The following is a 72,089-nucleotide window of genomic DNA, read 5'->3' as shown; positions in this document are numbered from 1 at the left end:
ACCGACAGGAAGTGATTGAGCCAGGATTTTAACCCAGGAAGTCTGATTTCAGAGAGGACACCATGCATTGCTGCCAGAGAAGGCAGAGAGACTGTGGAAAACAGGCACAGTGAGCCAGCAGAATGGTCAGTCATGGATATGAAGAGCAGGAAGAGTTTCTAGAAGGCAGGGTTGTTTATAGTTATAAATCACTCCAAGAATCTATGGCTCAGGACAGAGAAAAAGCCTTGGAAGAGATGATGAGTTGGCCTTGGAGACCTTCTGGAACACATTTCTAGCACAGTAGTGTCAAAGAAGCTCAAACTCAGAGGATTAAACAAAGTGGGTGGGAGAATGGGAGGCAGCCACTACACATGACTTTATCCAGGATTTGATACCGCAGGCAAGGAGAGAGAGGACCAAATCTAGAATTGAGTGAGATGTTATGTGTTTTTTTTTTTTCAGGATAATTCTATTTGGGCTCCCTTATATGGAGAGCATACATTATCAGAAAGTGTTAGAGAAGACAAGTGACAAAGTTCTTTATGAGGGGAGGTAAAGTGCTCAAGGATGCTCAGGGAGCTGTAGAGAGGAGCAAAGACGTTTCCTCTGAGGTGAGAGGAAGGGAAGAGAGGAAGTGCCAAGATGCCTAGTAAGGCAGAGACTGAGAAAGTTGGCTTCTGAAGACTTTCATAACACTTGAAGTAGGAGGCCAGCTCCAGTACTAAAAGTGGTAGGTTCAGTCAGACTTAAAGACAGTGCTGATGATTGAAGTCACCAGAAGCTGTGCTGGTGTGGCCCAGCAACATTACCCAGCAGGCACACACCTCTCTCCCCCCTGCAGTGGGGCCAGCCCAGTGACTGTAAGCAGTAATATACTCTCTGTTTGTGCAGCCCTTCTCCAACCAGCCACCACCATCCTCCACCCTCTCCGTTACACTCGTTCCTGCTTTCTCTGAGCTGCCTGACCTGTCCTTGAACACCTCACCCGCTTAGACTTGCTATTGCTTCTCCTGCCAGCTGTGACCTCCAGCTTCCTGCTCAATTACAATTCCAATTCACCTCCTTGAATCTTTGCTTATAGCCAAATGATAGCGTTGGTCAGTTAGTCTGGGATGAGCCTTGGAACAGAACAACATGTGTGCAAGAGTCACATTCCATGAAAGAAAACATGTAGAAAGGCTGAAAAATGGCTTTGAGGCATGGAAGTCTCAGTTTTCCCTGTAGGTCCACCTGTTCCCTGTTCCAGAAAAATGAAACAGGTTCCTTGTCCACTGATTTTCAGTTAGGTTAGGACAATGCAAATGACTGGCAGGAGCTGGAGGGTGGGTAGGAGAGGATAATCTGGATACATAATTCTCTAGCTCCCTCCTCTGTGCTACAGGGTGGCAGGTGGCTGCATTGCTCCACAGAGGACACAGCTTCTCCCTGGCAGCTTCTCCTACAGCTATATCCAGGTACAGCTTCAGTTCCACTCTTGAAAATTCTAGTAACTGCTGCTTACCCTTTCAGCACTAAGAGAGGTATTGCTAGTCCCTGAGTGCTTCACTCGTCTCATTATTTTTCCTTTAACATCTTTATAAACAGTCTCTCAACTCCTCAATTTCCTCACTTCAATGTGGTATCTCTTCCCTGCTACAGACTAACTGAATACAGTCCCAAATCAGAATGGGTCCAATTAGCATTCAGACATAGGCAGCAAGATTCAGGAGTGTCAAGGTGAACTTAAATGATGGAAAATCTTCACTGGAATGTCCCACAGGTATCCTCAAATTTAATGTATCTAAAGCCAAATTCATTATTGCCTTCCCTTCATCCAAATTTGTTCCTCCTCCACACTTCCCTATTTTTTCCATGTAATCTTTTTATTTATTAAGTATTTACTATTTATGGAATGCTTTCTATTCAGGACATTTTGCTATATATTAGGAATTCAAAGATGCCTAGAATAATGCTCTGTTTCCCTCCAGGCTTACTTATAGTGAAAGACAAAACAGTTGACCATAAAAGTATAATAACATGTGCCTTCTACCCCATGTGCCTTCTTAATGGTAAGGACTTCATGCGGGCAATGTATAGAGGAGGAGCTCAGGGTGGGGTACAGGCCAAGGGCTTCTCTAAGTTAGGAATGATTGAGCGGAAGGATGAGTAAGAGTGAAGCAGTAGATGGGCCAGAGGGTGGAAGAACATACTAAAGAGACAACATTAGTAAAGAATGGAGGCCTGAAGGTATAGCATGCTCAGAAAATTAAAAAAAAAAAAACTCTCCTGCAGAACCTGCAACAGGATAAATAGTGGGTGGGCAGGCAGGCCAGGACTGGAATGAGAGCGAGGGAAGGAAAAGAATGAGTGATAAGATTAAAATTAGAAAGAAAGAGAGAAAAGTAGGTTTGACCACATTATACAGGGTGTTAGTTGTCAAAACATGTTTACTTGCTGGTGGTATCTAATGTGGTGAGAGCTTCTGAAGTGTCCTGAGCTCCTTGGCAGTTGTCCCCAGAACAGAGAGGGCTTTCTATCATCACCTTAGGAAAGTTCAGGAGGCAGAAAACAATGAAAGTAAAGACCAGCTTTTGAGTTTCTAACAAAGATTTTGAAACTCACATCAGAGTCTGTAAGCAGTTATAAGGAAAAGGGGCTTATGAATTTCTGAAATCTTGAGGCCTAAGAATTTAGTTTATTCCATAACCTCTACCTTTAGATAAAGCAGCTGGACAGCCAAGCTGCCTGGCCTGGAGCTTTTTCTTTCCCATTTCAAATGCCAGATCCATAGGTCTCAGCAGAGAGTGAGAGAGCAGGACAGAAATGTTCTAATAAGAAAGAGCACATACTCTCCTGCCTGCCGTGACTTCCATCATCAGAGGAATGCCCAGGCAGAAAGGAGCAGGGCAGAGGATAAGATCTTGGGGCAGGCACAGCCACAGATGTTAAGGAAGAACAAAAACTTATGAGAGGCTATTTTCGCAGTTAGAGTTCTTTCTTTCATATTAATGTCTAATTGGAAGTTCATAAATTGTTCTAAATGGGTATAAAGTCTAATGAACAGTCAAGTACCTAGCAAGGAGCTATCTATAAAAGTCTTCTGAAAATAAACAGTTGAAAAATTCAATGTAGATTTCAACATCTTTCTTTTGTTTCATATTTAATCTAATGTACTAATTTGTAGGCTATATAATTGCAAAATTATTTTGGGGTCAAATTAAGTGATGTTTCTTTTAGTCAAAAAAAATATTGCAAAAGCTACTTTTGTTAAATAAAAATTTTAGGAGCCTGTTGTTTCGAACTAAACTTCTGCACTAGGAACAAATGGACCAAGCTAAAAATCAAAATGGAGTCATTCATGCCATAGTTGGAAGTTGCCATGCTGAAACTAAGCTGTTTATCTGAACTTCTGAGAAACCAGGATTAGAGAGATAACAGCCCAATTTCCCAAACAGAACAGTTTTGGTTGGCATGATAATGAAGTTCCCTCTGACCTGATTCTTACATAAAAACTAGTAACCTGATATTAACCAATCAGTTATTTTCCCATCATTCTGTCTCTCTGACCCTAAGTTAAAAGGAAAGTAATTTCAAGATGACCAATCTGCTTTTTGTTCTTTGTTTCTTCTGCCCTTTACTGTTCATAATATCCATATCCTCTGCATGGCTCATTGAAACCCATTCTAGAGCCAGACATGGTAATACATGCCTATAATCCCAACCACCTGGGAAGCTGAGGTGGGGTGAATCATAAGTCTGAAGCCAGTCTGGGTAACTTAGTAAGACCCTGGCTCAACATAAAAAATAAAAAGGGTCCGTGATATAGCTCAGTGGTAGAGTGCTTGCCTAGCATGTGTGAGGCCCTAGGTTAGATCCCCAGCACTGGAAGAAACACAACACTTGTTCAATTTTGTGAAATGAAGCATTGCCTGATCCTAGAATCCAAACTAAAGCAACTGAGATCCTTAACTAAATTGATATGATTTTGTCTTTTAGTAGAAGAACTGAAGGAGAAATTTCTATGTTTTGTTTTGTTATTGTAGGCTGTGTCTTTAATGTAACTTAAGCCAGCAAAAACTGGCTTATTTCTTTAAACAGGCTTATTATTGTGGGTCAGTTAAAGGAGCACATTAGAGGAGTTGGCCTGAGTTTTAACTTTGGTAGAGATTCTAGGTATTTGCTAGGTCTTTTAGCAACCCAGTCAACTTTAAAGTAGATGTGATTAAAATCTTCAGTAAAATATACAACAGGATATAAAATTTCACGAAAGAATTCGAACATATATTTTAAAAGCACAGATATAAGTTTCTAGAACCCTAAAATGTTGAGGGAGGTCACAAATTATTACTATTGAGGATTAATGGGAAAGTTGTAAAGAGAAGAGGGAGGTGAAGTATAGGACAGAACATGGGAAGAGGCCTTTGGAATGCAGCCTGGAAAAGGAGGAGTATCCGAAGCACAGGCTTCTTGGCCTGCACCTGCCTCTGACTGCAGAGGGGAGCCACTGAGAGTGTGCCTGATGCCTGTGGGGGGTGGGGGTCTGCACTGGAGTGCCAAGTGTTTCAAACACTAGGAACAGGGAAAGAACTTTGAAAATTGCACCTTGGCACAGATTGAGAATTTTTAAATAAAGGGACCAAAACCAAATTCTTTAGGCCATGCTGGGGTCCAGGAAGAAAGTCAGGAACAATTCCAAAGATAGCACTCAAAAGGAACTGATCCTCTGAATAAGCAACCAGACACAGGCAAGGAAAGCATTTGTGTTCAAAGATAATCAGCTTCTCCTTCACCTCATGTACTAAATTTTGTGTCTGAACCATACACTTTTGTTCAGGAAATAGTGGTGAGCTGTACATGAATGTCCTTAAGTGCTTTTTTTAAAAAAAATTATTCATTTATTCATTTTCCAATTATCGCCAGTTGCCTGATGAGACTCCCAGGTCTTCGAGCCTGTTTGAGTTGTCTTGTTTTTCCTTTCTTCTGATTCTTTGCTCCTTTCACATGTTGTTATTTCTCTTGGGTCTGTTCACAGGGACTTAGTCTACATGCATGCCCCAGGAAGTCTGCTGCTGTTTTGTGGCAGGCAGGTTTCAGGAGAGAAATTCTCCACCCCACTGGCTTTCTCTTGCTCTTTCAAGGTCAGCAAGATCTCACCCTTCTTCAACTCCTAAGAACCCAAAGACTCTGGGCGCATTCCCAACATCTGGTGCTGTCTTCCCTCAAAAGACAAGGATTCCCTTGTCCCAAGAGATACAGAACATGGTTGCTTGTGGTTCCTTGCTCTGGACTCTCCTACTGTTGTCTCTAATCTCTTGTTTGGAACACAGGGAAGGGAGCCCAGCTACAACTCCTACAAGTTGGTTTTAAAGTGATTAAAAGAAAAAAAAACTATTTTCCACACTTAACACATCTGACCTCTCATTTGTGAGGGTTTCCACACACCAGTCGGTTCTCTGAACACCAACTGGATGTCCTACAGTCCAATCCTGACACCATCTGAAGGTAGCACAGACCCCACAGGTTAAAGACTCAATCCCCCCAAGTTATCCCCTCATCTTAGAGACCAATTGCCAAATCCAGGTCATTATATATGGTCATGAGCAAGCTATGCCATTGATGTAGACCAAACATGTTTGTGTCTTGCCACAAATGTCAGAATTTATTGAATAATAATCAATTCACAGACTACATCACTTTCAGTGGTGGCAGTTCATTGAATAGGAACGAGTCAACTGATAGTCAAAAACTAGGCAATCACACATTCTTTTATTCCAATTTTAACTATTAACACATATTAAGTGGTTCCAGGAGATTTAACTGAGAGGATAAACAGAGAGCAGATAGAATGCAGAGAGTCAATTGTAGGTAGTCATATAAGAACAGGAATGAGCCAAATAACTTGTTTAGGGTAGAGGGCTATCAAAGCTTGGAACTTGTTTTAGGCCAGGGTCCAGAGGGACTTCAGTTTCAGTGTCAGCTTGAAATGTCAGCTTGAAGTGGGTCATCGTTGGCAGGAGAAACTGTGCTTTGGCTGAACCCTGGGGGACAGAACCAGAAGTTCATCACTTTTGGAGATTTTCTAGGGAAAGGCTTGTACAAGTGATCAGGTGGCAGGGTCAGTGTGAGTCCAGTCTTGGGGCGCTCCTCCTTTAGTGGGTCTCAGGTGAGGGTGTTGTTTCATTTAGTAGTCTGATACATTGGTAAACTCATGGGCCTGGCTTTTCTGCTATTGAGTCAATATGCCCATGCATCCATGTGCTTCTGATTAATTCAGTAAGTTCACAGGTGGTCATTTTGATTTGCATGATTAATTTATTTATTAGTCATGCCTTATGTTTGTGATAGTAGATGGTAGTTGTTTTCTTGCACAGATAAGGTGTAGAGTCTTTCTACCTCAGCATTTGTACTCAAAACGGAATATCTCATACGTGGCAAACCACTGCTTTATAAAATGAAATAACTCACAGTTAGGCACAGCCTGAAAACTACTATTCTATACACCATGGAGTAACTCAAAGCCGGGCACAGCCTGCCTTCCACACCAATACTTCTGATCAACTGGCTATCATTTGAGGGTCCTCACAACCCCCTTTTCAGATTTCATAATTTGCTAACATGAAATTTGCTTCCCTCCCCAGAAGTCATACCCTTTTTTCTGTCCACCAGCTCCATCATGAAGCTATCCAGGAACCCCTGCCACCAGAATTTCATTAGCATACAAAAGACATTCTCACCACTCAGGAGACTCCTGTTAGGAAGCAAGTCAAAAATCAAATATTAGAAACAAAAGATGCTCCTAGCATCCCTATCATTCAGAAAACTGAACATTTTAGGAACCCTGTATCAGGAACCAGGGGTACAGATCAAACATATATTTCTCATTATGTCATAGTAATGAACCTCATCATTTTTCCTGTTTACAGCAAACTCATTTTAAACCACAGATCCATTATGTTGATGGCTCTGTCTAATTGTGTACTCCAAAGGGCAAACTGAACAATTCATCATTGGGTTTTAACTACTATAGGTTTGTTGGTTTGCTTTTTAACTTCATTGGGCTTTTACTGCTGATGAACTTTGCAAAGCTGATATGCACAAATGGAAGACCTGCAAAGAAAATGTACTCAAAATATGATTATGAAATGAACTATTATCTTGAAGGTTCTATTGGGTTCTGTGAGGCTACCTCCCTGTGTGTCAAGGGATAACACAATTCTTTGACAGCTTTTCTCTGTTGGAACAAAGGTGAAGTATTTCTTACACTGTGTCATGACATGATAAGGCCTTGGCATCAATGTGATTATGAGCAGACACATATGGGGCAGGATTAGGTCACATTGACTATAGGAGCCAAAAGAAATTTATGTAAAATTTTAAAATTATTTAAATGAAAGAAAGCATAAAATTAAGACATTATGGAATTTTCCCATCTCAGGGTTCCAAGTCTGAGGAACATGCAGTAAAGATGGTCCCTAAATAGTCTATGTCAACCTTGAGACCCAAAGCTTAGACTCAAAAGTCTCATTAATGTTCAGATAACATTCAGGAAATAGTTTGTTTTCTTTAAAAGGAATATTAACTTATTTTGTATCCATGTGACATTCTACAAGATCCAGTTGTGTTTGTTTGTTTTGTTTTGTTTTGTTGATGTTTACAGCTGAATTCCATGGCAATTGGTTTTTCATAGACGTTTTTCCTGGAAAAGAAATTAAATTGACTGATATGCTAACATCTATCTTCTCACTACCGATTGATGTTTGAAACCTTGGGAAATCTCACTTTAAAGACAAAGGGCAGGAGTGAGCACTGATTTATTTGTGACTTGTAGAGTATTATTTACTTTTCCTTCCTTATTAGTATGCATATATTGCTAATGTCCTTAGTCCTGTTGTACTTACTGTGTGTTGTATGCTTCTATCCAGTGAGAAGCAGCTTAATTTTTTTTTTGCAAATCTACAATCTATAATAACTTCAGTTAATTTATATTTAATGATATTAACATTATATGCTTATCTATATTTTAATTAAAATTTTATTGTTGCATTATAATTATACATTGGCCAAATTATGTTATGTGCCTACAAATATGTGACTTTTTATTGATCCCACCTGTTTTATATTTTTCCTTCTTTTTAAATTTGCAAAAAATATTTTGTTATTGTAGATTCTTATTTTACTATCACTTAGCAGTTTTTCTGGAGATTATGACATGCATTCTTGATTTGTTACTATTTAGTATAGATTGATACTTTTCCCACTTTTGTATGACTATTGTCATGTATTTTGGTCCTATATGTTTTAAAACTGCACAAACATCATTACTATTGTTGCATATCGTTCATATTCAGTTAGATTTTCTTGAATATTTATTCCCTGCCCTGCCACCACTTGTCTGCTTTTCTGTATGGGATCATTTTTCTTATAACCAAACAATTTCATTTAGTTTTTGTTTCAGCGTGAATCCTCTGTTGAATTCTCTTAGTTTTTATTTGTTGGGAAATAGCTTTGCTTTGTCTCTGATTTGAAGAATATTTTCACTGGGTGTAGGATTCCAGGTTGGCACACAGGAATATTTCTGAAACCATTTTCTACCACAGTAAAGAGCAGGAATTCAATTTAAAATCATTAACTTTTTCCAAAGCCAGCTCAAGAAGTTAAGCAATCTTTAATATTCACTACTTTGTACTCAAATTAATTTATAAAAATTAATGTTTATTAAGTACTAAGTATAATTCATCCTTGTTAGCATTGTTTTTCTCCTTAGTTAACTTACATGAAAATAATAAAATTAATGGCTTTTAAATAGTCTGTTGTAGACTAGAATTTTTAGTAATTTGGACCATTTTTCTAAAATGTGCAACCATCACTTATTATAGATGAAGTATCCCAGACATCTCAAGTTTTATTTTTTCATTCTTGTCTTAGCATCACAGAGTGTTCATGCTGAGAAAATAAAGGGATTGTGCTAAGGGACCCAGCACAAATTCATGCTAACTTCAGTTTGTTCTTGACTTCTGCCAATCACCATCACCTCCTGTCACCTCCTAGTGATGCATAAGGAGCTTCCCCACAATAGCTGTTTCATTCTTCTCGTAATTCTTCATATCCCTGACATTCCCTACTTTCAAGACAAACTCACCTCTTCACTGTTCTTGTGAAATTGTCTCATTTTCATTCAATGAATGTCTCTTGACTTTTCATGTAGGCAAGGACCATATTTTCCAGGTTCACAGCTCTATTTCCAGTGATATCTGGTGAATGAACAAATGGGGTCTGCTCTATCATTTATCTCACTTTTCACTTCAAAATACCTGTCTTCACATGCCCCACTTTCACATTCATTATTCCTATCATGGGACAATGGTATGGTTTAGATTTGGAATGTCTCCCAAAGGCTCATGTGTTGAAAGCTTGGTCCCCAATGCAACAATGTTAAGAGGTGAGACCCTTAGGCAGTGACTGGATCATGAGGGCTTTGGCCTCATTAGTGAATTAATCCAGTGATATATTGGGAATTTGATAGCATTATTGGGAGGTAGTAGATACTGTAGGAGATAGAGCCTAGTTGGAGGAACTAAGTCACTGGAGGTCTACTCCCTGATCCCTTCATTCCTCTCACACTCTTTCTTTTTCTCTCTCCTGCTGCTTCCTGGCTGCCACGAAGTGAGGAGCTTTCCTCCAACCACACCTTTCTTCTGATATTCTGCCTCACCTCAGCTCCAAAGCAATGGAGCTGGTCAGCCACGGACTGAAAGATCTGAAATCATGAACCAAAGTAACTCTTTCTTCCCTAAGTTGTTTTTCTTGGATATTTTATCCCAGCAATATAAAGCTAACTAATATAGAAAAGATGTTTCTTTTCTTTCTATGGCTCATGGCTTTACCAGTGTGTCCTATCCTAATATCCTCATATCTTCCTCCCCCAATGAGACCTTCTTTCTCTAACATCTTCACTGTCTTTTTCTACCAGTTTTGCTTAGTCAGTCCTCAAAATATGAACAGTTTTTGCCCTATTTGAGAAAGCCTTACTTTGTCCTTCTGTCTCTCAAACATCATATTTTTTTCCTTTCACACTCAGAATTATACTACTGCCTCCAGTGACTCATGGCCCAGGCACTCCTTCATTTTCTGCAATCTGATAATTACCCTACTCTGGTCTCTTAAAGGTCATCAGTAACTTTCTGATGCCAAAATCAATTATCTCTTCTCAGTCTTCATTTTCCTTGATCACTCTGAAAATTGCAACTATTATACACTATTGCAAGACTGCTGGTAAGTCACCAAATATCCCATTCCCCCTTTCTTCCTTACCAACACAATCCCAGTTTTGTTCCAGGTGGTAATATGTCCAATCAAGACAACCCTTCCCAGCCTCTCGTGAAGTAGAGATAGTCTTATGGAATATAAGCTTACATGTCTGTAGCTATTTGGTTTATGCCAGAGGCTGTAACAGATACGTTTTAGTCTCATCAGCCTACATAATAGTAATTTTTCTCACATTTATCCAAAATATGTATTCCTGGTGTGCAGCAAAGATTCTACATGGTCATTCTGAGATCCAATTTTCTTCTACATTTTTAGTTCATCATATTCTGGGACCTCAGATCTTCTAGATTCAGCTACCAGCAGGGGAAAGGGCATGGAGGATAGCACATCAGAGGTTGGTGCTCAGCTAGTTGATAACATATAATTGCAAGGTTAGTTTGTGTGGCTGTCTAAGAGGAGGAAATGGATTTGGTGGGCAACCAGCCAGTCTCTGCCACATGGCTAAGCTGTTCAGTTAACGAACTCTGGCCCAGCCACATGAGCAGGCATGACTAGAACAAAACATACCCCCAGCTGGTTGTGTTCCAGAACAAAAATCCTGCTCCATCAATCCCTTAACCCAAGGATTGCTGCTTTTTCTCACTTTCTACCATAAGAAGAATGTCATTGTTTTTTGTTTGTCTGTTTGTTTTTGGTTTTTGTGTTTTTATGGTGCTGGGGATCAAACCCAGGGCCTTGTGCATGTGAGGCAAGCACTCTACCCACTGAGCTAAATCCCCAACCCAAGAATATCATTCTTAACATTTTTTTCTTCTTCCTATTGCTGTAACCCATGAGTCAATTTTCACTCTGACATGACCTGAATCAATCCCAATCACAATCATTGCTGAAACTTACAGCTGTGAAGTTTGACAAGCACTGGAATAAAAGAAGAGATAAGTTATATTTTCAAATCCCTAAAGAGAGGAAAAATTATAAAATTTTAGTAATTTTGGTTTTGTCCATGCTTTTTGTCAAAAACAACAAAAGTACAGATTAAATTTATAAGACACACAGAAATCACATGTGCCACTGCCCAAAACAAAAACTGATTTAACTCACTCTATAGAGGACAAATCAGTCCTCCCTAGAATTCCCCAACCATGCTTATAGGCTTACCACTGTTCACTTGATCCATTAGTTAAAAGTGTATACCTACAGATTATCCCTCATCCAGATTAGGCTATTCTAACAGAGTAGAGTATTTAAATAATTTTAAATACAGATAAATGTCTAACAGGAAGACATTTCTCTGTATTTAATAACAGAGTAGAGTATTTAAATAATTTTAAATACAGATAAATGTCTAACAGGGAGACATTTATCTGTATTTCAAATCAAACTGATCACAGAAATATTTGTACCAACTAATTCCCCCCTCCCGGGCTCCCCAGTCTTATTAATAGTTTTGATAATATTCATTCTTAAGTTTGGAATTTTCCAACTCTTCCAATTGTTTGTTCTCAAAGCTTTCCTGCTCTTAAAAAGTGTGTTATTTTGAATAATTCATTTTCATATAAATTAGTATGAACCAATGTCACAGTACAGAAAAATAATTATTTATATTTCCTCTAGATGTATATAAAATAATGTATATAAAATAATTTTATATAAAATAATTTTATATAAATATGGCACACAATTTGAATTTATTTAACCTAGACTCTGCCTGGCAGTCAAACAGAAGAGTATCTTTGCTTCTTAGAGTAATTTGTATAAATGTATGTATGTATGTATGTATGTATTTGCAGATACATATGTCTGTCTGTCTGTCTTTCTGTCTGTGTATTTTTGGAATGCTGTGCCCTGGGCATTGGCTTTATTTCCCTGAGATCACCAGAAAGGTGCTTAGAGAGGTTCCTTCAAACCTGAAGTAGAGATGGTGGAACTTAAGATTCTGCTGCATCTGGGTCTCAGCTGAGATGTCACCAGCACTGACTCCTTACTGGACCCTGTGATATGCCAGCCAGATCCCAATCAGGAATAAAAACTTACTCCCCGGGCTGCAGGCAGAATCCTTCCACTGTCAGCCCCTCCAGTTAGTGCCTTGCCTAAGAGAATAACTAATGCCAGAGGCCTGTGACCTCCCCTGGGATAGCCAACCTCCAATACCCATCCTATCCTAGGCATAAGATCCCAGTCCCTTCACTCTTGACTCATGACAATTCTGAAGGGCCCTGTCAGCTTCTGAGCTTTCAGTTGGGTTAGTTAAGGTCTTTTGTTGGTTGTCACCTGCTCTTTTTTTTTTTTTTTCTCTCTCTCTCTCTCTGTTTATGGTACTGGGTCAGGGCCCAGGGACTTAATCATGGTAGGCAAGCTCTCTACCACTGAGCTACATGCTCCCAGCCCAAAGCCTTTCATTGGAACTATCACAGCCCAATTTCTCTCTCAACTTTGCTTCTTTCTGTTCCTTCTCAAAATTCCATTCTGATCCTGAGGGTTTAAGCTATAGCCAGGTTAAAAACAGAAAGCACATTCTGTCCAAGTCCTAAACATATAGAGATCCTGATCCTGATTTAAACATGTGTCAGCAGAAGACATGGCCACTCTCCAGAATCTATGGAGGATTTAATCTCTTGGTTTGGCTGCAAAAGATATAAAAATGCCAATTCTTGCCAGACAAACATTTGAATGGGGGACCCCCAAAAGAAGAAATCATAAGAGAGAAAATGAAAACTTTATGAAATCACCATAAAATTTTAGCAGATGCCAAAATGACATTTGTACAGACTTAACCAAAGATACTATGTAACCCCAGAGGACCAGTACACAGCCTCACCCTGGTGGTAGCTCTGCCTCCCAACTTCTGAGCAGATAAAGCAAATCACAGGCTGCCTCTTTCTGTCTAACCCTCTCATTGTTTGCACTCTTCTTCAAAGTAAAGACTTAAGGAATCAAAAAGACCCAGATGCCCTTCTAGTCTCATTACATACTAGTGATGTGAAAATCAGTTTGTTAACCTCTCTGTATTTTGTTTCCCTTATTCAAAAACTGAGAGATGAAGAAAATATCTGCAGCATAGTTGGAAGCATTAGCCACATTTATAGAGCCGTGCAGAGAATGTCCTAGCACTGTGGCTAACATTCTAGTCCAGTGGTCCTCACTTTAGCCGTGCAGAGGAATTAACTGAAGAACTTTGAAAAATAATGAAGCCTGAAGTAGAGATGTGTTTATAGCTCTCCAGGTATTCTAAATGTTCTCAAGTTGCCATCTACAGATTATTTTATTTAACTCACACAACTATGCTATGAGTTCAGTACAGTTTTCTCCCACTTCCCATTGTTACAGGCGAGGAAACTTAGGTTTGAAAGATTAGAAGATCACTCAACAATAGCAAAGGGCAAAGTTGGGATTGAATTCACAAAGGATAACTCCAAGACCTTATTCACCTCCCAACACTGCTGTGCTTCCACCCCATCTGTGATTATGAAGACTCTAACATCTTCTCTAGCATGCAGAAGGTGCTTCATACTTGGGAACTAATTTTGTTCTTTGCTTTTAACTTCCTGATCTGCATTCTGTGCTCTTAACAATCCCCAGATATCACTGGGAATTCAATAGGAATGCGGGGTAAGATTTAGAAGCATAGGCAGATTTCGCAAAATAAAACAAAAGAAAAACACTCTTTTTTTCTTCTTTCCCTCTTCCCAAACCCTGGCCATGAGCATAACTTGTTTTATGTTTAAAATCTTTTTGTTTGTGTTTGTTTTGAGATGTTGCCCAGGCTAGTTATTGAATTCCTAGTCTCAAGAGATCCTCTGCCTCAGTTCCAAGTTATGGGATTACAGGCATCCACCATTGCACCCAGCTTTAAAATCTTTTAAAGTAATTATTGCAGAGACTATATAAAAATGTCAGGAATCCAAGGTGAAATTTTCTACCATTCTTTCTCCACTTTAAGTCAGTGTTTTCTTTTACCTATGTCAATTTCTAGACCTGGTCCATGAGCCTATGAGGATTTTGTTGTTGACGTTGTTGTTTACACATGTAATTATATATTTACAATAGTCTGTTAACATGATACATATCTTTCTAGATTTGTTTTATAACCCTAATAAGCACCCTGGTATTGCTCTGTAGGTAATGGAGGCAATTTTACCATTACTAATTTTACTAATCTGCTTGCATGAGATTCTCATGTCTTTTGAAATATTTTCATTAAAAGTTTTTCTCTTAGGGGGAAAAAAAGCATAGCCTTATTATCCTGAAAGCTGATAGTAAAATTTATAAGCCTGTAAAGGGCACATGACATGACATTTGTCTTTCCTTACTTGCTATATACTCCTAAGTATCTGCTCTCTTCATCCATATGCCTAGCACAAGTAAGAACTCAAAAAATATTTGATGCATGGACAAATGATGCTATCCTTAGCTCTACAGTGAAGTTATAAAATAAGATTTCTTAGGAGCAGGGACAGAAGACTCCAAAGTCTGAAAACAGATAGGGTGGACCACAGCAAAGCAGGCAGGAAAGGCAGCCGGAAACCTCATGGTAAAGGCCAGCTAAATTGGCCAGGAGGAAACACGTGGTTTCCTGAATTAAACCCGTTCAAACCTTCAACCTTTGAAGAATGACATATGTAAATGATGTCAGGAACCCACAACTTGCCCAACAGTCACATTTTGGGATTGTTTTTAAAAAGTTGTTTATATCCTTGGGTTCCTCTCTCCCTATGCACTGCACCTGGGAAGGATATGGCAATGGAAGCAGCTGTAATAAAAACAACTGCAAATAGTTGAAGTAGGTATGCTTCAGGAGACCACCCATGTAATGTCCTTAGGGGAAGGATTTCTACATTAGATCCATTGAATCTTCTCTGGATATACCAGAGGGACTTCAGGAAACTGTGAACAGCTGACATCCATGTAAATTGTGTGTGTATGTGTCTGTGTGTGTGTCTGTGTGTGTGTTTCTTAATTCAGCATAGTTGGAGAGAAGACCTCAGCTTGCATCAGATTCTCATGTCTTTTGATGAAAAGGCTTCCTCCTCCTTCCACTTCTCAACTAAAGAGAGGGTGAAGTCAAGGGAGCTAACCCTATGCAGAATCTTCCGTAAAGTCAAGGCTGTAAAAGTCTTGGCAGCCAGCATAAGAAAGGGTCCATAAATGTTATTACTATTACTTCTCTATGCCAAGCGCTTCATTTTTAAATTTTTTTTTCAGTCTCACAACAATGCAACAAGACACAGAAGTCCCATATTCTATGTATGAAAAAACTAAAACTCAGAGGCATTGAGTCACTAACCTAAGGTCACACAACTAGTGGTAGAGTTCAGAACTATCTAATTCCAAAGCTTGGATTCTTCCTCTCTAAGCTATGGCCTGAATTACTGGCTAAGCTTTCAGTCTAGAGGCAGTTTCTCTGCAGCAGTGAGGTTCACATATCAGAAGCCCCAGTGCCCTGCCCTCTCCCTGACTCTGTCCATCAGAACAGGCAAGAAGCCCAAAAATGAGACTCTTAGGGCCAAGGAATAATCTGCTTGCTTATATAATATGGCCCCAATCATCCTACTCAAATTCTACACTCAAAGCACTCAAAGCCAATTTCTGTTTCAGGATATTGAAAGTTAATTAAAGAAAAAAATCATAGCTAAATAATCCCTTGTCTTTTTGGTGCAGCCAAGTCCAAGCCAGAAAGGAAGAAATGTGTCCTAGTAGTCACAAATGACAAAAGCCAGAAAGCTTTAAACTAAGTCTACTATCTTCTGGTTTCCAAATCCATGCTAAAACCTTCAGTTAACTATTGGCTACTGAAACACCCTTCCATCACGTGAGAATCGTGGCATCTGCACACACTGAGCACTTCCTATGTGGCTGTGCTTTACTTCTATTATCTCTATCTTTTAAAAGAGTCAAGCAAGCTCCATGGATGACACTGCTTGTGAGGTTAAGCAAGTCCCTCAGGTTCACACAGACAATAAGTAGCAGAATCAGGATTTGAACCTAGGCCTATCTGATGACAGTGTGAATCATGTTAAGCCACATCCTCCCACCCTGTGGACACAGCTACTGTGATTTATGGTACCCAAGACCAACATCATTTCTTTCTTTTCCCTGTGCAGGGAAAAAAAAAAAAAAAAAACTCTTGCTCTGAAATTTGGCTAGTCTCTTGGGAGGAGGGCCATGGAAGCATGACAGATGAACTCTGTAATATAAATGGAAGGTGGTTCCAGGTTAAGCTCTGCCACTTACTGCCACTGTCACCTTGGGCAGATAAGTTAAACTTCCAAGGCCAGGGTTTCTCACCTAACAGGTGCAGATCATTGTAGTGCTCCACATCCCAGAGATCCAGAAGCGAATTGGAACCAAGGTACAGCAAATGTTAATTACCTTTGACCCTCCTTAAGACACTGACTGATCTGAGATAACTAGGTAGTAGCCTTTTCTCAGCTTCAAGTGAGCCTTCCACTTCAGCCTCCCGATTAGCCAGCTGGTTTTTCTGAGTTCCTGACCAACACTGGAGCTCTACCAACGCTACCGCCTTGCGCTCTGCTTACATTTCCCCTCCCTTTCAGTAGTTCTTTTGCCTGACCTGGAGGACTGGTCTTGACTGCTCCGACTCTGGCTACCAAGATCTGTCTCTCCTCAGTACCCCACGCATCAGGGCCGAGCGTTTAGCTCCGCTGTTCCAAGCTCTGGAACATCCGCGAGTGCTCACGGAGAGGCGCGTCCCGCCCTCGAAAAAGGGTGTGACCGGAGAGTTTAGATAGGAGGCGCCTACTGTGGGGAACACCCTGCCGCCCGCAGAGCTTCCTTTACAGTTCAGCCTCTTCACCAGAGCCGCGTGGGGAATCGCCGGGGGCTTCTAGGCTCCGGGGCACCAGGGCTCACGCCCTCCCACCACCTCCACTCGAGCCCGCCCACCATGAAGTCTCCCTTCTATCCGTGCCAGAACACCACCTCGGTGGAGAAAGGCAACTCAGCGACGATGGGCGGGGTACTGTTTAGTGCGGGCCTCCTGGGCAACCTGCTGGCCCTGGGGCTGCTGGCGCGCTCAGGGCTAGGGTCTTGCCGACCGCGCCCGCCGCGCCCGCAGCCCTCGGTATTCTACGTGCTGGTGTGCGGTCTGACCATCACCGACTTGCTGGGCAAGTGCCTGATAAGCCCGGTGGTTCTGGCTGCCTATGCGCAAAATCGGAGCCTGCGGGGGCTAATGCCTGCGTCAGGCGACGAGTCGCTGTGCCAAACCTTCGCTTTCTTCATGTCTTTCTTTGGGCTCGCATCGACGTTACAGCTCCTGGCCATGGCTCTGGAATGCTGGCTTTCCCTGGGGCACCCCTTCTTCTACCAACGGCACATCACCCTACGCCGGGGCGTACTCGTGGCTCCGGTGGTGGGTGCATTCTGCCTGGCTTTCTGCGCACTACCCTTGTTGGGTTTCGGGAAATTCATTCAGTACTGCCCGGGCACCTGGTGCTTCATCCGGATGGTCCGCGATGACTCGATCTGGGTGGTGGTCTACTCTGTTCTCTACTCCACGCTCATGGCGCTGGTGGTTCTTGCCATCGTTCTGTGCAACCTGGGGGCGATGCGCAACCTTTACACCATGCACCAGCGACTGAGACGACACACGCGCTGCGGACTCAGGGACATCGCGGAGCCAGGCGCGGGAAAGAAGGTGGCATCCTCACATCCCTTGGAGGAGCTGGATCACCTCCTGCTGCTGGCCCTCATGACCGTGCTCTTCACTATGTGCTCTGTGCCTTTAATTGTGAGTAGCTGGGAGCAAGGTTGTGGGGAACTGGGGTGTGTTGGGCCGCTGGTGCGGGGCTGGAAGGGTGGAACGGGGTGAACCCCGCCCCCCGCCCGCACAAGAGGAATGCGTCCTGGGCCAGGAGGGTTTGTCACTGTGTTCCCCAAGTCGAATTCCCTCCACAGCCCTAAGATAAAGTCCAATTCGCTGAACGAGAAGAGGGAAGGTCAGGAAAAGGGAAAGAAGACAAATGAGGGTAGGTTATGACCCAGCAAAACCCTTTCCATTGTGACAGGACTCCCTCCTGTCTGCTTCCCTCTGGGGAGCTCTCAGGGGCAAAAATCCCTCAAACCTTGGAGAAGTTTGGTCTTTCCGTGACAATAGGGTTCCTCTGCTTTTCCTGACGGCTAGGTGAAGTTTTATTTCTTTAGATGTGCTCATGGTTTTAATGATGTAAGAAATGAACGAATGGCGTCTGAGGGTTCTTCTCTGGGTGTTAGAGTGGAAAGGAACTAAGGGACAGTTTAATTCTTCCCCATTGGCTTGCAGATTTAGTTTGAGTGAACCTGGATGCTCTGTTGCAACTGTTTCTGGTGCCACCACGGGAGGAGGTGTGGTAGAGGCTAAGAGGCTGTTTGTATGTGGTTGCAGCTGGTGGTGTCGTTTTGACAACCTGCCTTGACAGGTTGTGTTTCTATTCTGGCAAGTGAGTTGGCATGAAGGCCATTATCTTGGGTTTTAAGTTACTGAGGGGTTTGAATTACCTCCAGTTTTGAGGGTTTTCATTCCTGGGGGCCCAGACACCTGGAAGTGGCTGGCATAGGAGAAGACTTTTTCAGTATAGCTCCTCCCCCTCTCTCCCACCTCCAATGTACCTGTTCAGCAAAAACTACATTTGAATAAATTACAATACATAGCCAGTTCAAAGTCTTTGGAATTAGAGACTTATGGGACTAGGAAAGTTAAATTTCTTACCAGGATATAGCAATTCTGGATATTATTTTCAATGGGTAATTTTGCAAAGGAAGATATAAAGTGATTTTCCTTTAAATGAAGGTCTTAATGTGTGGAGGACGCATAACCTGTAGCACTATCATGCAGGATTAGGATCAGAACTCCATCAATCCATCAGTCAATGTCTATATAAAAAGGCAGAGGTAGACGTAGAAGATAGATTCAACAATGGTTCTCAAACTTTAGCATGCTCAGAATCGTCAGTAGGCTGTAAAAAGAAAGATTACTGGGTCCCACACCCCCAGGATTTCTTTAGGATGTTTTTAGGTTTTTAAAAAATGTTTGTTTTGTTTTTGTTTTTCTTCCAGAGCAAGGGGTTAACCTAAACCTCACACATGCTAGACATGTGCTTTTCCACTGAACCACATCCTTAGCCCTAATTTTTATTCTTAACAAGTTTCCAGGTGAAGCTGAAACTGCTGGTTCAGGGATGGCATTGGTGGAACCACATTCTAAACAGGAGTTGGCAAACAAAAGCCCACAGGCAAAGTCTGCCCTGCCCGCTATTTTATGTACAGCCCTGAAGTTAATAATAGTTCTTACCAAGAATATTTGCAACCAACCCAGACCTTTAAGTCCCAACTAAGCCAAATCTATTCCATTAAAAAGTTTTATTCTTCTCCATAGTAAATTTGTATTCTAAAAATTGTGCCTAATTATTATTGCATCCTGAATGTCATCAATAAAAATTGTGGAAATGTATTTTTTCTTTCTCTCTCATTATCTTGGTACTACCACATAGTAATGATTTTGCCTTTTGGTCTTTAAGACCTGAAATATTTATTGGTTGGTCCTTTATAGAAAATGTTTGCAGAGCACCTTTGTTGAAACCTCACTTAACCTAGGCTCTAATAAAGCAGACATTAGCCAAACCATAAAATTTTTGACCTGAGCTTGAGTGTTATAGCAAAAATAACACAGAAAGTAACATAATACAGTGGTAAGAGCATTACATTTGGACATGTCTCTAAGGAGATTTGAATAACTCATAAAAGTATAGTGAGAAGCAAAGAAAATAATGGACTTGAAGATGATTTTTCTAAAAAACTTTTAAAGTTCCAAATATGTGTAATATTGATAGAATTCTTCACAAGAATCATCGTTTTCTAGAAAGGACAAAGGTTTTGGTGTAGGACATGGATTTGAATCAGGCTTCATTATTTACTGGCAAGGATTGGCACTTATTTATCCTCTGATGTCAGCTTTCTCATCTGTAAAATAAGAATAATTATACTGTTTTCTGTAAGATAGATATGAAGATTTGAAATTACACACACACACACACACACACACACGCACACGCACACGCACACGCACAGACACACACAAGTGGAACATCCCTAATCCCAAAATCCACATGCTCCAAATCTGAAAATTCTGATAATCAACATGATATCACAAATGGAAAATTCTACACCTAACCTCATGTGACAGTTTGTTGTCAAAACTCTGGCACACTCAAAATTTGTATAATTACCTTCAAACTAAGTGTACAAGGTCCATATGAAACAAGTGAAAAATCTCATTTAGACTTCCATCACCAAGATATTTCATTATCTATAAACAAATACTATAAAATCCAAATAAATAAATAAATAAATCTTAAATCTGAAACACTTTTGGTCTCAAGCATTTTAAATAAGGGATATATGGCATGTACAGTGTGTGTGTGTGTGTGTGTGTGTGTGTGTGTGTGTGTGTCTGTGTCCCAAACCAGTGCCTGTGTTCAATAATTAACATTACTCTTATTACTAATTATAGCTTACATTTCTTATTATTGCTTCCTGGATATAGCAAATTAATCAAGAGATATAATCTCCTTGGGAAATAGTGTTATAGTCTAAGGTTATGGTTCTCAAATTCTTCATGATTTCAGTACCCCTTAATACTCTTTAAAAATCATAGAAACCCAGAGGGGTTTTATTTATATTAATAATATCTATCAGTATTTATCATATAAGATATTAAAACTAAGAATTTTTTAAAATACTATTGCAAAGAAGATATCAAAGTCTACTTCTCATGTTTTAATACAGATTCAAGGAAAACGTTGAGTTTCAAAATGACTTAGTGAATGATATAAGTTATAGCGATTTTAGCAAGTAAAACAAAAAAGCATATTAAAAGTAAGAAGTACTAGGAACAGTCTCTGAAAATACACAAGTGTACTCTCAATCTAGAAAGGTCCAAAAAACCCAAGAATACACAAGCACAGATTAATGCCATTAGCCACAGAAGTGGTGATGTCATCATATGTTATACAGTCTCCATAAAACTCACTGCACACCTTCTACAGAATGAGAATGAAAAATATAAATAACAGTTTTATGAAAAGTTTTGACTTCTTTGCCACACTCAATGGGTATTTGAGACCTCACACTTGAAAACCACTCATCCAAGAAATGGAACTAGCAACTAGAAAAATAAGCCTATATCCAACTTACTTATAACATAAGGCCAGTGAAAAATTTTTTGTTTCCAGTGCTGGGGATTAACCCAGGGCCACAAGCATGCTCTGCAAGTACTTTACCACTGAGCTACACTCTCACCCCAATCTTGAGTATGATTTTTAACATTCACTTCACAATATTGCTGGATTAGAGTAAAATGAGTAGATTGAATTTTCAAATTTGCAATTTTGTACAGCAGGAAATATACATAATACGGAATGAGCTTTAGAGGCAGTCTGCAGCACATTCTCTAATGTGTATAATATACTTTCACCAGATTCTTTTTATCTTAGAAAACCACAATATATTGGAGGTTGGAGGGGGAGCAGAGATGGATGAGAGGGGGTGTGTATGTAGAAATGAGTTATAACTCTTGAGCAGTTTAAAAGCTGGATAATGATAAATACGAGCTTGTGTGATTATTTCTTCCAGAATCCATGGAACCGGAGAAGTGGTAAAGGACATCCTGCATGCATTGAGACAGATCTTGTGTGTATGCCATTTTGGTGGCAGAAAGAATAAATGAGATGCTCCTTTCAAAGGTGGGGGGGGGCGGTTAGAAACATATAAGGGATGGGAGACAAAAGAAGGGCCCAGAGGAAAGGGGTTATAGTAGATTAAAGGGCTACAGAGGAAGGCACATACTAGGGTGTTATGATGATGAACTGGGTAGAAGAGGTCATCAGATGGAGACCTCCCCAGCAGGGATGGCCTGCCAAGTCTCCACCTGGTTGGCAATGACAACATTTTCTCAACGACTTGACTCCTATATCCATCAGAAGTTAGTCTTCTCATGCTGTCTTTATGTAATTGAACCACTTTTAAAATGCCAGGTGTAGAACAACATTCTTCTAATACAAATCTAGTGACTTGAAAACACAGATAACCCAGCAGGGGTGTAGCTTAGTAGTAGAGCACTGGCCTAGCATGTGTGAGGTCATAGGTTCAGTCCCCAGCAATACACACACACTCTCTCCCTCCCCCCTTTCCTCCCTTCCTCTCCCCTTTCCTCCCTCCCTCCCCTCCTTCTCTCTTTCTTTTTCTCCCTCTGATACATTAATAGAACTGACATGGTAAACACTGCATAGAAACAAAATGATTTGTTGTAATTATAAGAGTATCAGATCCCACTAATCAAGCATTCTTGCATAATTGGACTTATATTGTGCTGTACTCCACTTTGAAGAGAATGGGGCAAATATAAAAACAAACTCATGTCAACTGCTTTTTAAAACCAACTTAGTCATAGAGTTTATTGTCATCCACATATTCATTCAGCACACATCTTGTATATAGAAATCCAAGACACTCTATAGTTCATTGTGGAGATATAAATTGAGAGAAATATCACATGCAACTACATAAGCCCTAAATTGATGATTGGGACCATAGGGAAAATTAGCAGAGGACAGGAGACACTCCAAACTGAAAAAAAATAATATTAGCTAATTATTGAGTCTTATATGCTAGATCCTGAGCTCAAGGTTTTCCTCATACCATCTCACTTCAGACTTCACAAAAATCGCTCAGAAGGTAGGTACAATAATTTCCACTGTAAATATGAGGAAACAGTAATTTCCCTGAAGTCACACATCAGGGAATTCTAATCCAGAAAGACCCTAAAGTGGAGTGGGCTTAGCTATCACCTCAGATAATTTCGTAAAGGGTATAATATTTGGGGTAGACCTTGAAGGAAGGTATGATCTGAGTATATAATCAGTTTACATATCTGTAATATAGGGATAATGACTGTACTTCATAGATTTTTTTTTTGGGGGGGGGAGGGCTAAAGATAAGATAAATTTTTTAAAGTGCTTAGAACTGTGCCCAGGGACAGTAGGCTTTATGTGGGTATTAGTCATTATTATTGTTATTAGTGTTATTAAGCAATAATTATGGAAGAAGGCATTGAGATGTAAGTAACAGCTGAGTCCAATGTAGGGAATTTTCCTAAAGTGCACTAGATTGGGGTGGTTGAGCCTACTGAAATGCTCCATTGAGCAGTATTGAAAAGGCAAGGTAATTGTTATGGGAAGAAGCATCTTCTCCAGGAGATGCTCTTTGATTCCTTTGAATAGGTCCATTCTGCACTTATCCATATCATTTTCTAGTAATACTGCATTTGCATAGTTTCCATTCCATTAGAGTCCATTTGCCTCATTATGGATTTAGAATCTCAGGAGGCATAGGGTGTATAATGGCACAAAGAACAGGTGGCCAGCCTCAGCCTGAGTAGGAAGCAATGGCAGTACTGTGTTGGTTGAATGGCAGGAAGAGCTGTGGTCTGAGGCACATTGCAGGGTTTCCAGGAGGCTTTAGGACCTCAGGGAAGACCAAGACAATAGGTAGCTAGACACAGGTAAGTAGGCTTTTATTTATTTATTTATTTATTGCACGTTTTTCCTCCCTACCTTGAAAAGAGAATGTCAACCACAGAAAGATAGCAATCTATACCAAGGAGAACTAGGACACTGAGGTGAGCACATGAGGTGAACTGTTCCTTTTTCAAGTCACCTTATGTCTTTTCATTGTTGTATTTCCCGTATCTTCACATTGATTCAGTATTATTGATGCTTTGATATAGGTGATGTTTTCCAAGTGTGACTTATTTCTAAGAAAACTGATAAGAGAGGACAGGAAGCAGGTAGAGAAGAAAGAATTGAATAAAATACAGGTGCAAAGATATTAGCTGGAGAGGCTGTATTTATGGAAGCGTGATGATCCTGTATGTGAAAGCTGTCAGTGGGTCTTCATGGTCTGGCTGGGACCTAGACACCAGAGCATGGCAAGGGCAACAGCCACAGGGGGTCCATCAACCAGATCTCCTACATACTCCTCAGTTTCTCCATCTCTCAGACTCCTCACTCACACCCGTCAGCTTCAGTGACCTCACCTACTTATAAATTTACCAAATATGAGTATTCCAAGTTAAGCTGCCATGTTCTTACAGAAAGGTAAGTGACATAAAGTGAATCCATTGCTGTCACCCACCTTTCAATATCATAATGGAATGTTTTTCTTCAAACAGTATCGTTCCTACTATGGAGCTGTCCAGGATGCCACTGAAGAATCGGACGATCTTCTAGCCTTGCGTTTCCTGTCTGTGATTTCAATTGTGGACCCATGGATTTTCATCATATTCAGAACTTCAGTATTTCGAATGTTTTTCCACAAGATTTTCATAAGACCTCTTATGTATAGAAACTGGCAGAGCCATTCCTATCAAACTAATGTGGAATCCAGTTTGTGATAGAGGCTTACAATCTCTGGTAAGTTGGAGAATATGTCAGTTTCAGACCCATGATTTAAAAAAAAAAAAAAAAAAACCTTAAATCCTTAAAGATTTTATCTCCCATAACAAAAGCATTGAAACATATTTTCAGAAGTATTTGATATAGTTTGAAAATATGTTGCCACTCTGTATTCAAGAACCATTTCAGTACATTTTTTTTTATTTTGTGTTATTAACAACAACTAAAATGTTGTATGTTTTAAGCAATGTTAATTGTCTTATAACAATGATATTAATTATTCCAACATTTGTATCTGGTGCCCCTAATTTTTTTTTACAAGAAACCTATAGATCTTTATTTAAATATAGTAGAAACACCACTATTTAAAATTATGTGATAAATGTTCTTTAAAAAGCATATCAATGTCTTACCCTATTCATTTCCAGTGATCCTTGAATTATTTTATCTCATTATTACCCCCTGTTTAGTTATTATCCTGGCCAATTGGTCTAGGCGAAGCTTGAATCATAGATGTTCCTCAATGTGGGAATATGACTGGATTAGGCATTTGGAGGGGTCTTCCCAAGCCATCATTTAGGGGTACTTAGTGTTCAGGCGAAGATGCAAAGCTACAAGTAGATGGGAAGAAAGATCTGACTGTGGCCCACAACTCAGACAAGAAATCAATATTTGAGAGTGGGCACATAATGTTCTTTCACTTTTGGAAACTCCATTTTAGAGGCTTATCATATTGATGGGTTCTTTGAGGGTAGGATTTACTATGCTTCTTGGACAAATACTGATGTGTGACTTACCAGAGAGCTGTGTTAACTGAGTTTGGCTGTGTGAAGTAACTGGGCATTTGCACAGAGGAACAGGGACTCAGCCAGCCTCAGTTGAAGCTAATGGCCATGGCCATAACACCTTCCTATAAAGACCACTTTCTGCTCTTATGGAGACAGCAAAATGTTACTGAGGCTCCTGTGGGCTGTGCTTTCACAACTGAAGCAGGACACAGCTCAGAAGGAGCTCAATCAAGCACTTTAGTTGGACATTTAGAAGTTTACAAAGGTTAGCCAAACTGTGACCAGAATGGAAAAGTGGGGAACCACAGCTGTAGCTGAATCGGAGACTCAGCCCCACGTACAGCCCGCACTGTCATCTTGGGTAAAACAACTGGGGAGGTGGGGAGGCGGTAACAACCAACTAGAGGGAATCCAGCATCTCTGGAGTTCCTTTGTATACCCCTGCACACTTGGACTCTGAGGTGGAAAGCTGAGACCTCCAGCCAGCAATCCCTCCTGGGGACAAAAGTATTTACTTTGTTTCCAACTTAGCAGTAACTTCCTTTTTTTCACCTCTGGTTTTGCCCATATCTCAGAGACGGTATTAACTTGGTAATATATGTTTTTGTTTTTGTTTTTGTTTTTGTATAGCAAAACTGTGAAAAAAAACAAATTAGGAATATCAGAAATATAATTTGAGAGTATGACATGATGAAGAAATTCAGTTGTTTTTCAAGTTTAGCTTTTGTTTGTATGTTTAATGTGTATATGTTCATATAATTTTTTTGATCAGAGGAAGTACATCTTTTTTGTCTTCTTTTGAAAAATGTGTTATGAAAATTGTTCAGAAAAATTTATAAGATCCTAAATAAATCAACAAACATAATTTTTAAATATTTTGCTCAAGTAATTACTTTTCTTAAAAGGGCTGTGATTTCTGTTTGTAGCAAACAGTTGCCAGAAATATTGCTATCTCTAGTAGTATAACAATGTGAATTTTTATATACTATCCTGTTATAATTTATATTACCATAACAAATTTTCATGTTTTATCCAAGGACTTGGTACTCCTCGTGGTTTCATTTGAAATGTCCATATGTCATCCTAATGAAATCCATGTCAAGTTAAATCCTACTCTGCAGTAATATTCATTGATTTATTCAAGCTACTGATTAGGTGCTGAGGAAAATAAGACTCAGTCCTGGTCCCCAACTGCTGGGTTGTACACTGCCGGGAGAAAGGATTGCAAATAATCGTAAGGCAGTGTAGAAATTCTTAGTAGTAGGTGCACACACACCAAACCAGGGGTGACACACAGGGCTGACAGGAGAACTTCACAGGGGGAAGACACTTCAGTCAAGCATTGAAAATGAGTAAAAAATTTGACTGACTCGAAATGAAAACTGGAAAGACACACAAAGAGTTTACAAGAGATATGAGGAAACATATGATTAATAAATGCTGAAAAATATCCAGTCTAATCAAACAAATGCAAAAAACAAAGTCAAATTATCAAAGACCAAAGTCCAAAACAAAAATGTCTCATAAAAAAACAGAGGTTATTGAAAGATGGACATTCATATTCCAGTGCAAAATAGGAGCTTAAAGTGTTCCTTTATATTGTTCTAGTAATTCCACTCTAGAGTATTCTCCTAGAGGATAATCAGCGTTGCTGTCAGAATCATGTACAAACCTTTTCTTGGTAACCTTATTTATAAAAGCAAAAGAATGAAGATAGCTTGAAAATGGGTAAAGTAAACAAATGTTCAGATATGTTTATTTTTATATAATATATATGCACAGAAACATGTGGCCACTAAAAAGTTTTTTCTCAAATACAACATTAAGAAGAGAGCTTACAATATAATAGTTACAAACATTAAGAAGACAGCTTACAATGTAGTACTAAGTGAAAAGGGCATGATACATCAATTTAAATTATAACTCATAAACATATATGCATAGAAATACCTTGAAAAAATTAAGCATGAGCAGAACAGGTGGTGCATGCCTGTTACCCCAAGTACTCAGGAGGCTGGGGTAGGAAGAGTGCAAGTTCAAGGCTACCCTGGGCAACTTAGCAAGAACGTGTCCCAAGAAATTTTTTCAATGTCCTAGGCATATAGCTAAGTGGTAGAGCATTTACCTACCCTGTGGGAGGGCCTAGGTTCAATCCCCAGTGTTGGGATTGGGGTTGGGGGTGGGGAGAAAGAGAGAGAGAGAAAGAAAAAAATCAAAATGTTAAGTGGAGGGTTCTGGGGGGGAGCATGAAACATGGGTATTGTTTTGATGCACATTTCCCCCATAATTCTTTGTATTTTCTGCGATTTAAAACAATAAGTATTTCTCTCACATGAAATTCTTTTTTGTCGCATTCTTCATGACTAAAACACTCAAGGTCACTCCAGGGGGAATTGCACAAAATAACCACACAGAGACAGACAAATACCTTTTTCTTTGGGGTCCTGTGAAAGCTCCTCTGACCTTAGGGGCCCATGGAAAGAGAGCAAGTGAGTGCTGAACCCTTTTATTGGGAAAATCCATTCAAATTTGAGGCAAGGGGTCAGGTTTCAGGGGGTTGAGTCCAGCTTAGTGATGTCTGCTTTCAGCAGATTGACTGACATCTAGAAAGGCCACATCCAAAGGCAGAGCAAGAGAAAGGGGACACCCAAAAGGCGTTTCCATGGAACATTCTATCCCAAACAGGGCAAAGGAGTAATATCACAAAGGAACAGGTAAGTATAGCTCAATCCATGGGGTGACATGCCTACGTCTGAAGATGCATCCTCAACCTCCAAGACTGGGTCAATGTCCAGGTCACTACGAGATGTAGTGATGGTCAAAGCCTCTCCTCTCAGGGAAGGAGAATGCGAATCATTCAGAGTGGCCACCTTCCACACTTTTTCAAAAGAATTAATAGAATTGGCCTGAATAAACCAGGGGAAAGGTGGGAAGGAAGAGCTTTCAGGTCTAAGGGAAAGGCACACAGAAATAAAGGAAGGGCATGCCTGGGCTTAGAAGCTCTATTTGGCAGACATTTGGGATTTAGGACCAAAGGTGGCAAGAGAGTGGCTGAAAGAGTGGCAGGTTTCACATCATAAGAGGTGTCCATATGGCAGTGGAGGGCTGGAATTCTGTGAGACCGAGATAACTGCTGATGACTGAAGGCTTTGAAGGCAGGGTGGAGTTGGGGGAAGATCAGACTGGTGCTCTGGCTTGCAGACAAGGCATCTGGGGGTGATCCTACAGACCCCAGGGCACTTGTGAGTCCCTGCACTGGACCAGGGCTCTGGGCTAAGGAAGAAAATGAACTGAAGTACAACCTGTTCCTCCCTGCTTGCCCTTTTGTGGGCTCCACCAACTAAGACGAGGGGGCCTCTTTTTGATCATGTTTGTACTTGAAGACTGTCACAAAGACTTCATATGTGCAGGCCCTAGGGATTCCCAGCTGCAGGGGAAAGAAAGAGGCTAGGAGGAGCTGGATTCAAACACAAATTGCACACAGTGTGTAGTAGGTACAGCTGACAGGATCCCTCCTCAGGACTCAGTCGTGGCTTTAGTTCTTTCAGTTGCATGTACTTGACCATTTTCTGCTTCTTGGTTTTAATGTAATCAGGAACAAGTTAGGAAAGGTAAGAACTTCTGAAAACACAGCATGTTTGTCTGCCTGTTTCCTTGCCTGCCCCCCTTCCCAGTTTATCTGGACAATATATTACAGCTACTGATTCACATGAAGTCTCTAGGTTATCTGTGAACTAATTATATGCTACCCAGCCATGTTAGGAAAGAGTCAGTTGTTAGGACTGGTTAGTCCCCAAAATCTCTCAAAGGCTAACTTTGAAAGGTATTCCTGAAGCTTTAAAAGAGAGGGGAAAATCCCACAAACACAAAACACTTGGATGACCCTAGACACTCACTAGCCACACAGCCTTCTCTATCTGCTCATTGACTGAGGTGCTTCATGCTTCAGGTCAGTGCTTCTCAAAGCTTGGGCCCTGACAAGCAGCAGCAGCATCACCTGGAATGCATTAGAAAGGGAAATTCCTGGGCCCTATCTTGGACCTATTGAATCAGCATCCCTGGGGGTGGGACCTCTTGTAATTTCTTTTTGGAGTACAAGATCGCTGGTGTGGGTGTTCCTCCAGGTGGAGCAAAGCTGAGCTCACAGTAAGTGGGATACTGGAATTAGGGCTCCCTTTTCCTGTCCTTGCACAGTTGCCTAATTCAGTGGAAAGAATCAGCTGGCCTCACCCACTATGGGCAAGGTCAACATTCCAATCTTCCAGATAATTAAAAAAAACCCACATGAACTCAGGAGTCAGTCTAGTCTGGACAACATCTGCGGTGAAGTTGTTTAGCACCTATTATGTTCTAGCTACTGAGTGTGTGGAATCAAAAAGGGGAAAATGAAGAGATGAATTTGGTTTTTTATTATTATTGCTGTTGTTACTTAAATGCTAAGACCAGAGTCAAGTAAAATCTGTAAGTGTATTTTAAGTCAAGCTTGCAAGGTCTTAGGTTGATCTACACTCCTAGAAAAAAATATGGAATCTAATTGGAAATTCAGGATGAATGAAGTTAAAGATCATACAGTCTTTTGCAAATGTTACCAAGTTTTGGAGGATGGAGCATAGATTTTAAACCAGCGAAGTCCCAAATCAGAGAAAATTGATGTCTAAGATTAGTCTAGCGATGCATTGTATAGACACCTGGGCAAACAATGAAGTTGGTACCTTGCCAATGCCAGCTTCTTATCAGCACAAAATAGGATGAGGAAACAATAAACATCACACACCATAATGAATTAGAAGACTTCTTTCATTCCCACAAATCTAAACCACCCAGAGTTCTCAATTAGGTTTTAAAAATGCATTTTATAAACAAGTATGATTGACACATCCAAAATAAAATGACTCCCCCAAAAAGAGATAAAGATAATAATGAAACCAAAATCTATCCTTCAAACATAAAGTAATACTAGACAAAGTAGAATTTAAGCCAGAGAATTTTAAATAGTTAAAAAATCAATACATAATTATATTGTGAAACATGCATAACCATATTTATAGCAATCCAATTCACAATAGCCAAGTTATAGAACCAGCCTAGATGTCCATCAACAGATGGAGTGATAAAGAAAATGTGGTACATATACACAGTGAGGTTTTATCAGCCATAAAGAGGAATGAAATTATGTCATTTGCAGGAAAACGAATGGAACTAGAAAGTATCATATTGAGCAAAACAAGCCAGACTCAGAAAGCCAAGGGTGGTATGTTCTCTCTCATAAGTGGAAACTGGAGAGAAGAATATTTAAAAAGGTAGTTAAGAAAATAGGAGGGAGACCAGTAGAGTTGAGGAAGGGAATCAGAAAAAGGGAGAGGGGAGGGGAAGAAAAAATACTAAGGAATGAAATGGATTAAGTTATGTTATGTGCTTATACAAATATGCCACAATTCCACTATTATTTATAATCATGATGCACCACTAGAAAAAATATACAATCAGTAGTGAATACAACATTGAGTTGTTTTGACCAAATAGTGTGGCAATAAAAATACAAAGGAAAAAGCATTAGAACATGAGAAATAAAATATCACTATTGTCATGGATTATTTCATGTATCACCATCAATCAAGATAGATCAAATAGACAAAAAGATATTAATTTAGATTTATGTATTTGTTGCCACATTACTCAATCAGATGGATTTTTATCAGATAGATAGGTTATGTTTATATGTTTAGGACAGACTGTTTTAAAACATAGACTATGGTATAATTCACCTACAATTCACTTTGGGGACCCTGGAGGCACTCCAAGAAAGACTTGGATGGAGTGGTTCTTCAGAGGAGCTCAAACTAAGGTTCAACAAGAGGTTTGAGTGACTCTGAAAGATACATGCCATATGTAAAATCACAATGTGGGCAGAGAAAATGAACAGCGTTTCAAAAAGAGCCCAAACTTGAAGTCATAAGGACAAAATTTCTGACTGTTAAACATGCTTTGTGCATGTAAGACTCAGTATTCTGTCATCTAGGATGAGTATTGTATTATCAGGATTTCAGTTAATAATGGCTACTGATTCTCCAAAGTAACACAAGAAATGTGGGTTACATCGAAGCAGTAGGCAGGTTGGAAGAGAGCTGCTAATGATCCCCATCTCTGTCTCTTGGTGTCTTAGCTTGTTTTCTGGTGGTATAACAGAATCCCTGAGACTGGGTAAATTATAAAGAACAGAAATATGTTTCTTATAGTTCTGGAGGCTGGAATGTCCAAAATAAGGTGCTTGCATCTGATGAGAGCCTCATCGCTAAATCATGCGATGGCGGAGGGTATCACTTGGCAAAAGAACAAGTGTGCAAGCTCATGTCTCTCTTCCTCTTCTAATGAAACCACTAATCCTTGTGAAACTCAACAGAATAAAATAAATTAAAAAATAAAGCCACTTTTCCTATCATGGGAACCCAGCCCTCATGACCTCATCCAACCCTAATTACCTCCCCAACCCCCCAGTTTCAAATACCATCAACATGTGAATTGGGGGATTAAGTTGCCAACACCTGAACTTTTGGAGGACACATTCAAACGACAGCTTCTGGTATTCGTGCCCTTGGGCAATCCCTTCCCCTCTAATGTGAGCTGGACCTAGAGCCTAGCTTCTAATCAGCTGTGTACAAGGAGAAATACCCCGGATGTTACACCCTTGATGTCACCAGCCTTGGTTGCTGGTTCCTCTGATGGAAGCCAGCTGTCATGCTGTGAGCTATGGAGAAGCTCACGTGGGAAAAACCCAAGGGAGGCCTCTGGCCAGTAAGGAACTGAAGCCCTCAGCCCCCAATCTAGAAGTAACCAAATCCTCAACCACCCCATGAGTGTTCTTGGAAAGGAATCCTTGTGAGTCTAACTTGGAGCTGACTGCAACCCCCACCGTCATCATTTTTTTTTTAAGTTAACAAATGATAATTTTAAATATTCAAGAAGAACAATGTGCTATTTTGACGCCTGTGTACAGTTTGCAATGACCAAATCAGGTCTCTCCATCATTAACATATCCATTACCTCAAACATCTATCATTTCTTTAAGTTAGAAATATCAAAAAATCCTTTCTTTTAGTTATTTTGAAACATACAATTATTAATGGTAGCCACTCTACTTTGCTATAGAACACAGAACTTAATCTTCTTAACTATGTTTTTGTACCCAATAACTAAACTCTTTCCATCCCTACCCTTCCCAGGCTCTAATGACTGTGTTTCTACAAGGTCAATGTTTTCAGCTTCCGCATCTCCATCAGAACACAAGATCTTTGTCTTTCTGTGCCCAGGTTATTTCAATTATTATGATGTCCTTCAGGCTCGTCTATGCTGCCACAAGTTACAGGATTTCATCCTTCCCTGTGCTCAGCAAACATCTTGCCTGTGACTTGTGAGAGACCCTGAGTCAGAGGAGTCAGCTCAGCACTGTCCAGGTGCCTGACCCACAAAAATATAGGAAATGTTGTTTTAAGCTGCTAAATTTGGGGGTGATTTTTTTTCAGCTTTCATCACTAATGCAATTAATTTCATTATAATTAAATTAAATTAATGGATATCAAATGATCTACAAGTCCAAGGCATAGCTTACTGAAAGATATGATACATGGAATATGGATAAGCCTTGATTGTATACTAGGTTCTAGAAGGAAAATCTCAAATTAATGTAAGAAAACAGAAATTGAACAGTGCATTTTCTCTGATCAACAAATGCATTTTTATTTAAGTTGAAACGAAAATATCTAATTACATTTTCTTCTCTGTGTTTGATCATATGTATTAAATAGTACCTACAACATGCATATGCAGTCTAAATAATAAAGCATATAATGAATATTCACACAGACATCATGCAGATCAACAGTACATTTTCAGTACTTGTGTGTCTTCTCTAAAGCAGCCCCCTCCTTCTCTCTGGAAGTAAACGCCATCTTTGCTTTTCTTTATTTTAGTACCTGTGTGGTAAAATATATAACATGCCATCAATGAATATTTGAGTTACTTCTTTATTTGCCTATTACAGAGACCGCTGTTTGATGATTCTTATTGTATCCTGTGTGAAACAGGTGCAAGATACCTCTAAGACATATACCTACGAGTGGAATTGCAGGATTATAGGATATGAGTAATCCTGCAATCCCACTCCTAGATATATATCTTTATTATATTGTCAAAAGCGATATCCCAACACTTTCATTGTTGGATCTTTTATTTTACCATTCTGGTAAATTTATATGATTTCTTATTGAGGTTTTAATGTATTTTTCTTGTAATAATAATGATATTGCACCTCCCTTGTACATTTATTGGTGCTTGGAAATCTTTATAAAGCTTTGTTCAATTTTTTGCCTAACTTTTTAATACAAATCTGTCTTTTCATGTTGCTCTGTAGATGTCCTATCTACAGTTCTTTTGTCAGTAATATGTATTGCAAATATCTCTTTCCATTTTGTAATGTCTTTTTACTCTCTTTGTGGTGACTTTTAATGAATTGAAAATTTTATTTTATTTTATTAGAGTCTAATTTCTTAAGCTTTACCTTATGGCTAAGCTTTTGTTTTAGTCAGTTTTTTTGCTATTGTGACTAAAAGATCTGACCAGAAATAAACTTTTCCTCCTCTAAAGGAGGAGGAAAAGTTTATTTGAGGGCTCATAGTTTCAGAGGTCTTAGTGCATAGAAGGCCGGCTCCATTCCTCAGGGCTTGAGATGAGGCAGGACATCACGGCAGAAGAGTATGGCAGAGGGAAGCAGCTCAGATGGTGATCAGAAAGCAGAAAGAGACAGAGAGACTCTCCTCACCAGATGCAAATATATACCCCATAGCCATACCCCCAATTCCCACCTCTTCCAGCCACATTCTACCACTTCAATGACCACTCAGTTAATCCTTATAGGGAGATTAATTCACTGATTGGGTTAAGACTCTTATAACCCAATCATCTCCCCTCTGAACATTCTTACATTGTCTCACATGTGAGCTTTCAGGGGACACCTCACATCCAAATCATAACAGTTTTTTTATGTCTTTGAGAAATTTTTCTGAACCTGGAATAATGAAATATTCTTTTATATCACTTTATAAAAGCTTTATAATTTTGCCCTTCATTCTTTGATTACTTCACCTGTGATTTACTTTGTACATGGTATGATATAGATATCTAATTTTGTATTTTTTACCCTATACATACCAATTGTCCCATATAGATACTAAATACCATTGACCCTGTCATTTATTGACAAGTTCATCCTTTTCCCATTGGTATTATGTCTGTCACATATCATTTTCAAATTTGTATGTCTCTTTATATTTCACTGGTCTATTGTTTTAGTTACCATAGTTTTATATCTGGTGTGTTAAATACTTATACCTAGTTCTTTTTTAAGTCATCCTTGTTAATCATATATTTCTCTGTAAATTTTAAAATAAGCTCACCAACTTTCACAAAACTCTGTTGAGATTTTCACTGGGATTGCACTAGCTCTATTGATCAATTTAGTATATCTCCCAATTTACTTATATCTTTTTCTGTCTCTTTATAAAGGTTTCTAAAAATTATACAAATTGTAAGTAGACAGTGGAATGAATTTCCAGTTAACACATCTAAGTAAGCAGCACCCAGATCACAAAGCAGAATACAGAGTTATCAGAACGTCAATTCCTTTAAAATTCCCTTTTAGTTACTAACCCCACCCACAAGTAGAAAACACCTTCTTGCGTTTTAATTCCATGTAATCATTTTTCCCATTTTTAAATTTTATGTAAATAGAATCCTCTGGTATGTACTTGGTCTCCTCAGCATTATGCTCATGGAAGCCATCCAAGTTGTTCAGAGAGTTACATTTTGTTTAATCTCTTTGCTATGAAAATTTACCATGCTAGTGAACTCATTCTGTTGTAGATGACATCTGAGGGATTTCTAATGGGGGCTATTACAAATGGTAATAATAGTAATGCTCATTACTTAAATAGGTGTACAGCAGTAATATATTGTGACTTACACTTGTGTATCCCTGACACACCTATTCATAGGTTTATTGGCCTGTTGCTATTTCTGCCTGTGAAGGATATGTTCAAATCTTTTCCCTACTTTTCTCTTCAGCTATTCGCCTTAGCTTATTGGTTTTCAGGAGTTTCATTCTCTGGATCTATTAGATTCTTGAGTTTTAGGTGGTGTGTGGCAAAATTTTGTATGCTGTGGAAATCTTAGTGGATCCAAATCTACTTGGTTCCCTGGAGTTCAGAATGAGAATTTAGATGTCAAATGTTACCTGTATCTATTCTTATGATTTCTGGCCTATGATGCTTTTATTTCCTAGTGAGCCTAGATCTTGTAAGAAGTCTTATTTCTGAGACTATCTGATGCTTGAAGTGATGGTGGCTTCCTCCAGGTATCTGTACCCTCCAGGTATCAGGACTAATCCAGAACTACTCCAGACCAATTCAGGACACCAGGGACTGGGAATGTGGGGTGATGCTTATAACTTCTCTGGGTCAGGGTTTTCCCTTTCTTCCTTTCCCTGTTCTGTGTTGTTTAACTTTTTTCTTTTCTTTTCTTTTTTTTCTTACAATTTCCCAGGAGTGGGGATTGAAAGGAAAGTGACCTCAACACTCGGAGCGACCAAGAGATCTTGCAGAAGTGCAAAAGAGGAGAAGAGAGAGAGAGAGAGAGAGAGAGAGAGAGAGAGAGAGAGAGAGAGAGAAGCGAGAGAAGAAAGAGAGAGCAAGAGAGAGCGAAAGCAAGAGAGAGGGGCCCAGCAGGAGAGAGTTTTTACAGCCAAAATCTAATGGGGTCTCTGGGTCTGCAAGCTGCCTTGTTGGTGTACAATGATTGGATTATACAGTAGTTGCTAAGGGTGTCATCTTCTGCTTTGAGGCAGACAGGACAGGGGTCAGATGTGGGTTTCCATTACAGGCGGGTGGGGGTCGAGTGTTCAGCCTTGAGTGGGGTTGAGTGTTCAGACTTGATGCAATCAGTTGATAAAGGACCATACAGAGAGGGGTTTGAGTGCCTGGGCTATCCTGCAGCTAATGTTTGTTCAGCCTGCCCTGCAGACAACTAAGTTCAGCCTGCCCTGCACTTAACAGGAATTAGGTGGTGAACATGGGTTTAGGTTTTCTTCTGGTTCATTCTTAACCTAAAGAAGTGGCAATTTGCAGCCTGACTTTATGAAGCAGGATTTTCTATGAGACACCCTGCCTTCAATGTAACTTAATTTCTGACTTGCAGGTCCTGAAAAGACATAAAAAAATAAGAACCAGATTTCCAGAGAATCCTCAAAAGAGGAAATAAAACTCAAACTTGGAAAAAGGTCCAGTCTCACCAAATGCAAAAGAAATTGAAATCAAAATAGTCAGACAGAATTTTTTGGCCCATTAAATTATCAAAGCATTTTAAAAACAGTAGAACTCAGTGCTGGATAAATGTGTTGAACTTGATATTTTCTTTAGTGGCTGATGATATATGAGTTGGCATACAACTCCCTTAGAAAGTGATGTAGAAAAATGTACTGTCATTTTTTAAAAGATCACATTTCTTGATTCAGTTATTTCACAGCCAGGATTAAGTCCTAGGAACAGAAACCCAAATGTGGGAGGTGAGGGTGTGGCTCAGTGATAGAATACTTGCCCAACCGGCATAACACCATGAGTTCCATCCTCAGCACAAAAAGGAAAAAACAAAGAGAGAGAGAGAAAGAAAGAAAGAAAGAAAAATCAACCAGCCAACAAACACACACCATGGACAATGCTACATGATTAAAAAAATATTAAATATAACTGTTATTAACAATTGGAAGCAATCTAGCTGCCCAGCAATGGGAGAAATTATTATAATTTATGCAATGGATATGATTACTACAATATCACTATATAGAAAATACTTACGATAAGAAAACAATATGCAACATTTTATGTATATTTTATAATAAACAAAACTAGAAGCAAGATCTCAATTAGAAATATTAATCATAGTAAAGTTTAGATATTATAGTTAGTGCAATTTAGATATTATAGTTAGTTAAAACTAGATTTTCCTGATTATTTCCAAATGGCTTCTTTCTCATTTTTCCCTATAAATTTTTAATTTTATTTTCCACCTTCAGAATATTACAAAATTCTTGATATTTAAAAGGTTATTGAATTTTGTGAAAATAGTATAAGAATTGAAAAATATGTTTCAAATGTAACAAGTTTCACATATACTATGTACATGTTTTATCATAAAAGTGACTGAAAGAATATATTTCTTGGGGAAGGAAAATAAAGGTTGAACTCTGTAACAAAGGATATATTTAGTTATAAACTAAGGCAAAATCTATAATAGAAATAAAATAAAAATACATCTTGCTATATTTATGATTATTTAAAAACCATTCAATAGGCACAAATACTGTTTTGCTCATTCTAAAATACAACTCATTAGGAAAATCTAGGTTTGTTCTATCTAAGTACCTAGATTTATAAATAAGAGTAGCCATGACAAGGGTAATAATTCCATTCAAGAGTCAGGTTTCTTAACCTCTTTTACACGTAATCAAAATTCAACCTCAAAACTTGGCAATTAATCCCCCAAAACCAAAGGCTGAATGTTCTCTGTGATATATGGATGCTAACACACAACAAGCTGGAAGAGGGAGAGAAGAATAGAAGTTCATTGGAATAGACAAAGGGGAATGAAGCGGGGGTGGGAATAGGAAAGACAGTATCTATGAATGCATGACCAGTATAACTCCACATCATATACAACTACAAGAACGGGAAGTTATACTCCATGTATATATAATACATCAAAATACACTCTACTGTCATGTATAACTAAATAAAAATAAAAAATAAAAATTTTTAAAAAATAAAATTTAAAAATATATGCAATAAACCAAAAACAACTTTTAGTAAGTTTTGATAAAGAACTCTTCTCCTCTGCCCCCAGGTGAAGTTTGCCAGGCTTTTCCCAGCATGGAGAAAAGTCTGACAGTTCTATCTTTCTCTACACTTCTTGGAGAATTTCCACCCTTTTGATCTCCAATCTTTGTGCCTAATAACTTAAGTGTTCATGTATACAAATTCTTCTAAATTATACAAAGCAATAAAAAAATATAAGACTTGATGTCTACTAAAACAAAACAAAACTTGGCAGCTTCTGTCAACCCTGAATTTTTATATTGCTCCTCTAGAGGGCACACAAGTACTTAAAATATATTAAAACTGCAAATTGAGAACTGCAGAGCCAAAGGAGACCTGCAGGGAAACACTAAGAGACCTAAGGATTTTTAGGCTGAGATATACAGAAGACAACTCCAACTAAGAATCATTTAGTTTCTATTATTAGAGATGCTTTTAAGTGGTGCAGTCTTTCTCTGAGTACATAATCTTTTTGAGTCCAAGTTCCAAGGTTTGATGTCTCAGAGCACCAAGTAAAGGAAGCAAAGAAACTATAGCTATGAAGCATTAGTTTGTCTAGGAGTCTACCCAGGCAGGACAAGTTGGATCAAGGACCTGCTATGCCCATTGCAAAAGGAGATGGGGTTTAGCTCTGGCTAGTTCTCAATTTACAATTGCCTCAGTCACTCTCAAGCCTTGAACCCACTCTAGAACTTCTTATCTGTGTATGCTGGATTTGAATTTTAAAATTTCTAAGTTGCATAATCTTTTTCCCATAATCCAATTTTGCTTCAAAGTTAAGTTGGCATCAAGAGCAACACAGCCCCTTGAAAAGGATTTATTCCTCCTTCCAAGGGTATACACCCAGACAGCAAGAAGGCAGCAAAAAGAGAAAATTCTCAGAAGCCTGAGAACTTTTTTTTACCCTGGTTCCTAACATGAACAATGGAAATCTTCACAGATACTCAAGCTTGCCCCCAGAGCTCTCTGGACCCACAGTCAGGGGAGTAGCAGGATCACCTCTGGCATCCACAGATGAAAATGGCCCATCAAAATCTTCTATTTGGGGATGACTTACTCAGGAATCTCTTCCCTCTCTCAGATGCAATCTGATGAATGAAATAAAGGGCCAGGATCCAGGGCTCCTACCCTAGCTGTGGAAACTGCAGAGGTGCTATGCTTCACTGTCTGTAGAGACTCCTTACCCATCTTCTTTGCACATTTGGCCTATTTGTACTATTTATTATCATTAAATATTGATGCATGCATTGTAGAAAACTGCATTTTAAAAAAAACTAGAGAATAAAAACTGGTAGAGCACACCATAGTTCTACCACCAGGAAATAACCACTGCAAACACCAGAGTGTACATCCTTCCAGAGTTTATGTACATGCTTTTTCAAAATGTGACCTACTATGCTGTTTTTGTTATCTGCTTATTTTACATAAGGTTCTCTAGCTTTCCATCAATATATTTTCATCTTGTCTAGGCCATATTCAAATTTCCAACATATGTTCTTAAAATGTTCTTTATGGTTCATTTGTTCAAACCACAACCTAGTTTCAGATCTCGCTTTGCCTCACAGACCATTTTTCTCTTTGTTATGACCTTAATTTGTTGAAAGAACCTAGCTAACTGTCCCACTCTGAGTTTTTTTTTTTTTTTTTTGCTTGTTATTTTACTATGACATTCAATTTCCTCAACCCCTAAAATTTAAATCTGAAAGTTAAGATTTGATGAGTTAAAGCATTTTGTGTGTGTGTGTGTGGCTACAATGTATCATAGATGCATTTTGTAGCGCATTTTTGTTAGAGAAGATTGTTAGCATTCTCACCTAGGCAATGTTATGATCTCCTGGGCTTTTAATTTAAAAATTAATTCTCCCTTTATCCCTTGAAACAAGATAAGTGATCTCTGGTATTTTGTGAATGTCTAGGTCCTATCAATCATATACCTACATATTTTAAGAACAATTGAGCATACTTGTCTAAGTTGATAATTTTTAAAATATACTTTTTGGTTGTCAGTGGACCTTTATTGTTTAATTTATTTATATGTGGTGCTGAGAATTGAACCCAATGCCTTACACATGCTAGGCAAGTGCTCTACCACTGAGCCACAACCCCAGCCCCTAAGTCAATAATTTTAATAGGGATTATAGAATGCTTTCTACATTCTTGGCTAACATTCTTCTGTAAAGTAGAACTTTCCCTCATCAGTTGAGGCTATTTAGTTATTCTAAGATACATTTCTTACAGAAAATTTGGATAATGCTTAAATCCTTCTCTTTAGTTACTAATTGTCAAAATAGAAAGTCAATATACAAGCCCTTTCAAATGACCACATTAGTTCTGTTTTGGTGTCTCTCCCCCCCACATACACACATACACACCCTGCCTTTATAGACACATGGATTTTCATCATTCAATTCACTAAGTTATTATGCTTTATTATTCTTTTTGATATTCAAACAGTTGCAAGCTTTGGCCATGGCTAGGTTATTTTTACATATATTTTTCCTTAGATTTTATAGATAAAACTACTTCCTCTGGGCACTATCCCAGTCCCTAATACATGCTTAATATTTTTTGCTAGTGTTTTTCTCTGTCATTGATTTAGGTAATATTCTCATTCTATAAACCTCTGTACTTTTTGCCTAATGTAAACAACTTTCTAGTTATTAATTTTCAACTAAAGTTATGTTTAAAACATATTAAAAGTATCTCTGGTCAGCCAAATCCATTCGGTGTATCCATATTTTCAAAAATATGTTGTTGTTCTCTCTTCTCCCAAGGTCTTTGTCTTCACGGGGAGGTAGGCAGGAGTCAGAGCATGAAGTTTTGCATGTCAAGGTTGAAGAATTGAGACTTTCACTTGACAACAATCAGGAGACACAGACCAGTGAGCAGCAGGGGAGGATCATGATCAGATCTTTTGGGAATGATTCCTTGAGCCACATGTAGAAAATTTTACAGAAATGAAAAGGACCAAAGACTGAAAACCCATTGGCAACCTAACCTTCAGTAACTCAGGTCACCATATCTAAGAGAATGGCAGTGGGGATAAAGATAAGAGATTCAAAAAGGTGTTTAGAAAGAGTCATCAAGAGGATTTGGTGATAAATTTGATGTGGAGGGCAAGAGGGAAGAGACAAAGATGACTCCAGGTTTCAGTCCTGTGCAGCTGTGTGGGCCACAATGCCACTCACTGTGGTGGAAAGCAATGGATGAGAAGCCAGAGTGAGGGCGAAGTGGCATCCTGCCTTGGTAAATGCCATCTTCCACCATGCCTTATCCTAACAGGAATACAAAGGACCCCACCACCAGTGAAGGCACTTTCTCCTCCAGAAGGCAAGAGCACACCTTTTCTATTTAAAATCACTGACATTTCCTCTTCTTTCTTCAACAACTTCCTCCTGTTCTGCCACGGGATTTCCTCCCACCTGCATCTGTGTCCACATATGCTGGCATCCATCCAATCTCAGTGGAAGAAATGTACCTCCTCTTTATGGTACCTCTCTTCTTGAGCCCTAAGTTCTTCTTGCAAATTCTCAGGGAATTTGTACCATTACTGATTTTTGTCCGGAAGGGGAAAAAATCATCTTTTTCTTCCTTTTTGTGGGCTGGTTTCCTCCTATATGTTATTACCCATCTCAGGAAGCAAACTCCTCTTGACCCCATAGCCCCTCCCGCAACCATTAAATTTCTCAGCATCTCCCAGCTCTTCAAAGTCATCAGTATTGTCTTTATTCTAGTCTTTACTTTCTCATCTTAGGCTCCCTCCCTATCCTGTCCTCTAGCTCCTCTCTACTTGGGTTCTTTTCCTCACTACTCTACCACAAGAGCTCTCAGCAAGGTCACCGACATAGGGATATCCTGTAAAAGTTGGGGCCATTTATCTGCACCATCTTCCAGCAGCAGTGGTCCATAACTCCCTCCTCATTCAGACCACACTCCCTGGTGAATGTTTTCCCGATGCCAGCCACAGTTCTAATCCTTGGGGACACATCAGTGAATTAGAAAGACAAAGATCCCTGCCTTTTATGAACCTATATTCTAGCAGGGGGAACAGTTAACAAGCAAAAATCAATAATTAATTCTGTGTTACGTTAGATGGCAGTAAGGGCCATGGAGAAGAGAAAAGGTACACACACATAGTAATAGCTTTGGGGAATTCCCTTTTGAACACATAGTTATCACTATAACAAACACTCTATATGACAATATTGACAGTGAAATCAAATTATAGAAGAGTCTATAGCCCCACATAATAAAAATAAATCATATTTTCATTTGCTTTCTTTTTAAAATTATTTTATTTTATTTATTCTTATTAGTTATTTATGACAGAAGAATGCAATTCAATTCATATTACACAAATAGAGCACAATTTTTCATGTCTCTGGTTGAACACAAAGTAGAATCACACCATTCATGTTTTCATATATGTACTTAGGGTAATGATGTCCATCTCATTCCACCGTCTTTCCTACCACCATACACCTTCCTTTCCCTCCCTCCTCTTTCCCTATATAAAGTTTGTCTAGTCCTCCTATGCTTTCCACACATCACCATTATGAATCAGCATCCTTATATCAGAGAAGATATTTGGCATTTGGTTTTTGGGGATTGACTTAGTTCATTTAACATTATACTCTCAACTCCATCCCTTTACCTGCAAAGGCCATGATTTTATTCTCTTTTAATGCTGAGTAATATTCCATTGTGTATATGTTCCACATTTTCTTTATCCATTTATCTATGTAAGGGTATCTAGGTTGGGACCACAATTTAACTATTGTGAATGGTGCTGCTATAAACATTGATGTGGCTGTGTCCCTGTGGTATGCTGTTTTTAAGTCCTTTGGGTATAAACTGAGGAGTGGGATCATTTGCTGTCTTTCTTTTTTTTTTTTTAAAGAGAGAGACAGAGAGAGAGAGAATTTTAATATTTATTATTTAGTTTTCAGTGGACACAACATCTTTGTTTGTATGTGGTACTGAGGATCGAACCGGGCCGCTCGCATGCCAGGCGAGCGCGCTACCGCTTGAGCCACATCCCCAGCCCATTTGCTGTCTTTCTTAAGTCAGTTATCTTCTCCTAAGCTTCCTGCATCTGGTGTGAGGATACTGGAGAAAAGACTGAAGACAATATGAGAATTCAAAAGAAGGGATGTTGGAGATTTGATATTTTCTAATTGATATTATATGTTGGATTCTGGGAGCAAGCCTTAGAAAAAGAAAATAACCTGACTCCTTTTTCACCCCTTTTGCAATTATGCCAAGTGATAGCTACTAAATAGCTGTCAAGTGATTATTTAATAGTGAAGAGTAAATTAGGAACTCAAAGTAGGATAAATGATCCGGGAGTGGAATTTTCTATGGGTAATACTTTTTGTTTTAATCTTAAAATGAAACTATTGTGCAACTACAAGAACTATAATAAATATGGATTTATTAGTGGAAAAGGCAAATCATTTGCATAAATGACTATAACAATTTCTCTGTCCCTGGGTGCACACTGCCTCCATCAAGAGATTCAGTCTAGGACTGGGGTCGTGGCTCAGCGGTAGAGCGCTCGCCTAGCACATGCAAGGTCCTGGGTTTGATTCTTAGCACTACATAAAAATAAATAAATAAAATAAAGGTATTGTGTTCAACTATAAATAAAAATATATGCATATTTTTAAAAAGAGAGGTTCAGTCTACTTCCTGGTTTCTTTTATCTGGCTGGCCTTGGCTCTTACTTTAATAAATAGAATGTGATGAAAGTGATGGTGAAACTTCCATATCTGGGCCTTACAGCTTCCAGTTTCACCCTTGGAACACCATGCCACTACAGGAGCCAGCTTAGGCTAATCTGCGCGGGCAATGAGACAAGCCCTGTGGGCAGGAGCCTCCCTGTCAAGTCATCAGGTGACCACAATCACAGTAATGATCCCACATGGGACCAGCACAAGGATCAGCTGAATCTATCCAATATTACTGACCCACTAATCATGAAAAAGTAAAATGACTCTTTTAATATTGTATTTTGGAGTGGTTTATTTCTCAGAAGTAGGCAAGTGATTTAATAAGTATTAACTATTCAATATTTATTTATATTAATATTTTTAATACAATATTAAAATGATAATTCATTATTTTAAAATTGACCCTTGATCCTTTAATAAATTAGACTTTAATAAATAACTTTAATATTTACAAAGAAAGGAAACAAGGGGTGTATATAGGAAGCTGTTTTTCAATGAAATCCCATTAACCATATATCTTGATGTGTTTATTTTTGCAAAAATTAAACCACATTATACATAGTGTTTTTTGACTCCCTTAATTCACTTAACATTATTGACAACAACCCATGTCATTAAACACACTGAAAGCTGTATTTTAAAATAACTGCATAATATTCCATTGAACAGTTGCGTGTAATGTATTTATATAACTCCCTTTTAACTGACATTCAGCTTACTTCCTAGTACTAACATAAACATCACTGAAAGGAAATTCTCTGTACTTACAACTTGGAGTGCTTATCTGAAACTTTCAGCCTCAGTTTCATCATCTCCGACCTTCCCTATTTGAGCATACGATTAATGAGATAATGTGTATGAGCCTTCTAATAGTTTCCAGGAGTAGTGACCAACTGATTATAAGCTTCCCTAGGAAAGAAATCATGTTTACATTACTCAGAGCCTGGCACATAAAAGTGCTCAATATTAAAAACTCTGACACTTGCTGAATGCTTCCTATGACCAAGGCCCCAAGTTGACCAGCAATCTCCGAGGTAGGTACTGCTCTTATCCTACATGACAAATGAGGAAATTGAGGCATGCAGAGGTGAGGTCACTTGCCTAAGGATAGAACTAAAATTTGAATTAATAGAAAACTGCCTCCAGGACCCATGCTCTTAAAACTATACCATATTGCTTCACTAAGTATTTGTCTAAACACACTGTTGAGTGAATAAATAAATGGAGAATAGATTTATGGAAATGCAATTTCTGGGTCTCAGAACATATGAAGGTCATTGTTTCATATGTAAACTATTAAAATATTAAGTTTTTGAAAAACAGCATGTAAAATATTTTATACAAGAAAATCTTTTATACAATGTTATCATAACTATGGAAACTATAGCAAAATGTTAGTGACTACTTTTGAATGATCATTAATGAGTGATTTTTTTTCCTGCTATTTTTCTAAAATCTCTATCATGGATTATTACTTTACACAAAGAAGTGTAAAGCCTTGCTTTTGTGTTATATTTGCTTTCTACCTAGCAGTTGTTTCTGTCTTTGAAAGTAAATCTATCCAAGAAAACAGAACATTCCTGATTACATTGTATTCTTTGTCCTCTACCCACCTTAAAAAGGAAATTAGAATTACAGGTAGTTTGCCTTCCTAACTGAGTGGAATGATTTGTTTGATCTAACTAACTCTTGCTGCTAATAAACAATGCCATACATTTACCTTTCTGATATTTCCTCCCTGAAGATGAGACTTGTCATACTTTTCCATCCATTTTGAAGCACTATTTATTGACTCGGGGTTTTGCAAAGACTTTATCAAATTGTTCTCAAACAACCTGTGAGGTTGTAATAAGTTCCACCAAGTCTTGAAAACATACATACACACACACACACACACACACACACACACACACACCTATGTGAATATAAATGTAACCAGATAATAATGTGACATATTAACCTATGTATTTTTGCCCAGTACTTCCTGATATTCCAGACCTTTCCTCAGCTTTAGCAGCAGCTAGGAGTTCTATGCTTCCAATCTCAGAGAAAGGACAATATAACAGAACATAAAGAACACAGGCCTCAATTCTAGATTTTTTACTTTCTAGGCTTAGGAGACCCAGGTCAGATAGGATGAAGAATAGAAGGGCATCACCATTTGTCCCCAGCCACTTCCACAGGCTGTGAAGAAAGAAGAGTGGAGGTCAAGAGAACAAGAACTCAGCTTATATTTTAACACAGGGCTTTCTCAGAAAATGTGACCCCACACCCCAAAATCTCAAAGAGGTTTGGGAGATTGGAAGCATAGAAAACTTACGCCTTATTTCCTGGACAGAACCAGACAAGTTGCAGGAAACAGGGTTCTCCACATCTTCCATGCTGTGGAAACAGCAGCATATTTTCCAGGAGCAAAATAGTAATGAGGACATGGAAAGAAAGATGTCCAGATGTGGCTACCTTCAAGTTTGCTCTTCCAACTCCAACCTGCTGGAATTTTAATTCTAGGATTTCCATTTGGTTCCTTTTTACTGAGATTCCCCACCTGCTCACTCGCAATTTCTCCCGATTCTTTTTTTTTTAATTTTTTCTCTTTAGATATACATGACAGTACAGTGTATTTTGACATATTATACATACACAGAGTATAACTTTAATTAGCATCCCATTCTTGCAAGTTGTAAATGATGTGGAGTTTCACTGGTCGCAATTTTCTCAATTCTTTAAACATATTTATTAAATTCAAAATCAAAGCTCTATAAGTCAGTTTCTCTTTCTTCTTCTCCTTGTCTTTTTTTTTTTTTTTTTTTTTTTTTGGTATAGTTTGGTTGATCCTTTATTTTTAACCAAATGGGAAAGGGACTTCCTGGCAATGGTAGTGTTAAAATTAGGTTAAGCAGTAAACTAAGGGATGCCAAAAATCTAATGTCAAAGTAGTTGTTTGAAGAGGGCTTAACCCCTCTGTGCCTCAATTTTATCACATGTAAATGAAGAACTTGGACTAAGTAAGTATTATTGAGCTTTTTTTCCAGCTATAAGGAGGTTGAGGGGATGCACCATGCAGATCTGCAGTACACACTCTTGGTTCACTAACTCAACAGCCATTCCCAGCTCCTTCTCCTTTGCCTTCCGCTACTCCAGAAGAGGCTGGAAAAGTTCAATGACCCCTTTGTCAGCCTCCTTTGGAGTTAAGGGGTGACAATATTACCAAGTTCTGGCCATAAGACATAAGGGGAGTCTCTTGTGGTTCTTGTAGAAAGCCTTTTACTTTTTTGATAAAATAAACAGGCACAAAAAAGAGAGTAGAGCTCTCTCTTCTTTGCCCCTGTTGGTGCAGATTGATCCCTGGACCCAGAATGTTTTGTGGTAGCTTTGTATGTGTCAACCAAGATATGCAGGAACTGTTGTCCAGGATCCTTGCAAGTTCCAGGCTAGCACTGATCACAAGTGACATGTTGCATGAGATTGGAAAGACAGCAGCGAAGCAGCGTCCACAGTGGTTATGCTCTGAAGGAAAATGCAAGGCTCCAGGAACACTGGCCACTCTCACATGCTAATCTGCTGACTCACCTCGCTGCTTGGAGCAGCACCCAGGCTTGCAGGTCCTCCAGCTCTCACCACATCTCCTACTCTGGCTCCTTTAAATCCTAAACCAAGTGCATCTGTAGATCCATGAAGGGCACCAGCTTCTTCTGCAGGACACTGACACTAGAGAGAACAAGACACATGCAGATCCAATCTGTCCTCAAAGATTTCCATCATTCATGATTCTGGTTTGTCCTTCTGATCTGTTCTTGCTCTCATCCACAACCAGCTCTCTACCCTGCCCTCCATTCTGGCAGGATCAACAAAGAACCAAAGACAGCAAATAGCACTGCATAGACTCTTCCACAAGCTCCCACATTGTGCCAGGCCTAAGGAGCATTGTCTATAGAACTTCTATGATGAAGGCAGTGTTTTAATACAAGCCACTCAGTAAGATAGCCACTAGTCATATGGATATTGAGCACTTGAAACTTGAGTTTCTTAAACCCAGAAACTTAAATTTTCTCTTATTTAAATTTAATTAATTTAAATAGCCACATGTAGCTGGTGGCTAGCATATTGGGCAATGCTAGCTACTGCCTAATAATAAATTTCACATTCTTTATCCCTCGTAGTGGTCCTGTTTCTCCGACTGAATCCTGAGCTGTACAGGAAGCAACAACTGGTAGCTTCATGGGAAAGAGCACAGAGACACAAAGCCAACACACAAGGAATGACAGGGCCAGAGGACAAAAAGAGCCTGTGTCCTGTAGCTCCACCAGCAAGCAATCTAGAAACTTCTTATGTGAGGGGGGAAAAAGATGTCCCTGTAGCAGTGGACATTACTGTGTCCTTTCAATAAATTCTCTTTCTTGGGAGCTTCTGCTTGATGCAATGAAGTAGTCCAATCCTTGTCTAGGATATTACAGGTCATGGGTGGTGTTTTTAGAACTGAATTTAGGGGGGGAAATGTATGTATACATGCATAGAACTCATAAAGATTTAAACTAGTCTTTTGATCAGGCAAGTAACATAAATAGAACTACAAATAAGAATTATTGTTGGCTTCCTCTGCTTATAGTTCTCTTTTCCTTCATGTTTATCCTTGCTTTCTTTGAGGAATGACCTTCAATAACTTGCATTCCAAAGTCTTTATTTGAGCTTATGGATACATAAATAAAAACTATGAGTTTTAGACCTTAAGTAGTGTGTATTAGGATTCTCTAGAAAAACCAAACCAACTAGATGTGTGTGTGTGTGTGTGTGTGTGTGTGTGTGTGTGTGTACCTCTCCTGAATATATAGTCATGTGCCACATAACTATGTTTAGGTAAACTATGGACTCTATATGCTGGTGGTCTCATAATACCATATTGCCTAGAGATGTTGTGGCCATCTTTGTGTAAGCACACTGCATGATGTTTGCACAACCACAAGACTGCTCAATGATGCATTTCTTAGAATGTATCCCTGTCACTAAGTGACAAATGGCTGTATATACATGTCCTGTGATGTAGTTGAAGGGGTCTCACAGCTAAAGTACCCATGTCAAAGATTCCAGTTAGGGTCTGAAAACCTGAGAAGCAGGAATGCCAAGGGCAGAAGATGACCAATGTCTCAGCTCAAACTGGGTGTTCAACTTTTCTCTACATTTTCAGATTTCCTCACCCAATAGATTGGATGAGGCCCATCCACAATTGAAGAGGGCCATCTGCTTTACTCAGTCCACATCTCAAGTTCTCACCTCTACCAGACATACCCTTATATATACCCTCAGACATTTCCAGACTATTTAACCAGCTATCTGTACAGCCCATGGCCTTGTCTAGTTGACACACAAAATTAACCATCACATAGTGTTCCCCAAAACCCCATGGCCTCACAATCAGGAACTAAAACATTAACAAAGCTTTATGGTCCAATGCTAGCATTGAGGGTATAATTTGTTTTCTGTTAAGAAATTCTAAGCTTTTTGTAAACCAAACATGTATTAAGATACTGACAATAAAATTACAAATGGAAAGAAGGAGCTTTAGACTTGGACTTACAGGAACAAATTTTATGTCTAGTTGAGGATCACTGGATGGCAAATCAAGTCTTCTAGTCAGACATCTGACTGAACACACATGCTGTGCATTCTGCATTGTCAGATCTCTGACTAGAAGAATTAATTTTCATGTCTGTCTGCCAGCAAATAAAGGTGAACCACACAGTAGTTGATAGGGTACCAGGCCCCCTAGACTCACAGGGCCCCACTATGGTCTGCGGTGAACTATGCTGTAAAATAGATTCACCGTGTTTTTCTATTAGGAATTTGATTCGTATAAAAAGTTTCCCCATGGCTTGGGGTGAGATAAGATAAGGTTATGTGCCAGAGTAGTAACCACTGAGTGACAAAAATTGGTAATAAGATGTTATTGAACTGCAGTTTACAGCTTGAAAGAAAATTGTAAAGGTTGAGATCCCTTCCCCCTCATGAATCCATGCCCTGAAAAGTTTAGGGATTGAGGTAGTAGCTGTTGATGGGTGAAAAATGGGCATAGAACCTTTTCAAGGGGTCCAGTAAATTATGCTTGCCATAATTTACCATGAAACCCTGCATACCAGTCTCCAGGCCAGAATCAAGGTAAGCTAAGAAGCAAGCCAGGCAGCTCTTCCTGTCCTGCTACACAACTTTGTATTTGCCAGTTCCCTGAGAAAATCCCTCTAACTTTCAGGGCTCCTCCCTTCCCCAAGAGAATATAACCTTTCTGGTAAAATATAATTGCCCCTATTGTCTGTCAAACTGGATTTTGTTTTAAGTAGCAGTCCATTTTCACCATTGTAATTATGACAGCAAGTGATAGTCATCATTTTTGTCGGCTCCATTCTGAGATTGGCTAATCACCAATCACTACCAGGAATGCTCTTTCCAATGGTCCCTGCATGGTTAATTGAACGTGAAAAGGTTAAGGGCTAAACAACATAACAACAGCTTGTTAAAAGACTGAGCTGGAGTAGAGAACAATGAAGTAAAGTTGTTTTCAAGCTGTGGCCACATACACAATTCTAATCAACTACAAGAAACTTTTTTTTTTAAGGTTACTTAAACAAGTAGTTATTCGTGTTGACATAGGAAAGGCGAAATTCCTGTAATCTAATCCAAGCGGCAGCTCAACAGGCCACTCAGTGGTGTGTAAAGTTTGGTTCCTTGGATGGACAGACTTGCTTTTCACTCCCTCCCAATTTTTGTCCCGCCCTCGTGGCGTATCTTCCTGAGAATGTTTTTTTTAAAAAAAATAAAAATAAAAAACATATTGGTCTTCAAGCTGTCTTTGATGTCTGTTATTTCCTGGTTCATCTCAGGGGATTGGGTCCTCCTAACTTCTCCAGTGTCTGGTGAGTGGCTTTGCTTTTCTGCCGCCCCCGCCTTCTGTGTATTTTGTTGTATTCTGTTCAGACCCCCAAAGTATCCCCGCACTCCTTCCCTGCCCTGTGCCGAAGCCAAACGCTTCCTAGCAGAGATCAGAGGGCCCGGTAGCTATGAGTTCGGGATCCCGGGTGCGAGGAATGCCGTCCCCGCTAGCGGGAAGCTCCCAGATGCTGGTAGCCCGCGAGTCCCTGCCCTGCGAAGCGCCCGGCTGGTGCTCCAACCCCAATCCCTCTCCACCCGGCGTGCGTGTCCCTGGGATTCGCAGAGTCCGAGCAAGTGTGACGTCTGGCCTCGCCGGCAGCCCGCTGGCTCTGGCACTTGCACGGCAGAATGCCACTCCTGGACCCGCCCCGCGGACGGCACGGGGCGGGGGCGGTCGCTCGTCTTCACTTGGGCTCCCCACTAGGTCAGAGGGAGTAAGGCGCTGGAGCCTCCTGGGCGACCGGATGCAGCAACTGAACCAACGCTGGGCGCACAGCGGGAGACCCGGGGCGAGGCTGCCCTTGGTGCGCGTTGAGGGCCCGAAGGGGACTCTGGATTTAGGTCCCTCCTCTTTTCCCTCTGGGTCTGGCACTCGGGTTGTCGACCCTCCTCCCAGGTACTGGTCGGGAGCGGAGGGCGCCTGCCTCCACAAATCCCATCATGGGCAACGCCTCCAATGACTCAGGGTCCGAGAACTGCGAGACTCGACAGTGGCTCCCCTCGGGCGAAAGCCCAGCCATCAGCTCCGTGATGTTCTCCGCCGGGGTGCTAGGGAACCTCGTCGCGTTGGCGCTGCTGGCGCGCCGCTGGAGGGGGGACGCGGGGCGCACCTCCGGTGGCAGAAATTCCATCTCCTTGTTCCACGTGCTGGTGACCGAATTGGTGTTCACAGACCTGCTGGGTACCTGCCTCATCAGCCCGGTGGTGCTGGCTTCATACGCACGGAACCAGACTCTGGTGGCCCTAGAGCCCGAAAGCCGAGCGTGCACCTACTTCGCCTTCTCCATGACCTTCTTCAGCCTGGCCACGATGCTCATGCTCTTCGCTATGGCTCTGGAGCGCTACTTTTCCATCGGGCACCCCTACTTCTACCAGCGCCGCTTCTCTCGCCGCGGGGGCCTGGCGGTGCTGCCAGTCATCTATGCGTTCTCTCTGCTTTTCTGCTCCCTGCCGCTGCTGGACTATGGGCAGTACGTTCAGTACTGCCCTGGGACATGGTGCTTCATCCGCCACGAACGAACAGCTTACCTGCAGCTTTACGCCACCGTGCTCCTGCTGCTCATAGTAGCGGTGCTCGCCTGCAACTTCAGTGTCATCCTCAACCTCATCCGAATGCACCGCCGAAGCAGGAGAAGTCGCTGCGTACCTTCCTCTGGCAGCTGCCGGGATCCCACGGCCCGAAAGAGAGGGGATAAGCTGTCCATGGCGGAGGAAGCGGACCATCTCATCCTCCTGTCTATTATGACTATCACCTTTGCCATCTGTTCCTTGCCTTTCACAGTAAGTCACTCAGTTTCCACAGCCCAGCTCAGTGCCAACCTTCACCTCAATCTTTCCACCGCCCTACAAACTTTTTGCAACTTGAAAAAAAAAAAAATATGTCCTAATTTGTAAAGATCGTTTTTCACCTTTACCTCATTTCCTTCCTCCCCATCTGGCATATGGACGTCCATAACCTAGTGTTTCTAAGCCAGCCCAGCCTCCACCCTAGAGTTACAAGCCCCAATTCACACCATTTTAGCTGCCACTGAAAGTGGAACCAGGTCCCTCCTGTGAAAGTTCAGAGGGTTCTTAAAGTTCAACAAACATCTAGTTTATAGGTTTCACAATTTATATATTCAAGCATAACTCTCTGTGGCCATGAAAAGTCATGACATCTCCATAATGATGTGGTGAGGAAAAGAGAACTGGCCCAGGAACTCTTTGCTAAGCTTTTGGTTTCTCCAGAGAAGGCAATTGTAAACTGTTACAGAGTATCATCTTGATACCAGCAGGAATATACACGGGTGCTCTTCATTTTATAGATCTGCACTTTATGATCACAAAGCTATATGCAGGGAGGATCCATTTCAAGGAAGGGAGACTGGGGTTGCCTGGGGAATAGAAGGGCAGGAGCCTATGTTCACTCTCAGCGGCTAAGTGCAACCCCCAGGCAGTTAGTTCTAGGATGCTCTGAATTAAAGTCATCTCAAGTGTATTGTGATAATGAAGGCTGGAATGTCAAAGCAAGTTATGTGCTCTGAAAGAGTTAGAAATTGGGAGTTTGGAAGAGAAAGACATGGACAGTGTCTGACTTGTCATGTATAAGTTCTACTTATACATATAAGTTATATATGTATAACTTATGTATATATATACATTATGTATATAATAAGTTATATACTTATACATATACATATAAGTTCTACTGCCTTTCTCTGTCATTGATTCCAGTTTCCTTCATCTTCTCATCCTCAGCAGTTGAAAAGGACACAGGGTTCTAAAAGCCCACAGATGATCCCCACCCGCAGTGAACTTCATTTCTCAGCTATGTTCTCTTTGCCCTGGTCCCTACTGTCCTCACATTTGTACCTACCAATCCTGTGAGGGCAGAAGCTGGTCTGAATGGGTAAGTTACCCTTAGGGAGAAATGAGGAGGAGTTTGTCAAAGGTACCCTCTTAAATAATGTGGGACCATGTGGAGGTGACATCTCCCATTCCGCCTTGAGCAGAGAGTGTGTTATAGAAATGTTGCAATGTAGAAACCAACATGGCTTACACTCTTGTTCTGTTTTACTGAAGGAGGTTTCAATTATGTTAGGGGTTAATTGGCTTTTGGGAATTAGATCTAAGATGCAGAACACTATCAATGAAAGAAAGCACTTGAAGTTCCACCAAACAACAGAATTCAAGTTGGAGGACATAAACCATTCCTGAATGGGGGAGTGACTGTCTTAGGTTGGTGGGAATTAAGATGTCAGTTCTTAAATTGTTATCTATCATTTATGAGTGGATTTATAAAAATATCCTCCACCTCTGGTTACTTCAATAGCCCAGGAAAGGGCTCAAGTGTGAAAAAGGACTGTTAATTTCCCTTTTATTTAGAAGAGGCAAACAGGAAGAAAAAGGTCTCCCCCTTCTACCATGACTGTTCTACTGCATAAACTGTATTTTTAAAAATAAAGAGTGATTTTCAACAGGTTCCCCTATTTTCATATACATTTTGTCATTCATCATGAGGACTCCAGTCATTGCCATGTTATCAACAGATGGTTATATGTATATATAGTCACCTGTTGATAAATAAATATATCTGTTGATATATTTTTTTCATTTCACCTCCTTTATTTACTATCAGGCATGGAGCAGTCCTAGTGCTTCCAAAAGGAAGGGATTTAGAGTCAGATGGGATGGAGAGTGGGAGGTTTGCCTTGAAGCTGTGTTTTTATTTAGATTGCTGTTGAGGGGTTGGGGGAGGCCAGATGAAGATTTTGAGGTAGCTTTAGTTCCACCAAACCACCCTGTAGAATTGAAGCTAACTTCAAAATATTGTCTAGGTTTTCTTCTGCATATATTCATGGCAAAAGTTCTCAAAGAGGAGAAAATCCTAGCATGAACATAATCAGAAAGCTGACCAAACTGACTCCTGGCCTTGGGAGTACCACATCACAGTCAGATGAACTGTAGGTAATCCAAGAGGCACAAAACAGAAAATTGAAATCTCAAAGTCATCTCTGATTAAGAACATCTACATTGATCATTGACTAATTTTATTTTTTCAATAAAGTTTTGGCCATAACTGTTAGTATTCTTTCCCTTCATATATTTTTCACTATATACCACTTCAAACTTTATGAAGTGGGCTGGGGATTTAGCTCAGCGGCAGAGTACTTGCCTAGCATGCATGAGGCACTGGGTTAGGTCCTCAGCACCACATAAAAATAAACAAACAAAATAAAGGCATTCTACCCACTTATAACACAAAAAAAAAATTAAAAAAGCTTTATGAAGTGCTGCACTATTCTGATTTAAGTTATATCTTGTGGGTCAATCTGATAAATTCAAACTCATGACTACTGTTTGGTTCATATATTCTGACATTTCAAATACTTGGCATGTGTCCCAGAAGGTGCTCCCCCATCCCCAAGCAGTGTGGTTCTACTGGTCCCACACTAAGATATTGGTCAGAAATGGCCTATACCAATCTCCTACCCAAGGTAGGAACCATTTGCCCACATGGTAACTGGGAGCTCAATAAAATAAGGCAGGGGCTCATGATTGCCTTCAGAAAGTCTCCTATTTCTCCAACAGAGTACACACAGCTTAATAGAAATACAAATTGCACCACATATGGAATTTTAGATTTTTTTCTATAAGCCACAACTCAAAAAGTAAAAAAGAAACAGATAAAACTAATTTCAATTATTTTATTTAACCCAATATGTCCAGAATATTACCAATTAAAAAAGCTATCAATGTAGAAACATTTATTGAAATATTCCAACTAATTTCTTCCTTGTATCCCAGAAACACCAGAAAACCATCCTATCTCTGCCCATCCCTTCCCCAGGATAACAAGAAATACTTTCTTTGTCCCTCAAAAGTATATCAGACAACTAGTCAGCAAGGAGGAGAGTTCACAACTGTGCCAATAGGACACCAGTCCATCCCACAGTACGCTAAGCAGTAGAGGAAAATGGAGGACTTAGAAACCTGGAACAACTAATGTAACCATTGTCCCAGGGTATGGGAGAGAGACCTGGCTTCCTCCAAGGATGCCAGTCAAGGGTCTTCAAATTTTAGTAAGTGAAACTCTCAAAATGGGGGATAAAATAACAGGCACCCTAAAATAACTTCAAGTTCAACCTCATGTATTATTATTATCAACACAAAGGAGACAGGTTTTTGAGCACTGTATCAACCCATCATCTTTACAACAACCTATAAAGGAGATAATATTATGATTTCTGTTGTTCAGATGAGGCCAATAGCTTCAGGTAGGTCCTACAGCTAGTGAGTGATTGAGGTGTGATTGAAAGGCAGTTAAAACACCAAAACCATGCACTTAACTGTAATACTACCAAAGAGAAAATACTCATTCCAGGGGTGACATGAGAAGATTAATCCAAAATTTCACAAGAGAACTGTGAATTCATTAAAGATATTTTTCCTTTTGATTCTAGCTTGATAGTTTTAAAAATAAAATGTCAGTTCAAGGAGCTAAGCTGGGTCTCAAGTGTGTGGTTTTCTTTTTCTCCTCTGGAGACTTATTAAATAAAAGCTTGAGACTGAGATTTTAGGAGATTGGCTAATGTAAATGCTGGTCTAAATTAAGAAATAATCAGATAACCCCTCACATAAAATCTTCCACATAAAACTTTTTTTTTTTAGTGATTAAAAAAAAAACAACATGTGGTGTTTGGGAAATGACATTATTTTGGCTGTCCAATATGAAATCATGCATGAGACCAACAACATATTCCAAACTGTTTATCTGCTAAAGGAGTACTGTATAAATTAATAAATTCCTCCTTATGTTAATCAGCTGTTGTCATCATTTCACAGTGATAAATAGAACTTTTTTTTCTTCCTGAAATGGAACAGAACACAGAGAACATAGGAGACCTCCATTTTTGTTTCAAATACTGTTTGTGTCTAAATTTCCAAACCATATCAAGCTACTTTCTCACCATGTTACTGATCGTGGGTAGCTTCTAGTCATTTTAAACTGTTTTTCACATGCCATTGGGATAAAGTGCTTATATATTTTATTCAGTTCTGAAATTTCAAGAACAAACCGTTGACTCATTCTAAAAATGTCTTCATCTTTACAAATTCTTTAGGGTTATAATTTCTAGGTAAATCTGATTAGTGGAAATTTGATCATTGAAGTACAAAAAAAATTCAAGTAAATAATACTAGAGTTTCCTGTTCATTCCTGGTATTCTTTATGTGCAGTGTAACATGAATGAGGGTTTAAAAGCTGATGTAAAATTGGCTGATTACATACATGCAAAATATAATAATTTGGGTAGGGATTAAAGAGAAATCCAGAAATCTCTGTGCATAATTATAATGAATTTTTGGCTGATGGTATTTCAGTAAACGTCCATGAACAACTGGAAGGCCCTTTACCATTCAGGCATCATTAACCACGTGTTTGGGGATTGTTGAGACAGTTTTAATATACATTACCTTTTAAGAGAAAATACCTCTAGACGAGTGTTTTCACTGGACATCTTTTCCTTTGCCATTTGGTACTACGTAATGGGGAATATAAATGGACACAGAATTATATGGTTTTTAAAATTTAGACATCAAGAACCATTATCCTTTTCCCAAAAGAGAATTTGTATCTTATGCCTACACTCTTGGTCAAGTGCATCCTCATTGCTGTTTCTGATGGTTTAGGCCAGGTCCTTGGCTTAAATAAAAACAGCTTTTTGAGATGTATATTTCTTGCTTGGCATGCTAAGAGCCCATCACATTATTAAGTTTAACAAGAAAAAAAGAATAGAGATGGTGAGACATTCTGTTTCAGAAACACAGCTTCCACCAAGAGGCAAGTTAATCTACAACTTAGTCTGCTTGCTTGACTTCTTCTGTCTTGTTTTGAAGTTTCTGACCACCACTCCCCATTCAGGTCTTGAGCTCAGATCTGATGTACTTCAATTTACATCATCATGGTATGCCCAGCTGTATTTTTATGACAGTATTTTGCTGCCTAGAATTGCCCCTAACTGAAAATAAATTAAAGTACCCTAAATAGGGATATATGCTGTGATGGGAAGGGCCAAGGAGGGAAAGTACATTTCTGGAAGGCTGAAACTTCCTCTATACCACTAGGGTTCTTGACTTTCTGCTTCACAGATAGCACATGAATCTTTCTGAGATCTTTTGCAAAATTTATCCAATTCCTTGGTAGGTAGTTCATAGTGACCATCATTTTCTCAAAGGGTTAAGAGTCACCATCCTGGAAGAGTTAGGCCCAGAGCTTTTAACCTTAGCACCCTCTCCTCTTCTCAGTTCTGAGAAGCACAAGACAAAGGACACACTCATCCTGGAGCCAAATCTATGGTCCAGCAAGGTGCAGTGGTGTAAACCTGTAATCTTAGTGGCTCAGGAGACTGAGGCAGGAGGATTACAAGTCCAAAGCCATCCTCAGCAACTTAGGGAGGCACTGAACAACTCAGTGAGACCCTGTCTCTAGATAAAATATATTTTTTTAAATGGCTGGGGATGTAGGTCAGTGGTTAAGCACCCCTGGGTTTCAATCCCTGGCACAAAAATAAATAAATGGTCCAGTTTTTCCTTATGACAGGAAACAAATTTAGTCTCCCTCTACCAGAAAGCATCTGTGATTTGAGGGAAACGGTTTCTTTATTAAAGCATGGCATACCTGGAAAATAATTCCTCCCCAAAGTTTTTTAAAATAATTAAATATGCAAAGCCTATTGCCAAGACACCCTAATTTCTTTCAGAAGCCAGGTAAACATAACAAGGGATGCCTGTAAATTAGCCATGGGATGAGTAATGCCCAGAGAATGCCGAACAGCTACAGAGAAAGAGGCAGCTTTTCAGTCTATAAACGGGAGCAGTGTTATCCAGAGACTTATAATTCTGTCAGTCATTTGTGAATTTCAAGTGAAACTTCACAGAAAAGGCTTTTTACATAGATGGCAGCACAGTGTGTAGTGGCTACAAGTGTCTCACTGCTTCCTGGAATGTGATCTTAGGCAAAGTGACTGATCTTCTGAACCTTGATTTCCTCCTTTCTAAAATGAGAATAATAAAACTGGGCATGGTGGTGCACACCTAGAATCCCAGCTATTCAGGAAACTGAGGCAGGAGGATTACAAGTTCCAGACCAATCTCAGCAGTTTAGGGAGACTCTGTCTCAAAATAAGATTAAAAGTGGGGGCTGAGGACGTAACTCTGTTATAGAGTGCTCACTTAGCATGCACAAGGCCCTGGGCTCAATCTCTAGCACTACTAAATAAATAAATAAGAAATAATAATACTTTGTAGGTTTGTGAAAATGTTATACAGAGTAAGATTTACAAATTGCTTAGCCCCATGCCAAGCCCACAGCAGATGTTTAATAAATGTTAGCTGTTATGTCCAGAGGATTCCATATCCAAAGCAAAATCAGATTGTGTATTAGTGATTGGGAACTGAATTCTGGAGCCTTGGTCAATTGTTGGCTTGACCAGGTCTAAGAGGATGTGGTTTTTTTTTTTTTTTTTTTTTTTTTTTGGTTTTGGTTTTTCTTTTCTTTCTTTCTTTCTTTTTTTTTTTTTTTTTTTTTTTGGTTGGTTTTGCAGTGCTGGAACTTGAGCCCAGAGCCTTGTACAAGGTCTTTTGTTTTTAAGTGTGATTAATGAATAATTTGAAAACATTTCAGATTTTAGGTAAGGTTCTAAAGTTGTAGTTCTCATACTTGTCTGCACATTAGAATCACCTGGTGTGTGGGGTGGGGTAGGATAGAATGGCTTTTAAAAATTCCTTGACCACTGGGCACATGCCTATAATCCCAGCAACTGGGGAGGCTGAGCCAGGAGGATTGCAAGTTCAAGACCAACCTCAGCAACTTAGTGAGCCCCTGCTCAAAATTTTTTAAAAAGTCCAGGGACATAGCTCAGCAGTAAATCACCCTTAGGGTCAATCCCCAGTACCAAAAAAAAACACAAAAAACAAAAAAACAGCCATGACCCATGTCTTAGTGTAGCCTAAGTAAATCCAAGTCTCCGAGGGAGAGAATAAGGTGTTGGAAAACTCCCCAGATGATTTCAGTGATCAGCTAAATAAAATCATCATTTGTTCTGAAATTCTGAACTTACTTTGTAGATACATTAATAATAGGAAAGTAGTTTAAACAGTCCCTGGTCAGTGCCAAGCTGAAGTTTTCCATGGGAGGCTGCTTCAAGACAACACTAAAATAGCACTAATTCTCATCTGTGCCACTTGTGTCACAAGCTCTATATTCTTTGCAAATCCCTATAGAGAGGGTCTACCTTAAGGAATTAAAACTCATTTGACTCATTGAGATCAGTACTTGTTTTTTATTTTTGTTTTTTCTCACTAAAAATATTTTGGCAGTATATGCAAAAATAGCAATAATTACAATAATTCCCCCAGTCTCTGCATCTGAATTCCAGAGTATCACTGACATATTATTCATTAATTGCCTTATGTTCTATGAGTCAGAATTTTGTTGAAAACCCAGGGTCAGCTAGAGGGAGAGGGAGATGTGCAGCTATTATTTAAGGGGCTCAGAGTTTCAGTTTTGAGACAGATAGTGGCAATGGTTGCTGTTCAATGTTCTTTTAAGTTAGGGACAGTCAAGTGAGTTTACAAGAGAGACACAGAGCTAGTTGTGGTGGTACACACCTATAATCCTAGCAATTCGGGATGCTCGGACAGAAGGGTTGTAAGTTTGAGGTCAGCCTCAGTGTGTAGTGGCTACATTACTCTCATTAACTTAGAGAGACCTTATCTCAAAATAAAAAATAAAAAGAGCTGGGGATGTAACTCAGTGGTTAAGTGTCCCTGGGTTAGCTCCAAAGAAAGAAATGGAGAGAGAAAGGGAAAGAGGGAGAAAGAGAGAGAAGAAGAGAGACACAGGAGAGGTTCAGGAAAACAAGGCATGGGATTCCATGCAGGGCCATGTAGAAAAGCACCAGCATCTGTTAGGAGGCGGGCAGGAGAGCGGGGAGAGGCACTGCCTTTATTGGAGTTTCCACAGGAAGATCATGACAAGGTGGAGAGTTTAGAAACTGCTAGCTGAAATACTTTCAGCAGGCAGTAAGCTATAAGGGGAAATCCCTGGCTGCAGGGTCCCTGACCCTGGGATGATTAACATGGAGGAATATTGCCTTCTGGGCTTATGGGGCTGATAAAGGAGATGTGTTTCTGGATTGGTTACTACTGTTATATCAAAGACATGCTTTCTGCTGAGCTTTTTGCTGTCTCTAAGAAATAGCCATCCCAAGGACAGATAGCCTCACTCCAGACAAAGAGATTTTTCAGCTATCAAAACATAACATACAGAAAATTTAAAATATAATTGATAACTGTTACACAACAATGTGAATGTACGTAAGGCCACTGAATTGTACACTTGAAAATAGATACAGTGGCACATTTTGTGTTGTGTATGTTTTATCACGATTTTACAAAAAAGTAAAAAGGTCCAAGATGCACAAGATCAGTGTGGTAAACCCTAGGCAAAAAAAAAAAAGATAAGAACCAAAGTAGGGGGAAATGGGGAGGCAGAAGACAAAAGCATACATCAAGACATCAAGGATCCCTGAAGCATGTTTTATTCCCAAGTGTTAAAGAAGGAATTGTCTTCTACCAAATATCAGCCCCCTCCTGAAATGCATATTTTAAGCAATTCTGAAAATTACCAGGCATAGAGGATGAAAAGGAAAGGAAACAGTACAGAATTGCTTCATCCTCTAAAACGCTTTTTCACTTCTCATTACTTCGTCATGCTGTCAAAGGATCAGGAACTGTGGTGTAGGTTACTCTCCACTGAAAACCTGACTCATCTTCATGGGTGAAGCTGAGACACCAGAATGCTGAGCCCTGTCTACACTGCTTGTTGTGGCTAGCCAACCCATGTTCTCTGGCTAAACTAGATCACAAACTCAGCTACGAATTTTTCTTACAAACAAGTGTTCAGTTATTTATGCACATCCATGTGCCAGACTTATGTACACCATTATTCTGAATTTCTAACCTCCAAATTCACCTCTTTAACACACCATACTGTTTATTTAACATCCAAAGTAGTTTCACTGACAAGAAAATGTGTGCTTCATTGCATATTCCTATCTAACTTTCCTCTTTTCTCAGTGATCTGGGAAACCCACCATCAATTCTTCTTTTTTCCTTACTCATCTGCCAACTCTTTCTCCATTCCCTATGCCAAGATTCTCTGGCATAAACACCTCTGGCTGCCAAACCTTCCTGCTATTGTCCTTATGTAAGCAACCCGAAGATGACTACTCTTCTCTCTGCCTGCAATTTGCTTTGTCTAGTTCCCAGATGCCTGCAGAGTAAGTACCAGGAAAAGGGAAATGAACTATTCCTTCTTTTGGAGGAGTGTTGGGGAGAGAAGGGTTTGTCTCCCTATGTCACAGGTTAGCATTGGTCAAAGAGTCCCTGGTGCATTATAAAGAACTAATGTCAAATGACTAGGTATGAGTCACCTTTTTTTTTCCCTTCCGCCAGCTGGATGGAGGTGCTTGGTCTCTATCAATCACATATAGTTCCATTCCTTTTGATCTGACCAACAAATTGTGTTGCTCCGTAAGACGAGAGCAGGGATACAAATTTGAAAACTCTGATCCCTGTGACATGTGTCCCCCACCCCAGGGTTTAGAACATTGTTCTGAAGGCATTTGTTCTAATACAGGCCTGGCTCTAGCAAAGCAAGCACTGCACTGGCAGCAAGAGAGCTAAAATTTGTGCCCTTACTAGGCCACTAAGCAACCTTGAGTACTTGGGCAAGTCACCCAACTTTTCTGACCTCAGTGTCCTTGTTGGTAAAATGGACATTGTAGAGCATTTACTATGTGGGCAGTGCTGTAGTAGCTAATACATATTGCTTCTTATCATTGTCCCAGCAACCCTGCAAAGTAGGTGTTATTATCATTATCATCTGTTTTTGAGATGTAGAAACTGAGGCACAAAGGCAAGTTTCCTTCCTGTGGTGCCAAAACTACCTGTGATGCTAACCTAGGCTGTCAGTGGCCAGAACCAGACTCAAGCTGATGGTGCTCTGCCGCTTGCTCTCTCCCTGAATTGTGATCATTAAATCAGATGGAGCATTTGAAATTAAGTGTAACGTGATACGATTAGCATTTCTGAAGTTTGTTTCCTCATCTATTAAGAGGAGATAATATTTAAGCTTCAGAGCTTTTGTAAAGAATAAAGGAATTGGGCTGGGGATGTGGCTCAAGCGGTAGCGCGCGCGCTGGCCTGGTATGCGTGCAGCCCGGGTTCCATCCTCAGCACCACATACAAACAATGATGTTGTGTCCGCCGACAACTAAAAAATAAATATTAAAAAAAAATTCTCTCTCTTTCTCTCTCTCTCTCTCTCTCTTAAAAAAAAGAATAAAGAAATAAAGCAGGTTTAGTACTCAGTACAATTCATAATGCATATATTTAAATGGTAACTACTAATATTATCATTATTATTGATATTAAAAGATTCTGTTCTAAGTGCCCAGAAATGTTAATCCATTTCCAGTAGCAAAACCAGAAGGTCACCCCTGATCTCAGTGTTAATTATAATCTGCAGAAAATATGCTATCATTGAGTTGTAGAGAGGAGAAAGTATATTCATTATGTTACAATATACATATGAAAGAAGGATAAGATTTTGCCACCTGTCTCCTTCACCAACACCACCATGCACAAGACACAGTTGCATCTCAAGGAATAGCACAGACTCGGCCCATTCACAGCTATAGTATAAAACTAACATCACTTCCCTACTTTGCTTCTTACAGATTTTTGCATATATGAATGAAACCTCTTCCAGAAAGAAAAAGTGGGACCTGCAAGCTCTCAGATTTTTAGCAATCAATCCAATAATTGACCCTTGGGTCTTCGCCATCCTTAGGCCTCCTGTTCTGAGACTAATGCGTTCAGTCCTCTGTTGTCGGATTCCATTAAGAACACAAGATGCAACACAAACTTCCTGTTCTACACAGTCAAATGCCAGTAAACAGGCTGAACTCTGTGGACAGTCATGAAGATGTGCTTCATTATTTAGCATCTGGAAGATCCTTTTGAAATGGTTCCTTGGGGAAATGTAAAAAGTCAGTGTATAAACAAAATTAAACTTCCCTAATAACAGAATAAACAAACATTTAAGCAGCAGTTGGAGCTACAGAGTGCTGACAAGGCACTTCACAGAAGGTGTCAGAAGGTTCCATAAAACCTACCCTCCGTGAGCATGTTGCATGGCCTTTGGAGGGACATCCAGCTGTGCTTAAGATCCAGTTGCCTCTTGATTTAAGCTTTCCTGTTGAAAGACAAAGCATGTGGTTTTGTAATTTGTTTAAAACCCTACATAGCCACAGTCTATTTCAATCTCCTTTGCGACGACTGTTATAAACACACAGCATTCAGTCAGACCAAATGAAATTTCGCATGTATTCTCCAGGAAGTCAATATGTGGAAGCAACCAAAACTGACAAGCTGCTATCTTGTGATTGCTTAAGAGATCTGGTATTTGGACAATGAAGTTGAAAGCCATTGGCACCTTTTGTCATTCTCTGTGTGGGTGGGAGAGTATTCTCTGGTCACTACAATATTACTCTTAAAGGAGTGGATTTAATTAACGTGTCCGTTTGATTCACCTGTGTTTTAGGAGCTATGTGTTCAATTGTCAGGGTATTTATTTCACAATATCAATTGTGCTAATGTTAATTAAGGAGACGTTTAAGAATTTCTTTTCAACAAGAAATAATAAAAAGGTTAAGATGTTGATTCTGACTAATGTTCTTTATCATGTTTCCAAGGGAGAACATATATGGCTATAGTTGAAGCCAAATAATAGGATTAAAAATTGAAAAATTTAGTACATTTTTCAGATATACTGGAATTCTTTTGATGTTGAGATTGAGGCCATGACTAACATACTTTATAAGATGCTTGTTTTAGCAAAATTCATCTGTCTGTATTTTTATTTAGGGAACATAGTTTGACTCACACTATATAAGAAATCATGTAACAGTGAGTCATATCTTAATATATTTCTAAATGTTTGGCATGGTGTAAACTAGACATCAAAATATTTCAGTGAATATGCACAGTTTAATCATAGTCACTGTGTAAAGTCATCTGAAATGTTACCAAAATAAACTATAAAACAAAAATTTGAAAATGAAATAGTATCTGATGAACTTCCCAAATAACATTTTACAATTAATGCAGACACAGTATCTTAAGTGAGATGAAAGTGCGAAAAAAAATTAGATTTAATTCAGCACAATTTAAAAGTGGGATTCATTGTAAATTGGAGTTCAAGATTTAGAGTAGAGTACTTGGTATTCAAAGTTTCTCCTTCAGTTTTCAGTCTTCCAGCATGATCTTTAAAATAGCAGAAGCATGGGCTGTGGTTGCAGCTCAGTGGTAAAACGCTTGCCTAACATGTGTGAGGCACTGGGTTTGATTCTCAGCAGTGCATATAAGTAAATGAATATAATAAATGTCCATCAACAACTAAAAATATATATAAATAATTTTTAAAAAATAAAATAAAATAGCAGAAGTACCTTAAATTTTGCAGCATGTTATTATAGGATGGCTATAATAATGAAAAAATTAAAAGGAGGATGTTAGTTTTTTCCAAAGTATCTTGAGTTATTTACTCAAAACCATTTCCTATAAGTAGCTATCAACCTAGATGATCACTTAAAATAACTCCAAACCAACCTAGGCATCATGTATTTTGACACAATCTAGGTCCAATCAGTTCTTATTTTTTTAAAAAAAAAAGTGGTTTGCATAAATGTAAACAAACTAAGCAAAATTTAACTTAACTAAAATCTGGACAGGTAAATAAATCTCCCTTGTCCACCACACATTCTAACATTAAGAAATTGTTCTAAATTGGACAAATTAGGCCCATGGGTAATTTCTCAACATAAAATTCAGAAGTTACTTTGAATCTGAAAGATTGATGCCTTTTATCAAGATGACATTTTAAAATTTTAGAATGAAAATGTTAACCACATCCCTCAACCCACCTCACTGCCCCCAACATTCCAAAATAATGAGAATTTTTTTAATTGTACATATTATTCTTGGTAGGAATAAAATGATTCACTCTGGAAGCCCAAAATATAAACATTTAAACATTTATTTAACAACTAGTAGACTTCTAGAACATTGTTTCTTCACATACTCCTGTTCCTTGAACCGCAATGAATCACTAGACCCTGTTATTTCATTTGCATAGACATATACAGAGAGGAAACTGAAAGTAAAAATCCTACATAATAATCAATTGCCTCTTAATGGCATTTTAAAGTAACTTAGAAAACATTCTGAGATATGTAAAATGTTCCTTTCTAAAAATTCTATCACATCAGTCATACCTATTCAAGTTATTGGTGCATTTTCAACTTAAATAAGAGAATACTTACCCTGACATATTAGAGGATTGAATTGTGATTTTTTAAAAAGGCCCATATTTGATTCTTTGCCTCCAACAGTGAATGGAATGAAAAGGGAAAGAAAAAAACTGTAGTGAATATTTACCTGAGAATGAATGCCAGGCCTAATTTTAGGTACCCTGGAATGGGGTAGATCCAAGCTGTCTCTTCTGAGCTGAGTTATTTCTAGATGGTTCAGTACGGCCCTGTTCATCTTTTCCAGGAAAGAATTTGGAAATTCTGGTGCTAAATTTTGATCTTGTAAGAACCAAAGATCTTACAGCTGCTTAGAAGTTGTAGAAAGCCTCCAGAACTGAATGTCAAAGTGCTTTGGACCCAGGACAACCTAGACCCACAGGAAAGCTCCAGAAACAATGCTATCCCTAAACCACAATGCTGGCAGAGGCTGCAGGTCCTGAGTAGGGAAGGCAAATCCCACCCACATCACTGCATTCTCACATAATTCATTTGAAGTTTTGGCAATTCCATCTCCAGGATCCTAATACTAATGTCAAGTTATCTGTGATTCAAACTAAGAAAAACAACACATTCCAGTTTAGAATTTGATGCCTTTGAAAGGCAGAGGAAGACGATTAGCTTTCACTTAGACCAAGGTTTGTTAATTTCACTTAGCTTAAGCCCAATCTAATGGTTTTTCTGAACTTGGGAAGGACCCCACTTGAGCCATTAACAGAGAGAGAAGCATTCCTCTCTCAAGTGAGTATTTTCAGCATGCAGGATTACAAGGCCTGCTCTCTCAGGGGTGCAACTGGGTATATGATAACTATCTCTGCCTTCATCTCCTTCTGTTATTTCCTCTCTGAGTTCACTTACAACATACCTCCAATCACCTAACAGCATTATAGCTGATTATAGCATTATAGTTGATTTTTAAAAAAATTTATGAAATATTTTAATCACCTGAAATACTATAGAAGAAAGTATCATTTTAGTAATTCACAAAAGCTACAGTCTAATTTTTACATGGGCCAAGGCCAGGTATTGGGCATTACTGTTTTCATAGTTTTTTGTTTTTTGTTTTTTGTTTTGGTAGCTTTTGTGATTTCTAGTTTGTATATAAATTTTCTTGAATTACGTATTCTTATTTCCTATATATATATATATATATATATATATATATATATATAAAAATACGTATATATATATATATAAAATACGTATATATATATTTATAATATATATATATAATTACGTATTCTTATTTCCTATTATATATATATATTTATATATATATTTTAGTAAAGGTTGATTTTAGTGGTTTAATTCTGCAATTCATGTTTCATTTTTGAAGATCTACAAAAAGTCAGATATATCAATGAAGATTCTCATAGAAAGAGATGACACACTCCAGGTAGCTGAGAAATGTTTATGAAAGGAATATTTACAGAGGGGAGCAGGGCTAAGGGAATCAACAAAGGATAGTGGAAGATCCTTTGGAAGCTGTTATCATTCTAAGGCCTGAAGCGACAGGGAGGGTCTGACCCTGGAAGCCAGTGAGGGCTGAAGGAGATGCCACCCAACAGGAGATGGGCCTTCACTTGGAAAGCACAGCCACCTCCAAACCACAAGAGGGAACAGGGGAATTCCTGGAGGATCTCTCCTCATTCCCTACTCCCCTGCCCCTTTCTCCCATTAGCCAAACCTAACTATAATCCAGAGCCTAAGGGGGACTGGGTAATGCAGTTCAGGAAGCACAGGATACAGGTGGGGAGTAGATCTCACAAGGGAATGGAGAACATTCATCAGTGGATTAAAAATGTGTGTTCTTTTTTTCCCCCCTTTTAATTGTGCCAATACAAAAATTAAGACAGGAAATTGGGTAGCCTCTTGGTCTTCTGCTCCAAACAGATACCTCCTAGCAAGTGTAGGAAATAGGAATCTGCCCCATATGTATGGAAAGAGATTAAATACTATAGATGCCTTTACCAAAATACTTGTCCTTGACCCTGCTCCCATAAGACTCCATATTGACTCTGGAGGCAAATTATAGTGATTAGGGAAGAGAAAGAGATCAGACTGGAATATGTTTTCCCTGCCCACAGCAGTGCCGCAGAATAGCCATTCTTAAAACAGAAAAAAAAAATGGCCAGCACTCGGGGAGGGGGGGGGGTTAGGTCAGTGGCAGAGAACTTGCTTAGCATGTATAAGGCCTAGGTTCAATCCCCAGCACCAGGAGGGGGGTTATTTATGTATACTGGTTTAGAACTGATCTTATTTTTTAAATTAATTTATTTATTTGTTATAATTAGTTATATATGACAGCAAAATGCATTTTGATTCATAATACACAAATGGAGCACAGTTTTTCATTTTTCATACCATTCATGTCATCATACATGTATCCAGAGTGATGATGTCCATATCATTCCACCATTTTTTTCTACCTGCCGCAGCCTGGCTGCAGCAAAATAACCTGGGGGGGAGGAGGGAGGGCGGCGGGGGGTGACGAACAACTTGTGTACATTGATGCAGCAGGAGTGGGAGCCATTTATTGTAGGATAACAGAGGTATTTATACATTCCACACAGCTTATCTTAATTAACATAAACTAGATACAGCAGTCAACCAATAAGGAATCTCCACACTTAATGGCTTGCTGGAGTTACTTCATAAACCACTCCCTCTGGCAAAATGCCAGGCGCCATCCAGACTTGTTTACAGACTCTAACACTACCCCCATGGTCCCTCCCTTTCCCTACCTCCCCTTTATGCTATCCAAAGTTCCTCCATTCCTCCCATGCCCCCCACCCCCCATTATGGATAAGAATCTACTTATCAGAGAAAACATTCGGCCTTTGGTTTTGGGGGATTGGCTTGCTTCACTTAGCATTATATTCTCCAACTCCACCCACTTACCTGCAAATGCCATGATTTTGTTCTCTCTTAATGCTGAGTAATGTTCCATTGTGTATATACACCACAATTTCTTCAACCATTCATCTACTGAAGGGCATCTAGATTGGTTCCACAGTTTAGCTATTGTGAATTGTGCTGCTAAAAACTGATGTGGTTGTGAAGTCTTATTTTTAAGAAGGACCAATATATAGAGAAAAACCTCACTGTGATGGAAAGCAAGTCATATCCTTGAACTTCCCATAAGCTGGGCTAGTTCTACACAGCTATCCTAAAGAAAGAGTATATGAAGTAATTCAGTAACTCTTCATGGTCCAATATGCCAATACATGTATCAAGGAAAAGCTTGGAAATGTAAAAAGACTAGACAAAGTGCAGCTGCTGATATGGCCCTTTCTGCTACTCCAGGGTTTGTCTTCATACCTTTACTCATCTCTCTTTATCCCCTTCTTGAGCATGGACTGTCCACTCCACCCCTACCATGGCCTTCTATCTTTGATGCACACAGCAAGCAAACTCTAGATTTATCCAGGGAATATTACAGATTTGTCAGACTGCTGAGGTTTTCTCAAAAAAGTTATTTCACCTTTCCAAGTCTCAGTCTGCTAGGCTCTAAAATGAGGATAATAACATTATCCACCTACTCAAGAACATTTAGCACAGTGCCTGGGCATGGTGAGTGTTAGCACAAAAGGACCAGGGTGGATGCAAACTTCACAGATCATCTCAGCCTTTTATTCAGGAATGAAGTTTCATTCAGGAATTGGGGGGCACCTCTGATGGACCCACTTTCCTGGTGGAAAATGAACCACTGACCAAAGGAGGAGTTTGGGCTTTTATGCATTATACTGAGAAATGGTTTAGTGAGTGTGTTAGTTTCAGCACTCAGGAATTTGGGTTTTAGAGTTGGAAGTCTGTGGCCAGCACCTGGAGAGGATTTATCTTGAAAGAGATTAAAGTTTCCCAGAGGCTATCATTCTAGGTTTGATCAAACACTGTCTCCCCACCTGTGGCCAGCATCTGAAAAGGAGTTATCGTCAAAGAGATGAAAACTATCATGGCCTTCTCTTTCACTTCCTTTTCCCAGCCTGTACTATCTTGGGGTTTTTTCATTTTCCATATCTAACAGTGAGTGCTAACAAAGCTAGGGCTTATTATTATCTTAATTGAGCAGCCCCACTGACCTCTCCACCTGGTTCAGGTTTTGATCCTTGGTAGTGGGGATATCGATGTTAAGGGTAATGATATGTATCTGTCAACTTGGTACTGTCAAGAATGATAATGATAATATGCCTATGGGACAAGTTTGTTATTTCAGAAATGCAATGCAGATCGGGACACTGGTGGAATGTAAAGGATTGTGTAAGGATAAAGGAGAGAGGACCAAGAGAGACAGAAAGACAACAGGACAAAAGACACCTCACTGTTTTGGTGCCCTCTTCAGATTTTGTCCAAATTATCAATGCCCATCTAATATATTGGGCCAGACCAAGCATTCTACAACCATCTATTGGGTGTAAACCAAGAATTCTACACCCATCTTATCCATACTGAGTTCTAATATGTTGGTTTCTGTCTTGATCTGGACATTTAATTTACATTAATACAACCTAAGTTTACAAAGCCTTCTTAGAAATGAGGTCATACTTTTATAACCTGAACAAATGAAGAAAGCAACAGCATTTCTCCTTACAAGGAGGAAAAGAGTGTGCAGGGGTGACGTGAGTTGGTCACTGGGGACATCCTTAAAAACACCCTTCCAATTATGATGCTGATCTTTTTGACCTGAAACCACATAATTTCAGGTCATTGGTCACATTGGTTTCTCTCATGCCTATGAGTTCTTGGATTGGCTCTGTATACTAGAAAAGGGGATTTGGGGGCCCAGCTATATCTAGTCTTTTATGTTAATAACTTGGCTCTGGAAGTGACATGGAACTAGATGCCAGTGCCATAAACCAGTGAATGGACATCTCTTTGAAAAAATCAGGGCTGGCATTGTGGCTCAGTGGTAGAGCACTTGCCTAGCATGTGTGAGGCTGTGGGTTCGATCCTCAGCACCACATGAAAATAAATGGAAAAGATAAAAGGTATTGTGTCCAACTACAACTAAAAAATAAATATTAAAAAAAGAAAATGGAAATCACTTCTCTTAGCTATCAAATAACATTTTTACTAGAGTTAACTGGCCAATACTCATCACAATTCTAAGTGTATGCTTGATAAATTAAACATTTACAAATTATAACAGTGGCAGAATGAAAACTTTGAAGGCATAGTTGAGACAATCTTTCAGCTCTTAAAGAGCTTCTCAGTATGTCTCCATTGTGAAGAGTTCAGAGGAGTAAGCCAAACATCCCTAGACCTTTGAGTCCCCAATGTTAACTTTTTATGTTTTTAAAAAATAAATGTTCTCCCATTACTTGAGAATAATAGACAAAATAACGAAAAGACTACGGGCTGCATACTGCGGCAAACTACTCTCTGACCTGTAAAAATAAATCTCCCTATGTAAGCAGGCATTCCGGTCAAAGAAGAGGAAGTCTAAGTATAAACTAAAGATCTTCTTTCTCTTTGCTACCTATTATGGTGATGGGGGAGTCGGATGCCCACTGCCAGAGGAAATACTAGCTCTGATGTTCACATCTTTCCGTGACATGCCAGTTTGGAAGGTGGAGAGACAGATTCCTATCTTCCTGGTACAAATTTCTTCTAAGTTATAATGAATCACAATGGTTGTAAAGAAATACTAAATACTAAGATACACAATTATCCTGCATTATCAGTATTAAAGACTTTTTCAAGTAATAAGGTCTTGCCTTTAGCTTATCTGTGTGAGCATGTTAAAATACTACTCATTGGAATCATTTGTAACAAAAATTTTGGACAAAGAACAAATCATCTAAGGGAGGAAAGCCATTTTCAACTGAAAGTTTAAGTTAAAAGGCGAAAATGGGACTGGAATGCAGAAGTCTGTTCTTACGATCTTCCCTCCACATGACCCCTCTCCCACACCTGGGCTTCTGCT

The 72,089-nt window shown here is 39.4% G+C and overlaps 2 protein-coding genes across 3 annotated transcripts; both read left to right on the top strand.

The window, feature by feature from the left end:
• Positions 1-17,131: 17,131 nt before the first annotated feature.
• On the top strand, positions 17,132-24,673 carry Ptgdr (prostaglandin D2 receptor). Its single transcript, XM_076848382.2, has 2 exons — positions 17,132-17,977; positions 24,452-24,673. The coding sequence occupies exons 1-2, from the start codon at positions 17,132-17,134 to the stop codon at positions 24,671-24,673; spliced, it is 1,068 nt and encodes a 355-aa protein (XP_076704497.1).
• A 26,806-nt stretch (positions 24,674-51,479) lies between these two features.
• On the top strand, positions 51,480-64,517 carry Ptger2 (prostaglandin E receptor 2). 2 transcript variants are annotated; one of them, XM_076848380.2, is made up of 2 exons: positions 51,480-52,529; positions 63,533-64,517. In XM_076848380.2, exons 1-2 carry the CDS (start codon positions 51,690-51,692, stop codon positions 63,776-63,778), a joined length of 1,086 nt encoding a protein of 361 aa, XP_076704495.2. In that variant the 5' UTR covers positions 51,480-51,689; the 3' UTR covers positions 63,779-64,517. The 2 variants fall into 2 exon arrangements, with proteins under 2 accessions (XP_076704495.2, XP_076704496.2); XM_076848381.2 differs by lacking the exon at positions 63,533-64,517 and adding an exon at positions 53,487-54,140.
• The last annotated feature ends 7,572 nt before the right edge of the window (positions 64,518-72,089 follow it).

The sequence above is a fragment of the Callospermophilus lateralis genome, chromosome 3 (genome assembly GCF_048772815.1).
Source record: "Callospermophilus lateralis isolate mCalLat2 chromosome 3, mCalLat2.hap1, whole genome shotgun sequence".
Classification (NCBI taxonomy): Eukaryota; Metazoa; Chordata; class Mammalia; order Rodentia; family Sciuridae; genus Callospermophilus; species Callospermophilus lateralis.
Note: the sequence above shows the minus strand (reverse complement) of the source record. Positions and strands in the feature narration are given on the sequence as shown.

Bases quoted from the DNA above. Each gene is read 5' to 3' on its own strand.
- Ptgdr (XM_076848382.2), top strand. From the start codon at position 17,132: ATGAAGTCTCCCTTCTATCCGTGCCAGAACACCACCTCGGTGGAGAAA. The intron at 17,978-24,451 runs GTGAGTAGCTGG...TTCTTCAAACAG, and splicing joins TGTGCTCTGTGCCTTTAATT to TATCGTTCCTACTATGGAGC.
- Ptger2 (XM_076848380.2), top strand. From the start codon at position 51,690: ATGGGCAACGCCTCCAATGACTCAGGGTCCGAGAACTGCGAGACTCGA. The intron at 52,530-63,532 runs GTAAGTCACTCA...TGCTTCTTACAG, and splicing joins TCTGTTCCTTGCCTTTCACA to ATTTTTGCATATATGAATGA.